At 36.5% G+C, this 55903-nt stretch overlaps 1 protein-coding gene across 3 annotated transcripts; it reads left to right on the forward strand.

The window, feature by feature from the left end:
• The first annotated feature begins 4526 nt into the window (after positions 1–4526).
• Positions 4527–39328, forward strand: LOC132565350 (transcriptional coactivator YAP1-like). Of its 3 annotated transcripts, none has more exons than XM_060229999.1 (8): positions 4527–5147; positions 18843–18893; positions 29384–29613; positions 30640–30857; positions 31796–31991; positions 32867–32956; positions 33732–33835; positions 34142–39328. In XM_060229999.1, the coding sequence occupies exons 1-8, from the start codon at positions 4678–4680 to the stop codon at positions 34226–34228; spliced, it is 1446 nt and encodes a 481-aa protein (XP_060085982.1). In that variant the 5' UTR covers positions 4527–4677; the 3' UTR covers positions 34229–39328. The 3 variants fall into 3 exon arrangements, with proteins under 3 accessions (XP_060085982.1, XP_060085988.1, XP_060085990.1); XM_060230005.1 differs by having other exon boundaries at positions 31799–31991; XM_060230007.1 differs by lacking the exon at positions 18843–18893.
• Positions 39329–55903: the final 16575 nt, after the last annotated feature.

Genomic DNA, 55903 nt, shown 5'->3' on the forward strand with positions numbered 1-55903 from the left:
CATTTACTAGATGATATGTTGCACTAACCTCAAAGTGAATACTGACGTCATACTGCATGTACCGTGACCTAATCTTTGATACACCTGGATGATACAATTATGTAAATGACGTCGGATGACGTCAAATATAAACACCTATTATTGTTGTAAACACGCTATTGTTTTTTCTGGTATAAACAGACGGACTTTGAACACACCTAATCCGCAAGTATAGCCGTACTCCGGATACGTTTCAAGGGGCGTACTTAACTCAAGTGGAAGTACTCGACGAATGTAATTTTCAATTGTCAATGTATTTCTGCAGTAATACGTCAAAGCGTAGTCGTTTACCGTTTCCCATGGTAACGTGCTAGAGTCTTGGTGAGAAAATAACAATTTGTACTAAAAAAATGAGTTCACACCCTGGATAAGAGGTCGTGTACCTTTCAGCGTAATTTAGTGTCATGTCCATGTGGTCCAAAGCAATGTATGAAGCTTTTGTAGAAGTCGCAGGATCGGTCTCGTAACCGTCAATCTAATGTATGATTTCTTATTTACAGTAAAACTTGATGATATGTAGGTCTAAGGGGTCGATTCTCGTTATGTTGACCTGGATGTTGTGGGTTATGGGTTCGAGTCACAGAAGGCTGACTTGGTTGTGTGTGGAAGGCTGCGAGTTCGAATCACGGTACGTTGACTTGGAGGTGTGTGGGAGGTCGTGTGTTGAAATCACAATATGTTGACTTGGTTGTGTGTGGGAGGTGGTGGGTTTGAATCAAAGTACGTTGATTTGGTGGTGTGGGAGATCGGAAGTGGGGCGAGGGGGCTTGGTTTTGCGTTAACTGTCGCGAGAAATATTTCAGTTATCTGTGTTGGTAAACTGTGGTAACTCGCTGGAGGAAAGACTTCACATAAAGTATTTGTAGGAAAGCATACACTCTCGAGCACACATCCAAAATCACTTCGTTGTACACTGACACTGTCTAGTGACTATATACATGTAGTTTAAAACTTCGATATAGTGACACTGCCTGCCATATATAGTATAATCTCAATATACCGATAAAGTTTTTCCCCAAAGAATATGCAAAAAATCGATATACTGACACTGTCGCTTCAGTGACCATTTACAGTAAAACCTCGAAATACTGAGTGTTTCACCAGTGGTTATACACATTAAACCTCGAAATACTGAGTGTTTCACCACTGGTTATAAACAATAAAAACTAAAAAAAAAAAACTGCGTGTTTCACCAGTGGTTATTTACAGTAAAACCTCGAAACACTGAGTGTTTCACCATTGGTAATACATATTAAAACATCGAAATACTGAGTGTTTCACCATTGTTTATATACTGTAAAACATTGGTATGGTAACACATTTTCCCCTTAACCATGTACACTCAAATCTCGATATACTGAGTTTGTCTAATGACTTACTCACATTTAAAACCCGATATATATTAAAAAGTTTCTTTTGTAAAAAGCCCGTATTAAAAAGTTCGGTTTAAATGGTGACATTCTGACGAAAATGTAAACACTCGAATTAAGCGACGCAAAATGAAGTGTCGTTATATCGAGAGGTTTATCTTGTTCCCTTTTTAGGATATCATGTGGTCTTTGATAAAGTTAGGGTACGTTATCGGAGAAGTTCACGGAGTACACGGGAGTTTAGAACCAGCACCTTGTCTAATTTCATTTCGTCGGATTATTGACAAAATGGCGACTAAAATGACACAAGCCGAAACCGTCACAATCGGATTTGTACAAAGCTTTTGTGTCAAAGTATGGAAACAATTTCTTACACATGTACCCATCCTATATAATTCATGGGATAAGGTTAAAACATCTAAACTAATTCATAAAACCGAGTCTAAGCAGTAAATTGTATATTATATTGCACATTGTCTCGATTTAAGGTAACTTCAACAATCTTATTTCTTTTGTATTGATTCAAGCACCTGTATAGTAGTCTGATGAGGTTCTGATGAGGTTTTGTTTTGGTGTGTGTTCAAGGCCAATTATAAGTGTTATGTGGCCTACTTGAAGTCATCGTAATATCTCATCAGAACAGATACATGGTATAGTAGCAACCTGGGAGAGAATTTAAGTAGCCCCCACAAGTGTCCCTCTCGGAAAATCTCTTGTGTGTGGTTTCAGAGGCTGGGAAATTTTTATCAGTTCTTGCAGTCCACCCGGTCACGTGGCCTTTAGGTCCCGGTCCGGCCTCAAATCTCAGAGCGCGTGCGGAAATGTCACAAGTGTACGTCTAATGTTGTTTACGAATGCTGACAACGACTACATATTCTCCGTTATAGTTCTATGATTATTATGCTTTAATATTACAATTTTACATATACATTTCATAAACTAAAATAAATGTTGTTTATCCAATGTGTATGGTTTATGTATATGTTAATAGCGTTTCCCGCACCTTATTAACATATATTGAATTTGCATATGACAATATGCTTTCAGATCTTGTTTATATTCATGCTATACGTCGGCTGTTTTCCTTGTGTCTAAATAAAATGCAGATTAATTTCAAGCTTTACGACCGTGCATGCATACCTCACGAAAATATTCAATTCCACCACGAAAATGCAAACCCACGAACAGAGTAAATACTGATGACACGAAAATGTGGGGGGATGTAAAGTATGATCGACATCTTTTGTATTGAAACTTGGCCTTAATAGGCCGATACATTAATATATTCTTGAGTAAATTGTACAAACATCATGTACATCATGGTGGTAGGACTTGTGCGATTTTGAGAGAAAATATATACCTGTTTGACATCATGTATTGAAACCGAGACAATGGCGACATGAGATGTAGTCTTAGTGTTATACATTGTAAGTGGTTGGTTACAAACAATATTGAAATAAGAAGGAAAAAGAAACAGAAGCGAAAACAAAACCAAAAAGGAAACAGATATCGAGATAGATTTATGCAATTTTAAAAAGTAGAAAAACGTCTTGATATCATTGGTAATGACATGCTTTCTCTCCCCATCCCATTCCTCCACCCCGTCCGAAAAAAAAAAACAGCAAACGTAGCCAGCTCAGTTGGCAATGTTTTTTCATTGCAGATTTGAACATCGCAGATAAATTGAGCTCAAGCTTACAGAGTGCAGAAAACGGGATTTCCAGAAAGGTCTTAAGATATGTCGCTAAAAAATCGAAGGATGATTAGTTCGGGGAAATGGCCACACCCTCTCCTTGATGTGTATTATTCACCGTGGTAAAAGTATAATGTCGAGTACACAGATACAGTCAGCTGCTATCACTTTAACTTATGAATATTGAAAGAGTACATTCTTTCTGTTAATGAACTTCGATCGTCACCGACTTCGTGAGTCATCTCTGTGCGATGTAACTCATTACCGCTTTGTCACCAGTCGCAAAATATATCTACATATTTATAATGATAGTATCAAACGACAAAACCCAAGTTTTGTTATCATTGTAATTATTTTCTTTATTTAGAACAACCACATAGTTTTAGGTCTGCCATTTTTTTTTTTTTTACACTGTTTCATAACTGAAGTATTAATTTTTTCACGTGTTACTCTCATGTTTTGCCGGGTATATTTTAAGAATGGAATTTGACAATATCGTAAATGTATGTGTTAAAATTCAATATTTAAAACCTCTATTCAAACCTCACTCCCAAACTTTTGGTTGAGGACGGCCGTCAATCAATATGAGTCCATATTGGGCTTCATTAAACCTCTCACATTGCATATTTATCTATGTATTATTAACATGGAATCTTTAAAGATATCTTTTTTCTAACCCTTTCTGCAGAATCCCGTTTCGTTTCTTACGGGTACACATGCTTATTATTGCCAAGCAGTACACTATACGGTGTAATTTGTGAATGAATAAACCAGAATGATTGAGAAATATTAGCTTACTACAATGCAAAGATAGTAATGATTCACTGGGAAAGACCATACCGGACTTTGCCGAAGGCCCACCTACGCAGGTAAATAGAGGTGCATTGCCAATGATTGGCAGGTCTGTGGATACGGAAATTTCCTAATATGGCAAGGGGCTTAATAGGCGTGTTTGTATACCTCTAGGTGAAACTTCTACGGTAAATGATTTTGTATACATCGTTACATTTCTGGTGATAAGAGACAGTGTTTAATCCCTTTCCGACTTAACATCAAGTTTATTTCAACCCTGAGAAGTTTTCTGCACAGTAGTTTACACACAAGAGTAACAAATTAACAAGGTTGAGTAAACGTTTCCGAGTGACGTCAAAACATGGATTTCTACGCCGGCCTAAGCACATTTGAAGCAAAATAAGTCCGATCCGGATTGTATATATAAACATATTGAAAAGGGATATAAATTAGATTTTATCTATTCTTTCTTACATACATTTCTATGTTAGATGATAATTCAATTGTTCTAATCCCTGATTAATTCTTAATTATACTGTAAACATATATTTTTTGGAGAACTATTTTGTCCCGCGCAGGAAGGGAACCTGTCAAAATTAGGTGTTGCACGGTCATCAAGGCAAAATTTTCGACCAGAGTTAATGGTGTCCTCCATTACTGAAAAGTTCCCCAGGAAAACTTCAGGATTTACGTAGTGTTTTCGCTTATGGTGGGATTATACTGCTGCAGTAGGTCATATTGACACTTCCTTTCCTTGCTGTGTTGTGCTTGCCCGTCGACAAAATGTCGCAGGACCAGACGGAGCGGAAAGGAACCCAGGTTGTTCATGTCCGTGAGGATAGTGGGAGCGAACTTGAAGCACTATTCAGTGCCGCCATGAACCCCAAATCTGGACAAAGTGGGCAGATTCCACTCCGTATGAGAAAACTGCCAGCTTCTTTTTGGAAACCCCCTGACCAGCCCCAACGGCCGGTTCAGCATATGAAACAGGGCAGTAATGACTCGACCGGGGGATACCCCGGTCACCCGTCGGGGGTCGGACCGTCTCAGGGCAATCTTCAAATAGCTCATATGAGAGCTCACTCGTCCCCAGCCAGTTTACAACAGACTCTTTCACCAGTCCCCCAGGGCCCTCCCCAACCCTCGCCACACCACGCCCGACAGCATTCGTGTGACGCTCTCCTTGACAACGAGCCCCTCCCCCCGGGATGGGAAATGGCGAAGATGCCTGATGGTCAGCGATATTATCTAAAGTAAGTCTGTGCACGTGTGTGTATTGGAATGTGTATTGCTATTTATATGCAATTTACTTAAAATTCATGTATGAAATTGTGTTTAAATATTTACAACGTGCTGGTTATAATCATCAATCAATATAAAGATAACTGTAACTAGAGTGATGAATGTGCGTGTATGTGTATTGGACCGTGTACACATATGGCTTAGCACTTGTGTGTGGAAACAAAGTTCAGTGTGATCTCGGTAATTGTTCTTATTACTATTTACGAAATGGAAAGTAATTGTTTAAATACTTTTACAGTCATCAGGTAATTTATGTCTTCAGGTCAGGTCTATGATATGAATTTAAATGTCAGCTTTGTATTTGGCATGTTTAAGCTTATAATTTGATTTCAATTTCAAAATGTAAGGAAACATTTATTGGGGATATCTTAGGAAAAACTCACAGTTGTGACTTGTTCATGGCTTTTTAATTTAACGAAATCATGTGTCAGTTCATGTGAGAATTGTGTATGGTAAATTGCCTGTATTTGTACAGGTATTTATCAGTATTTATCACTGATCATGATTAAAATTTAATCATTGACCTTGACAATATTTAGATAAAAGATAATTCATTGTTGGTGGCATTAATACAGGATTTTACATTGCCAATTATGTCAAATGTACCATGTTATTGTTATTATTTATAAGAAAAAGCAAGGTGTGTTTTTCCATGAAACCTTAATCTTGTAAACTAACAGCACATAGTACTTGGAAATAAATTGTAGAGTCTGATTATATTGAACAAACATGAAAGGATTATATTGAAAATACATTCCATAGTTCAACTTATTGAGGTGTGTTACTGTGTGTAAAACAACTTTGATAATTTTATTATGTTTGGAATGTGTCATATTTTTAGGAGACAATAGAAAAATATGTGCTGTGTGTGTCTTAAGCTGTTAAACCCACTTTAGTACTATAAGCTTTGCTCTGCATACAATCATCAAACACAGAATGAGTTTTTTGATAAGAAATACCTTGACAAGTTTAATTGTTTATGTGAAAAAGACCCACACATAATAAGGAAAAACTATCACCAGAAAATTAAGCTGTATAAACCAAATTTCAAGCAAATGTGTTGTCAGCAGTCAGGTTATTAGAGAGTTTGTGTATACAACACCTGTATGTGAAAACATCAAATTATATGATGGAACTAAAAATGCCAATTTTCAAAACTATTTAACTGACCACAGATTGATGCATTGTAGATAGCTATTTTGTGTGATAATGTGACATTTTCTTTGAAAAGGACTTAAAACGTAAAAGTTTAAATCCTGAACATTTTCCATCCTCAATCACCAGTATTATTTTACTTTTACTGAATATCTGCACCCCATTTTCTGTCCCACAGTTGTGTGGTATTGTAGTCAAACTATACTCGAGCAGATATTTATCATTTTAAACCACACCCATATCACACATTTGCAATACATATAATACATGTTTTTAAATATATCTCTAGTAATTGTCTCACCAAAATTAGTGGATTAATTCATTGACATTGACCATCTGTGATTTCTAACCTGTATCATACAGAAATAGTATAGGGAGACTGAAAATAACATCTTTCTAAAGAATCTGTTGCTCCTACAAGGTGTATGTAAAAATACGCGACATTTAAGAATATATGTTTCTTTACAAATCATACAAATTACCAAACCAGTAAATATTGTTAAAACAACTCTTTCATGTCTTGTTTTTGAGTAGTAGATTTTTCATTTGATGAGTTTAAAAGAAAAAATCTTTGAATATGACCGTAGTGACCCTATGAAGTTAGACTGGCAAGGTCAGACAAGTAGGACAATGCCCTGTCTTTCCTCCCCATATCGGATGACATAGTGGTCTGTCATTTTGAGGTGTTGTCAACCATAGTGAATTACATGTTACTTTACACTGTTTGAAAGGGGTGTTTGTCCCCTTACAGGCTTTTAGTGTTACCTGATTTTGGTGTGAGGTATATTTTCTTAAAGATGAACAAACTCAAAAAGGTTGCATGTTTTATCTGCTGTTCAATAATGCTGATCTGAAGAAAGATTGGTCAAGTAGAATGTTAGAATATATTAGGCTGGAATCAGCTATTTAATATGTACAAATTCAGGCCTTTGATTTGACCCTTAGTGAACTCCAACTTTTTTCTTAGTTTAATCCTGGATAGTACATGGTTGTTGTACAATAATGTTTTATTAGCAAATTAAATTTACTTTTCCAATGTTTATTTTTTTACTATTGGATCAAGACTTGTCCTTATGAGTACATGTAATGTTTCACTTCTCAATTTTGAATTCAAGGCTGTATAAGTGTTTATGTTAAGAATTGGAAATGAAATTTGAAAACAAGATTTAGAATTACTTATATACTTTGACTTCTTTCCAGCTCAAGAAGAAAGAGTTGAAGGAGGAATTTGTAAAAGCTAGATAAAACCACAAACACAAAATGACATATGCTATTTATATGTGGATAAAATATTTTGGTTAATTACTTAAATATTTAAGTTTTTGTTTGGATGATTAACCAAAATCAAAATTTTAGCTTTGTAGGATTGGAGGTAGATTGAATATGTAGTGGATCAAACAATGAACAAAAATATTGAAGTGACTTATTAACTTGAAACATAATCTACAATATGAACAATTTCATTTAGCCAAGTTTATCAAAGTTTTCCTAAAGTTCTTGTAGTGCATTGTTTTTGAAAGTGTGGTGTACATAGGTTGGATCATCGCTAGCGATGCATCAATGATTGCACCAGATAAGATGCTTGAGTCATCAAATTGTGTTCTGCAGGACTAGATAAGAGGGTGGAGAGGCTTATCTTTCATGCCACACAGAGCATACAGTTGAAGGAGGGTGGTGATTAGAGAGGGGCACAGACCTACTTTTTACAACAATTCACACACAAAATATATGGCATGAGAAATGGTGTGGTTTTGTCTGGAGCTGTCATTGGCTGAAATGTTGGTTCCAACATTACATAATCAGCAAAAAAGGAATTTGATTGAGAACAAATTGTAATATTTTCAAGGTTTTTACTCAGTATTAGTGTAAATGCATTTTGGTATGAAAAGCAAATATGAACCATACAGGTAAGGTTAGATACCTAAATCTTAGAATGATTGACCAAATTCTGAGTTGTACTTTAGCAGCACCATGGACCACATGCTAAAGCAAAACTTTATGAAAGTGTATATCTGTACACGTTGGATTTTGTGCGGTATTAATAAATTCAGCATGATGTTGTCTGTAATAACAGCCTCATGATCATGTAATTATATTATTCTGTAATTATTCCTCAAGAAGTAGATGAAAGAAGACATTTCTTTGAAGTCTTTGTTGATCAATCCTCGTTTTGAGGTAAAGGTGAATGTACAAAGGATATTTACATGTTTTGTTTAATTTTCTTGTGGTTAATTGGTAATGGCTGCTAGAGCTTTGCTTTGTAATGGTATCATTTTATTGTTTACAGGTGGAGGTGAATGGCTAAACCTGATGATTATCTCATGATTTAATGTTGTAAAAGTCTTCTGTAATAGTGTTCATCTCTTGATACTTGTCTTCATTATTTACTAACGGTTTATTGAGCAAATACAATAAGAGTTCAAATAGATTAATAGTAACAAGAGGGGTTCAAATTAAAAAGCCGATATTCTAGAGGGAAAACAACAGTTACATTGTTTTAGTTTTGATTGGGGGTACATTATGATATATAATTGTATCAAATTTGTTTGGTAAAGAGGATACTTCATGTCAAATATTATATTAAGTTGAAGAAATTGCAAAATTGTTAGTTTGGATAAGTTTTTAAGTTATGGTAAATTCACAGTGTAACGAGAGGCAATAGTATGCATGATACTTCAAAACAAAGTAATATTTATCATTTTATGTGGATGATAGCATTCAAATATAGTCTTTAGATATGATGACTTAATTTTCAAATGTTAGTTATGAAATTTTTGATCCAAAAATAGAGGATTTTCAAAAGGATGAATGAAATATTTGTAATTCTTATTTCCCTGAGGTCCTTAGATGCTGAGCAATGAATATGACCTTCTATAAACTTTGTTTGTTTTGCTCTTGATTTTGTCCCTTTTAGTCCCATACCAGGTGTGGTGAGGAATTTTGAGGCACGTTTAGCAAGTCATGATTCAAGTGTTGTATGTATGTACCTGTACAGGTGTGCTATAGTTATTGACAAAAATCAAGTTTCCTGTTCATTGGAATTTCTTTTTTCAATGTATGATATATTACATGTTTTCTTGTAACGTTAATGCAGATACTTGTTTCTGCTAGCTACATTACTGGCCTTTCCTCATAGATTTAACAAATAGAAAATGAAACATTCACTGTAAAGTGTGAAATGAAGTTGTATCATATTACTTTCCTAAAACAATTTTAAAAAGATAATTCAGATTTATTTTTCTGCAGGATTTTGGACAGAATATGTGTCCCATTCCCAATGGCAAACCCTTTGTTATCTTATGAATCTGGACTCATTAAAATTACCAAAATAATATTAGCAGAACAAAGTGACAATACATATTTGATGTTGCTGTCCATTGAACAATTTTTGAAAGTCAACCTTAGGTTCAGATGGTTTTTTATTTGCTTTGACAAAATATGTGAGCAACACATCACAGAGATACACAAATGTATTATGATTAAATTTTAAATTTGAACATATTTCTTTTTTGTTTCTTTTCACAATTTGAGATATTATATTCCTATCCAAAGTCCAAGGCCATTGGCCCCATTCAGAAAGTATTGAAGAATAAACCTGAACAAATGTTCCTGTAATTTTATCTTTACTAATTGCTGCCTTTCCGGTTTCAAGATTTCAGCTGACTCTCCTGTAATCAAGAGCTGAGATCATATACGGCAATACTTATTTTCTTGAATCTGTATTTATTCCTATTAATTGCTGTTTAGAATGAGGATTTTTATAAGACTTATATACAGCATTGCTTGTTATATTTGATTACATTAGATCACCAAGGCTGATGACCTAATTAAGGTGATTTTATTTTAATGTATCAACTTAGTTTTGTTTTAAATCTGTAAAAGATTAAATATTTCTGAGTTACTACCTTTGAAATTAATGTTTGATATTATAAATTGTCATTTGAATAGACAAACAACTTACAATAGTTTGCAGTTTAAATATGTTAATTTTAAGTGCACATCAATATCCAGTTTCAAAAACATGAAAAAGGAAGTTAGACTTTTTTGATGCACTATCTGTAAATATATGACATTTACATGTCAGTCAAGCAATAAATGACTAATCTTGTTAATTTACACAAGTGAATAGCTGTTATCATTGACCTTTTGATGTTGTCCAGTTGATGGTCAAGATTGTCTAGTCCTTTCATGTGGACTGACTCATCAGGTACAGGTGTTAACTGTCCCTTAATCCCTGACCCCTATGGCTGTCTATGGCAGGCTAATATTTACAATCAGGACTTTGTACAGGTAAACTAATTGTGTCATCATCAGTACAGGTTTGGTCAGGCATGGATAGGTTCATTGTTTAGATATACTGGATCCTTACTTTGCGGGTCAAACAGGTACTCCAGTGTACCACACACATGAGACCCATATAACACCATGAACACTCTTACATAAAGACAAAAAAAATGACCTGCATATTTTACCAGACTGAAGTATTTTTTGACCCATAGTGATGGTCAGTAGTTATACAACAGTCAATTAGCTGAAGTTTACATCTATGCCGATACACTGCCATGCTGTGACTTTACCTTTAGGTAAAAATGATAACCACAACCTATTTTGACCTGTGTGATGACCAGGACACACCCTCACTACCTGCTATGTACCTGTATAACAGGTGTAAACTAACAGGTAGGTTGTGTACTGTTCATCAGAGATCAGGTATCAATACCTTTTCATATCAACCTTGTCAGTACAGGTAGGGTCTTATTCACATGTCATTCATGAAGGGTGATACTATGATGGATTTATGGTAAAATGAAAATAAACATGGTAAGGTGTAACCTTAACTTTGAATAAGTATTCCAGATTTGGTGCCACATTCCTGTACATAATATTGATAGTGATCATACATTTTTGAAAAAAATGTATGGAAAATTAGAAAGTAGGGTTATGAAATAGCAGAAAGGGGTATTTGAGATATTAGCCTGTTTAAGGTTATGCAGTCTGCTGTTCAACACCAAAAGAGCTTCATCAAAGTTTTCTATATATAGCAAAGATGTATTCAGGTACATTAGACCATGTCTACACTTCTCTGTGTGTGGCCAAGCTATTGTAAATAGGTATAGATTTTAAGTTGTTTGTAATGAAACCTTCATATTTACCATATATACCAACAAGTCATAATTATACAGATTACAAATGTTCTTTAAAATTTTCACAAATACTTTTCATGTAATTTTCTTTCTCATAAAACTGTTTCTTAAGTAAATTTAGTTGTATTATTTTCATTCAGAAGCTCTTTAAAAAAAAAAAAACTCATTCAAAATTTTAAATATTTCACAAGAGTTGTTCCTGGGTTGAGAGTTGAAAAGTTACTAGTATGTTCAACATGTTATTTGGATCCTTAAGAATTTTGAGTGCAGGTTTAATGCCCCACATCATAACACAAGCTCTAACAACCAACATCAAAGGCCATTTACCTCCTGTATGCAGGTGCTTGGCTGTTCTCTGTCGGCCCCAACGTCATACCTCTGTATCTGGATGCTTGTTCTGATGCACTAGGTTTATATCATTATTGACGTATAGTTTTGGAAACTTAAACTTGTAATTTCATGGCACTTAAGTTAGGAGAGAGTCAAATATTGGACCATTAAATTTGCATCAATTTATCGTCCAAAGAGATACAGGGACGTACCTGTAAAAAATACATGTATAAATAACAAGACTAAAAACAAAAAAGTTTACATCTGCTGTAGTTATAAAATGGCTTATTGTAAACATGTTTGTAAGTAAAATCTGGTTTGTGTAATATCTAATGATATGGAAGGCTGTAGATGTTTACGTGAGCTATACAAAGCCATCAGCATGACAATAAGATATTACGCTTAAATCATGGAAACCATCTTTGTTCATCTTTTAACAAGGAGACTGGTTAACTACTGGCACAGGTGATGAAGAAAGTTTTTCTTTGATGAAATACAGGGTATATGAAGGTCCCATCTACAGTTATAGTCTTTATAAGGTGCTGCTTGTAGGGGGTACGAACATTTCATCTGGAAGGATCAGACACATCATCAGGTTCTGACTGGAGGGGTCCAACATTTCATCAGGTTCTGTCTGGAGGGATCAGACACTTCATCAGGTTCTGTCTGGAGGGGTCCAACATTTCATCAGGTTCTGTCTGGCGGGGTCCAACATTTCATCAGGTTCTGTCTGGAGGGATCAGACACTTCATCAGGTTCTGTCTGGAGGGATCAGACACTTCACCAGGTTCGATCTGGAAGGATCAGACACATCATCAGGTTCTGACTGGAGGGGTCCAACATTTCATCAGGTTCTGTCTGGAGGGGTCCAACATTTCATCAGGTTCTGTCTGGAGGGATCAGACACTTCATCAGGTTCTGTCTGGAGGGGTCCAACATTTCATCAGGTTCTGTCTGGCGGGGTCCAACATTTCATCAGGTTCTGTCTGGAGGGATCAGACACTTCATCAGGTTCTGTCTGGAGGGATCAGACACTTCACCAGGTTCGATCTGGAAGGATCAGACACATCATCAGGTTCTGACTGGAGGGGTCCAACATTTCATCAGGTTCTGTCTGGAGGGGTCCAACATTTCATCAGGTTCTGTCTGGAGGGATCAGACACTTCATCAGGTTCTGTCTGGAGGGGTCCAACATTTCATCAGGTTCTGTCTGGTGGGGTCCAACATTTCATCAGGTTCTGTCTGGAGGGATAAGACACTTCATCAGGTTCTGTCTGGAGGGATCAGACACTTCATCAGGTTCGATCTGGAAGGATCAGACACATCATCAGGTTCTGTCTGGAGGGATCAGACACTTCATTTGGTTCGATCTGGAAGGATCAGACCCATCATCAGGTTCTGACTGGAGAGGTCTGGCATTTCGTCAGGTTCTGTCTGGAGGGGTCCAACATTTCATCAGGTTCTGTCTGGTGGGGTCCAACATTTCATCAGGTTCTGTCTGGAGGGATCAGACACTTCATCAGGTTCTGTCTGGAGGGATCAGACACTTCATCAGGTTCGATCTGGAAGGATCAGACACATCATCAGGTTCTGACTGGAGGGGTCCGACATTTCATCAGGTTCTGTCTGCAGGGGTCCAACATTTCATCAGGTTCTGTCTGGAGGGATCAGGCACATCATCAGGTTCTTTCTGGAGGGATCAGACATTTAATCAGGTTCTGTCTGGAGGGATCAGACACTTCATCAGGTTCTGTCTGAAGGGGTACAACATTTCATCAGTTTCTGTCTGGAGGGATCAGACACTTAAACAGGTTCTGTCTGGAGAGGTCCGACATTTCATCAGATTCTGTCTGGAGGAATCAGACACTTCATCAGGTGCTGTCTGGATGGGTCCGATATTTCACCAGGTTCTGTCTGGAGGGATCAGAAACTTCACCAGGTTCTGTCTGGAGGGGCCCAACATTTCATCAGGTTCTGTCTGGAGGGGTCCGACACTTCATCAGGTTCTGTCTGGAGGGGTCTGGCATTTCATCAGGTTCTGTCTGGAGGGATCAGACATTTCTTCACGTTCTGTCTGGAGGGGTCTGGCATTTCATCAGGTTCCATCTGGAGGGATCAGACACTTCACCAGGTTCTGTCTGGAGGGGTCCGACATTTCATCAGGTTCTGTCAGTAGGGGTCAGACACTTCAGCAGGTGCTGTCTAGAGGGGCCTGATTCTTCATCAGGTGTTTCACTCAGAAGTTAGACAATTCAAAAGTAAATTCGGAGTGCTTGATTCTTCATCAGGTATAGTCTCAAAGTGTCAAACACATTCACTTACGCTCTTAAGGGTTCCAACACTTTGTTAGATGTGGTCAAGCCAGATTTAGATACTTGAGCAAATGGTGTTTTCGAGGGGTTTTCTCAGATGCTGCCTGGAAAGGTCAGATGCTTCATCATCGGGTGTCATCTGAAATGAAATATACAAAACACATAAAGAACTTGAGGATGCTTGTATTGATGTGAAAGGGTTACAGATTATGTTTTAGATAGATTTGTGGTTAAAAAAGGGCCTCATATCACTTTTACGAATACTGTTGTCGTGTTATGAATTTTAAAAGCACATAGAAGTGATATATTTTCAATATATATTTAATGATAATCTGCCTGCTGTCAGCCATGCCATGAAAGTGATCTTTGTTGACAAAGTGAATCATTCAAATTACAATAGAATCTGATTTGAATTTGCAAAGCAGAATAATTTTAGCCAAGATCTTCCAGATAACATCTTTAGGAAATATGAAAAAGACTTCCGTTAAAAATACATCCCTGCTTAGTGTCTACTTAAGAACCATAAGCTGCCTGTGTTGTGCAACTGTATCATATAGGTAGCAGAAAAGACTGGCATTCATCAGCTTTAGGTTAGGCTTCAGAGCTCTGCCAATCTCAGACAAGATCCTCTCCAAAATCATAGCTCTGAAACAATAAAGGGAAAAGAATTACTTGGATAGATAGAAAGATGAATAATTATTTTCTATCGTCTTCTCGATCTCTTGTTTTAACCCCTCTTGGCCGTACAAGAGAATTGCGCATGTTTGTTATCAGTGATATTCCACATACTTGATATAACAACAATTGTAGATAAAGGTTGCTTTGACAAAATATTGTTGATCCTGATTTTCAGAAGTAAGAAATATTGTATTGAAATTTCTATCCATACATTGATCATTGTATATGATTGTATAATAGCTTTGTTGTATATATCATACATTGTGTAACAGTTTCATTGTATTTATGATTACATTACATTGTATATTTTATACAATGTTTGAATCATACATTGTATAACATTTTTATTGTATATACATTTATTAATATAGTGATCATGGGTGCATATTACACTATTCCAGTGATTGTCATATGAGATAACACAAGTCTTTGTAACCATTTTTCAAACTAAACCGAAACACAAGTTTTGTTTCACATTCAAATTATCTAGTAAAATTGAAGGCACCAAAAACATGGAAATAAAGAAAGATTTAGATCAGTACAATGCTTGAACTTGTCAAACCAACAACACTATTAATTTTCTTTGGAGATGATTTTAAAAGAGAAGCATGTAAACAAATCTTATCTAGTAAATAGACCACCCTATGATAACCATTGTAAGCCTCTTAGGAAAGGGTGGTGCTCATAAAAGTTTACCAAAAATATGCTCATCATTTCTGGTTTCTTCACTTACCATGAAATAAACCACGGAATCAGATACTACAGTCTTATCTACGTGGTTTGGAGGTCACTGAAGGTTTTCAGTGCATCATATGATCTCATTGTGTACCAAGGGGATATATATCGTTGGTTGGAATTCTCAGTGTAGAATATTGAAGATTACTTAAAACAGGACGGTTTGAAAGGGAGTTTTTCCCATGTTAAATGTCGGAATGTAAATAAATTGCCTTGAGTTTTGAGATACTGAAAGATTGAAGATGTCAGTCTTTTGTTAAAAGTTACAACTGTTTAGTAAATACTTTAAAGGATATGCTAAGAATTGCTGGTATAGTGTATGGTAGATCTACATATCACTGAACACATTGTAGGTTTTCGTGTGAAAAAAATAAGGATAATTAAGCCTGCTTAGGTTTTCATACATTTAAAAAATAGAGATAATTTAGCCTTTCAATAAAGCTGTGTGCAAAGGTGTATTTACTAAATTGCCAACTGACTGCAGAATGGCTATCCTGAAGTGCCATGAAAAATCATTATAGTCCTCTTGGACTAAACCGTAAAAAGCCTGGTGCTTTGTCTGATATATCTACTTGTATTGCAAAACCATGGAGGCTTCTGATATACTGGTGTAAATTACCAGAAAGAAGGCTATAAATTATGACAATCCATTCATTATGGTAGGTCGATGACCCTACTAAAGGGAGAATACTTTGTCACTAGTAGATAATTTTGTGATAATAATTTGGTACCTTTTGTCATAGATGACCTAGTTCCTTGGTATACCTATCATTATAGATATGTTATTGTTTTGATGAGAAGTTTGAGTATTCAGTGATTTTTGGGACTCTATTTGAATACTGGACTCATGCTTTCTTGTGGGACTCGCTCAAATATTCAGAATCTATTAGGTCTTTTTGTGACTAGACACCTGAAAATTTTGGAAATCATGCTCAGGACTCATCAGAAAAAAATCCTACATGAATTACTGGTATTGAATATCATGTTGCACTGTCTGAAATATATATCTACTGTTTACTATCAATCTGTAGATCAATGGCATAACTTTCACCTAGATGTTCAATATATACAATCAAACAGATATACTGTTTACTATATATTGTGAAAAAAATACTCCCCCCCCCCCCCCACCACCCACTCCAAAAACAAAAACAAAAAACAAAAAAAAACAGAAACAATGATTTTTTCTATTTGGTCATTAAATAGGTTTTTTTATATGTAAATTTAATGCCTTTATACCAGAAGTTTATCTAGATATATGGGATGTAGAAACTTTGGATAACACCTGAAAAGAGGAGAACTTACTTTAGAGATGTTTAGTAGTAAGTTATAAACTGACTTTATTTCACCTTTGGGTTTAGAAAGCCCAGATCACCTGCCAAACCCAACAGTTCTTCTGTTCAGAAAGGTGTTTAGCTGTATACCTACATGAGGTGGGGGCCTTGGTAAATTGGACTTCCATATATCTTGCTATGACTTGGCATAGTACCTATGTTGTTTACTGATCTGTTGGCAAAATGCCAGGGAAAACAGCTGTGTTTTTGTGAGTACTGTACCAGGTCGCCCTGCTACCTATATATATATGAACTGGGGTTTATACAAAATCACAGGCCTTTTATTTATGGTAATATCAGATTGGTATAAACCCTACTGGTTCAGGTTGATACTGTTTACTATGTATTTGTCGTGTGTATCTTATTTCTTAAAACATGACTTTCATTTTACTGGTTGGAGGAAGATTTCAAGTGGACATATATATACATCTTATATCTATATATTGTACTGAAGATATCTTGCAAGACAATGAAATAGGACTAATTGCCAATTCAAGTTCCAGAATTGAGGACTTTGCCTACAAATATCCAAGTGAGGTTTTGTGAGAGAAGCCGTACCATGGTTCGACGTCAATGCTATTTACTGATATGGTTATAAATATACAGAATTCATCCTGAACTTCTAACTCTACCTATGAGTCATGTCTGGCGCTACAAATTGCCTAATGTTACAAAATGTATATAGCTGTACTTACATAAATAATTATGGTGATCTGTTGAAGGTCTGTATTAGTACCATGAAAAAAGAAGGGAATAATATTTGGGCAATGTGTATCAGTTCTGTCGGGTCTAAATAAATGCTTTAGGGTATCAGCTTTTTATTGTACAAAATATTTTATGAAAGTAAGTCAAATGCACTGAACTTTTAGTGTTAAGTTAACAGAACCTAGTAATTAAACCTCTTAATTGGTGAACTTTATGTAGTTTTAAAAGTGTATATATATATGGCAAAAAGAGAATTATGTAAATCTTAAAAGCTTAGAAATTCATGATGATTGAGTATAACCTGGATTTGATTTTGAGATGAAGCTAGCAGCGTTTGTAGTTTGAGTTGCATGTGGACTTGCTTTCTATTTATATTATATTTGAAGTACATGTACAAATGTGCGGTGTGCATGTATGTAGAGGTATCAGCAGTAATGCTGTTAGGGGTATAGAAGAAGGTACTTTGTAGGACAGTGACATAGAGCTGGAGATACCTACACCTTAGTAACAAGGTTAGATGGAGTAAACATCTGGAGCACGGAGAGCTATATATCCCCTTACAGTTATAAAAATCCATGATATCCTCTACCATTTATCAGCAGTTTTTCCAATTTTCACAATGAACAATTTTTATACACCGGCTTCTCGGTTTAATGAAATAAGTATTCTACAAGGAGTAAAACTTGGGTAGGAAATAGATTACTGGTGTAAAAGCTTTTTTACGAGGCTACATTTGACCCCGTCATCATTCGGGCATTGACATTGATGTTGGTATGCTTCAGTAAAATAGAATAATCTTGATGGATTTCCAGAGGATTTACTTGCATGTGAACCTGGAATTTATATCTGGTGTTCAGTCTTACAAAATCATTTCGGGACTAAGATATTGTATGTTCTTACAATATAATAGTTCTTCATGCATGATTTCCACTGTGTTACAGTTGACCGATGGTATACTCATTTACCTAAATAATTGGTTAGTTTAATGAAGTTGCCTTGTTTATTTATCAGTTCTAAATAGAAGCTTATTCAGTACATGATACTTTTCTTTTTTAATTTGCTATACACTTCATCAGTACCTGATCTTGGTTAAACCTTGATGGTGATAACTTTTATACAAACTGACTATCAGGCAAATCACTTTGAGATTCATAATTCTGCTTGATGCTATTTTTAAGTTAATTAACTTTGAGGGACAAAATTAGAATGTGTGACACTAAAATGATCATGATTCAGTTCAATTTTTATTTTAGGCAAAATCAACCTCCAGACAATTTGAACAAAGCCTCATCACCTAATACCAAGTATGTATTTAGTAATCAGGGTCAATGTTGTCTCCTTCCCAGGGTATCTTGTAGCTGTGTTTATAGTCAGAATAACACCTCTAAAACTGTATACAAATATTCTGGAAATCTATATTCCAAAAGTATTTATGGTAATCTTAACCAGACTGAAATATACTTACTTATCTTTCTATATATATTGTAAAGGTATATTGTATCTATATATTAAATTTGTATCCTTTTTGAAATTAAAAAGAAAAACAAACCAGAAGTATTGAAATTATACTGTTTTAAAACCTTGCAAGCTTGTCCTTTCCAGAGCTTTGCTTATAATGAGTGTGCCTTTTTTATTAACTTTTTTTTATATTCATATAGCTTTAATAGCTTAAACTAGTAATGGCAATTTGTTTTATAGAAGAATTGAGCTGTAGGATAAAGAATATTTAAAATATCTGTGATTCTCTAAGGTATTTGGGTAATATAAGCTTGATGTCAGTGGTAAATGCAGTGCTGTTCTTCCTTAAAATTCTTTGAAAGATATACCTTAAGCAGAAGAATTATTCATGGCATTAGTAATTCATTTAAATTTTATATTGGATAGGTGTATCAGATAACGCTTTCAAATGTTGTAAAGTCACAAAAAGAAAATGATGTTGGAAGCCTTGGATTTAGAATATTAAAGAAAACAGAAATTTAAAAATGAAAATAAACCATTATATCATAGTTGTATTAAAAATCTGAAATCTTAAATGAAAAATATATCACTTATTCTTTAACTCCACAATGTGTCCTAACAAATATAGCACCAAGCTGAATAAAGCATTAAATTTCAGCAAAATGAGAGCATGGTTTTCATTGTTGTCGGTGCATGTCAGTCTGTATCTATCAGAGAAGTGAACCATGATAAGGTTTTGAAGTAATCGTAATCTTAAAGCCATTTTTCAGATACTTGATAGCATCAATGACTTCACGTATTATTAAGGTGCATGAGAAATAAAGACAAATACAGCTTAGGTTTTCCTGTGTTGTTGACAGTTGTGTTGCCCGCTTGTCTCAGTGGTCGTCCTGTAGGATTTGTCTGTATTACTGCACTGTTGCATGCTATCTGTAGGAATCTCAAGGTTTTTTTTGTACACGCCTTAAAAATCATATTTCTTGTTGTGAATCATGCAATCCTACCATTCAAATGTTAACTGTGTATGAATGTACAGTAACTTGTGATTGATTGGATCAAATTTCTTTGGAAGGAAACACTTCTGTTTTATTCTTAAAAGTATTTTACATGAATCACTTGTAGGAAATGATCTCGAGAAGAACTGTCAAATATGGCCTCAAGTTTTATATAATTTTTGTCCATTTCTGTTAAAGATTAAGGAGAGTTTGTATGATATGAAAAGTTATGTAAACTTAAAGCTAAAAATGTTACATGTATGATAGTGTGTGTGTGTGGAAATCCAGAATATTGAATAACATATCCTGGTTTAGCTACTGTTTATTCACATAGTAAACATTCTTGAACAACAGCCGTGAGTGTATATTTGTATAAATTATAGTATTCAACATGGCATGGGTAACGTAACACAGGAAGCGGGTACAAATACATTCTTCAACACACACTGCATACCAATGTAGCAAGTCAAGCTTCTGTGTGACTCAGACTGTCAGTGATAAATTATAAATCAATGTTGCAACCTAGATTTTTTGCCTGTTGATATCTGGGCACTATGTTACTAGGTTCTCTGTTGTACACACAGATGGATGTGTATACACTTCTCTTCCTGACACAATATTGGCAATAGATTGGGGACAGCTGTAGATATAAAAACTGAAAGGGGAGACAACTATAGGTATGAAAACTTGTTAGGGAGTCAACTCTTTTGGTATAATGATTGATTGGGTAGAGGCAACTCTTCAGGTTAAAAAAAACTTGTTGGGATACAAGATACCTCATATAAATATACCTCTGTCTGATAATAACCATTGTCACTGTATGACTTCAGACTTCACTTACAGGAATAAAGGCTTAATAGTTAATATCAAAATATTATAGTAGTACTTATTAGTTATGATTGTATTTAATTTATTATCTAATTGTTTAATCTCATCTGATTTGACACACATTTTCTCAATAAACGGAATTCATATTATGCATAAGAAAGATGCCAGTTGCCAACAATATTCATTCTTATGCAAATTCAAGGAATCTAAGTTATAAAAAAAGAAAATTTTACAGCAGTAAAAAATGCATCACTTTCTATGAAAGTTGAACACACAACAAGCCGATTTTGTAATCGATCAACTACGTTGCAAAGTCTATCTGATTTAACTGTTAATCATCGTTTATGGGTTTTACCTGATTTCCCATCAATAGCCCATATGTAGTATATTTGATAACAGAATCAGTGAGTTAAAGTAACTATGTTGCTTTCTTATTGGTAAGGAACTGATGCCTTTTATAATAAGTTAACATTCGAATTAAAATTTTGTGATACATTTCCTCATTCTGATTGGTGTATTATCTTTAGAAATTGAAATATGATTTTAAAATCTAATTACTTTATTTCTTCATCAACTTGAATTGTTTGAAAAATGATACTTAGTTATTTGATTGATAGCTTTGACATTGCTTTTGTTTAATGGATTGCACACAATTATTTATATCAAACAAAAATCATGTAAAGTTCATTGTAATCTGTAATTTGGATGATTGAGGCCCTTTATGCTGTTTGCCCATTCTATGAATAGGAATGTTTGATGTAGAAGTAATTGCTTGCTGAAAAAAAGTATTCTGGGATCAGAATCAGGACTGTCGATCTATAACACCTTTACTGGAATTCCCAAAGTTTGTTTTCTTCTGCACATGCTCACAAACTTCACAACACTCTATGGAAAAGAGTCTTGAGATCATCGTAAAGTAAATGAAAGAAAAGTTAATAAAAATATCAATAAGATAATGTGATATCTTAATAGTGTTGTAGTTTGTGGTAACTTTGATCTTTTGTTGAAGATTATTGAACTCGGGGAATTAGGTGGAGTGCTCTTGAATACTGATATGTTTAGCTAATGTCTTGTTTTATGATCTGTATGTATGTAGGAGTTTATTAATGGTGTCAAGTGTGGATAATGTTTGTGTATGGGTGTAACTATTGGTCTGTGATATACCAGACGCCACCCCGGTTTATTGAGTATGATATCATAGGGGCAACACTGTCTCTACCTATAGTCATAAACTTCTCTAAGGAAGATATAGGATTGTACAACAGGAACACAAGATAATAGAAACTTTTGATACAAGTTTGGAATTAGATACAGTATGATTTAATTATGAAGCAAAATATCTTAGCCTTCCTGGACTTGTCAATGGTAATTGTTTAAATTTAAAAAGGTAACTGATAACAATCAAAATTGATTTTAAAAATGTATAAAACCAGATGGGAAACTGAACTGATTTACACCTATATGTATATATATTTACCGAGGTCAGAGTTCATGGTTTCTTTAAATGAAACAGCTGTGTAAGGGATTTGTATGACAGTCAGTGGATATGTGTTTGTATATTGATTGCTCTCAAGGGTGACCTTTTACCAAGTGTGAAAAATATACTGGCTGTGTAATGTAGGGATAGAAGAGTCAGGAGGATAATCAAGCCTTCATGGGTCAGTGTACACTTACGTTTTTGTGTATATACAGGTGTTGACAGGTGCATCACCTATTCTAAACATAAAAGCAAGACCCTTTTGGTGCAAATAAATTTATAGCCAATGGGTTGATTACCCTTACTTTTCCAACCTTAGGGTAAAATATGAATTCATTCATACTATAGGAGTATATTCAGTTTTCAAGCCTACCTTTGTTTGACTTCTTTAATATTTCTTAATATGCATATATATATGGATTTATCACAGTACAATGAAATACCATTTATTTGTATTTCTACAGTAAAAGGCATTGGTATGCTTATTATCCATGCATGGGCTTATTGCTGATTGTATGCGGTATTTAAAACAAAAAAACTAGGTTTTGTTGTCATAGGTCTGAGAGTGGAATACTGCATCAAACAGTTATAAGAAATGATTACTTAAGAAATCAGACCACAATTGATGTGAAGAGGTTTTCATTTATTTTATTATAATAAAATATTAACAAATGTATTCAGATTAGAGAAATATCATCAGTTTTTCTGAAGATTGTTTGGTAATGAAATTTTAAAATTCATCGAAAATGCGGACTGTATTGTGATAACAGGAGCTTTTTGAGATTTGTGAGGAAATTTCACAGAAAGGTGTAAAAATCTGGCTGGGTGCTGCCGTGATAATACTGGCAGTACCAGATGTTGTTCTGGTCTGAATGTATTATCTTGGTTTCTGTCTCAGTTTCTGTAGGAAGAAAACTAGAAGTGACCTGTGTTAGCCACACACAGCAAGATCTAGCAGCTGACTTTACCATAGACTATTAACACATGGGAGTAGGAAGTAGGGGGCTAAGGGCAGGAAATAAGGGGGTTAGGAAGTCAAGAAGCTAGGGGTAAGAAGTCATGAGGTTAGAAAGTCAGGGAGCTGGGGGTAGGAAGTCGGGGCTGTGGAAGTAAGGGGATTCGGAAGTCTGGAAGTTCAGGGGAATGGAAGTAGGGGTAAGAAGCCAGTAGAAAGGGGTAGGAAATTCTGGGGGTGAGGATTAGGAAGTAGAGTATTAGGGGGCTTGGGAGTAGGGGTAAGAAGCCAGTGGAAAGGGGTAGGAAATTCTGGGGGTGAGGATTAGGAAGTAGATTATTAGGGGGCTTGGGAGTAGGGGTGAGAAGCCAGTGGAAAGGGGTAGGAAATTCTGGGGGTGAGGATTAGGAAGTAGAGTATTAGGGGGCTTGGGAGTAGGGGTAAGAAGCCAGTGGAAAGGGGTAGGAAATTCTGGGGGTGAGGATTAGGAAGTAGAGAGGGGGCTTGGGAGTAGGGGTAAGAAGCCAGTAGAAAGGGGTAGGAAATTCTGGGGGTGAGGATTAGGAAGTAGAGTATTAGGGGGCTTGGGAGTAGGGGTAAGAAGCCAGTGGAAAGGGGTAGGAAATTCTGGGGGTGAGGATTAGGAAGTAGAGTATTAGGTGGCTTGGGAGTAGGGGTGAGAAGCCAGTGGAAAGGGGTAGGAAATTCTGGGGGTGAGGATTAGGAAGAAGTATTAGGGGGCTTGGGAGAGGGGTATTAGAAAGGGGGGCTTAGGAAGGAGAGTAGGGGTAAGAAGCCAGTGGAAAGGGGTAGGAAATTCTGGGGGTGAGGATTAGGAAGTAGAGTATTAGGGGGCTTGGAGTAGGGGTAAGAAGCCAGTGGAAAGGGGTAGGAAATTCTGGGGGTGAGGATTAGGAAGTAGAGTATTAGGGGGCTTGGGAGTAGGGGTAAGAAGCCAGTGGAAAGGGGTAGGAAATTCTGGGGGTGAGGATTAGGAAGTAGAGTATTAGGGGGCTTGGGAGTAGGGGTAAGAAGCCAGTGGAAAGGGGTAGGAAATTCTGGGGGTGAGGATTAGTATTAGGGGGGAAGTAGAAAGGGGTAGGAAATTCTGGGGGTGAGGATTAGGAAGTAGAGTATTAGGGGGCTTGGGAGTAGGGGTAAGAAGCCAGTGGAAAGGGGTAGGAAATTCTGGGGGTGAGGATTAGGAAGTAGAGTATTAGGGGGCTTGGGAGTAGGGGTAAGAAGCCAGTGGAAAGGGGTAGGAAATTCTGGGGGTGAGGATTAGGAAGTAGAGTATTAGGGGGCTTGGGAGTAGGGGTAAGAAGCCAGTAGAAAGGGGTAGGAAATTCTGGGGGTGAGGATTAGGAAGTAGAGTATTAGGGGGCTTGGGAGGCGGAAGTCATGGTGTTGAAGAGCAAAAAGTGGATGAGGTGGGGAAATAGATACAGGGCTTTCACACCCCATTTTTGGACTGGAGCCTGGGGCCCTTAGAATTGGGAAAAATAGCTGTGTTTTCCTTAGAATTGCGAAAACTTGGGTCTACAATGGGAAAAAAAGATACTATTTTTGCATTGGGAATATCGGCCCCAAGTCTGGCAGATCGAGAGCCCTGAGATATGGTAGGGTTGTAAACAGTGTAGAATATTCTGGATGAGCTAATAGCAAGGTAGTGAGGGTAGATATTTAGTGGGGTTGGGAATAGGACTGATAGTTAAGGGAGGGGTGTCTAGAAATCTTGTGTCTAGGTGGAGAGTAGTCTGGAGGGTGTGGAGTAGGAAGATAGTAGAGATAAAAATGTAGTAGTCAGATTGATGCCATATTATAAATGGAGGTGAGGAGTTGGTACATTTGGAGGAGTACTCGATTTCATTTCAGCAGAGGAAATAAAGAAATTATACAACCAGAAAGTTGTACAAGTATCACAGACTTGTATTTCATTAATACATAAGGAGGATATTGTGATAATTTAAAAATCACATTTACTTCAAAACTATTTTCAACTGTTTTTCAACTTTGATACTCCTGAAATTAATTCATTTATGTACAGTTTCCATGAAAAACATTAATATGAAATAAAACGCCCTGGACCCACGATCCAAGAGAGACCCAAGAAAGTGTTTTTATCAGGAGTGAACTTAATATACAAAGATGCTTAACTGACATAAATCAGGTTTAAATATTCTAAATAAAACCAAAAATAAAATTTTCAAATACAAGATCAGTTTGAAAGTTCTTCAAAAACCATATACAGATTAGTTTAAAGCAGTGGTTTCAAGTAAGTTATATTTGTTTAAATTCACTGAAACCTCACAGTCATTACATAGGGATCAAGCTCTTCTGAGGTAATAACCCAAACTTAAGCAGGTAAATCGTTCAATTTAAACATCGTTAAGTGAACCAGTGCAAGATAGAAATGTACCTAGATATATACAGATGTACATCTCTGAGAGGTTCCAAAAATAAATCTGACAACATTCATGATATAATCTTAGATTCTCATATTCAGTGTTGGACATGAAGCTTTTGATATTTGTGAGGTACGGTTTGGGTTTATATCAACAGCATTAGTAGATCTTCTGTTTGGCTGAATGTACTTGTATGTGATGTATCTGCATGTTAAAATATGATGGATAAAAAAAGTGTAGGATTTTCTCATGTCATATCATTTGGAATGAATCCAGCACATCCTGCAGAACATGCGAGATAAACCACCTGAAAATAACCTCCAGCATCTGCTAAAATATTATCAAAACTAAACTTTGGATTGAAAGTAGCCTCAAAATGTCTAAATCAAGGCGGGATACATCTAAAAATACACACACAGGTTCTATAATGGTATCTGTCAAGAGTTATCTCCCATTAGGACACAGGCTCGAAGGAATAAAACCTAGTTATACTCTGTGATTATATATGTTTACTTGACGTAATAATGAAAATGATGGAATGCCTTGCCCATCATTCCAAACGCTTCTACCTTTTTAAGAAATGATACGGCTGCATAGTTTTAAAAGCTAAAACATAGGAATTCACTTGATCCTATGACATTAGTTAATGGATCCCATTCTAGTTAATGAATCTCATTCACTAGTATATATATGTACAGTTTTATAGATCCAACAGCTAAGAAAAGGGGGAGGGGCATTTCAGATTTTAAAAAAAAATGTCCCAGATAAAATGTTGGATACAATATTGCCAAAAACAATTTAATCACATGACAGGATCTTACAATTTGTTTTATGATGTATGTGAGGTTTATTGAGCCCTTGACATTACAAATGTTTCATTAAACAGATTTCTAAGTAAACAATTCTATGCATTTGTCATCTTTGCCCAATAGGATACAAAACTTATGTAAGATCCTGTGTTGTACATCTTCATAATTGACAAGTTAAAGAGCTGGTTATGAATATCCTTTGTTGACAGTCTGTTAGTATAGCATTTTATGATTGAAATGCTAGCATGCTTTCTGTTACTCATCTCCTTGACCTTATTTGTTGTTCCCAGGACTTTTTTGGAGAAAAACCAACTGGGATTTCCATAACTGAATGTGAAACAATTACAGTATATCATACCTACAGAGTATTATGTAAAACACTCCAAAACTTTAAGACAAGGGTTCAGGATGTGTTACACACACTTTTTACTAGTTCTTGATGTGGAAGATTAACTGGAACGTCACAAAACATTAAAATGGATGAAATTGGCAAATTATGTTAAACATATCACTTAAAAAACAACTTAAAGCACTGGTTAAAACTATATTACATTCTCTTGATCTTTTCTTTTGATTTTTTTCTTATCTTATGTGTATATGCTTTAAGCCACCCCATTTGCATTTTTACATGCAATAACATGTATACAACTTCTCAAGATGTCGGCTGTCCCTGTGTGAGAGACATCTCAGTCTCAATTGGCTTCCATAGCTAGGAAATTGAATAGAATTGGACATATTTACATGCATAGAAACAATAAAGGAACACTTGAGATGTAAGATTTGTTATTTTGAGATCAAGAGGAGACAGACTGGAGCTTAAATTCTCTGGTAGGGCTATCAAACCTGAACTGGTCTAAGGTTACAGGGTCAACTGTATTCCCAGACAACTAAGTATTGAGTCAACTCCCTGGAATTCCTCTACTCTAAGTACATCTTTTTCTGACATGTGGTTGAATTTTATTAGGTCAGTCCATCTGTGCATGTGTGGGAGTGAACAAAATTAGCTCCATTTAAAATTATCCTGTTATAAGTATCGTGAGAGTTGTTTTACATTTGACCTTTGAAAACTTTTCATGAGCTGTACTTCAAATGCTATTTTTGAATTCACAATATCATAACTATATTTAGAAGTATTGTCCGTGAAACTGAAGATTTTTAATGTCATTTTATTGTCTATTTCATCTCTATATATCCAGTCATTGATAGTGCTTTTATACAAATAGACTGGTTGAAGATCAATGTGGTGAGTAGGCTTATCAATAATCATCACTTAAAAAAACATAAGCACACATAATGTGCATTGTGATATAATCAAGAGAGGAAAAGACCAATGCAAAGCTACTTATCAGTGGAAGTGGGGGGGGGGACTATTCATGTCTGGTCTGGTAACCAATCTGTGTGATGTCAAATGATAGTATATATATTGTAAAATCTAGCATTCTTCTCCTGTGGAAGTAGATTTTACAATGGTTGTACACCTGTAGCCTTTGTTATGCAGTTATCCAACACTAAAATAAATCTATGATATCACTGTCATGGCCACTTGTTGTCTTATTATGTCTGCTGTGGGAGCCAGATCAAGCTATGCTCTCATTATGATATTTTGATCTTCTGAATATGAAAGTTTGTGAAAACAATGTAGTTACAAATATTTTAAGAACTAAATTCATAGTGACCAGTTGGATGTAGGGAAAACTGTTATGAATTCTGAATGTTAACCTGTAAAACTGTATGTTACAAGTTCCCTGCTGTAACACAGTGGGGCATGCACGTGGTTGGAGGGGCCAGCTCCTGTTTTGAATTAGCAACCTGTTTTATCATCAATTATAAACCAACTTTTCTTCCTGAAATCTGCTGTGAAGAAATGATGGGAAGATGTTTTTTTAACTTTTAAAACCGGAACTGTTACCGACATTAGCAATTATGAGTTTAACACCCAGTAGTGTTTGCCATTTCCTTTCCCAGGGTTAACTTATTTTAGAAAAAAAAAATGTGCCCCATGTTTTAAGATAATAATACAGTTGTAAACTCACAGAGAATGTTTAAAACATTCTGTTGTTATTCTGGTTCTAATCTGGTTGTTGCGTCACTCTGGCTACCCTCTGTATATATACAAAGGAATTTTTCTATAACCAAGGTCCTGTACACTGATCATCATACTTAAGTGAAAAACAGTTAAAGCTTATAATGCATGTTTCCTGCTTTTTGTTGCTTAAAATATTAATGTGAACCCTATCTCCCTAACAGATACCTTTTAGTCATCTTTCCTTAATAAAGATGTCCAGGTGATTATTTCATATCTTACTTGATTGTTCAGCATCAAAAAATCAATAAAATGGAACATTGCTGTGTTTATTAGTTATAAAGTTTAATAGAGTATTAAGAGCTTAAAAACTCCATGCAAAAAATTTCTAAGATTTTCTTTTCACAATTTTATTCAAGCAGTATTGATTTTCAGTTGACATTGTAAAATTTAATATAATAATTTTTTTAAACTGAAACAAAATATCAGAACTTATCCATATTATCAACGTGCATACATGGATATCTGTGAAAAATAGTGTTGCCCAAAATTTGAATCCTGTGAACTAGCTGTAATACATTGGATTGTTCAACCGGACACTGGGTTTCTTTAAAGATTTTACACAGTTAATTTGTAAGATTCTTTAAGGGAAGTTCAGACACCGAGTTTCAAACTTTTGATGGCCCCACTACTGAGAGACATGGTAGGTTGTCAAAATTTGTCTCAGACTGAAATATTTGTATCGATGATTTATGATAACTATCTGATGTGATGATAATATTTAATAGTATGTTGTGTATCATGCAGCAGATATTTCATGTTTGATGTTTTCTGTATGTTTCAGTCATCTCACACAAACGACAACCTGGCAAGATCCCCGCAAAGCCGTCAGCACAACTGCCCTCAATAGTCAACAAAGCCCACCCTCTTCGCAGCAGTCACCCAATGTCTCCATGCAGAACCTGAACCTTGATGCCCTGCCCCAGGGATGGGAACAAGCAAGCACGCCCGAAGGAGACATTTACTACATAAATCATCATGAACGCACCACAAGTTGGTACGATCCGAGAATACGTAAGTATTAAGAGCAGGTGTTTGTGCATTTATTGTACATACGAGTGTTGATTGGTTATCATAATTAACGTTATAGACAGGTGTTATCTAACATAGATATGCATACCTATAGTTATAGACAAGCAGTTTGTAATATATTTGGTTTGACTTTCAACTTGATTGTTTTTGTTAGCTGAATGAGTGCATCAAATCTACTTATATGCTTTTAATGTAAAATGAACTGAAAGCTGTATAGAGTTATCTGCCCCTGTATAAGATAGATATAATTCGTCTGACAAATTGGTCATTGCTGGTGCTGCCAACCTTCACTCTGACTTACATCAGGTTTGGCATGCAGTATTACCAAGCCTTGGAAAGTATCCAGGGAACAGAATTAATATTTATTTAATCAATCTTATCGTTCCCTACTTTGTGCAAAGTGCACATGTTCAATAGATTTTTTTATGCCTTATTTGTTATGAAGGCATACCCATACATGAAAACAAAAATTTCATTTTTCTTTAGTATCAAATTAATGTACTTCTCTTCTGATGATGAGGCTAGTTCAGCCACACATTATCAAAGACATTGTCAAAGCCCACAAGACGCAACCAGTATATGTCATCATAGCTTTATCCTGACCAGACAAATTTGATACTGACAGATTTTGTGGAAATATATTGTATTTGTCATAAGTTATATTTATACACCTGATTTACCATCAAAGTAAACAAACAACTGGTGGACTGATTTTCTACTGTCACTTTACGGCTTTCTCTATTGGGGCTTAGTTTATTCCTTTCAAATTCCTGTAAATTTGAGAGGAAAATTAACTCCACAAATTGACTCCTTATCATTTAACATCTGCATTTAAACAAATGATAAACTAGATTTAAAAAACTTCTTGCAAAAAAAACATTTTGAATTTGCTAAGTCAGCTGGAAGATGGTTAACCCCACATAAAATTGTGCTGTATCATTACAGCTCAAGTTTTAAGTAGTTTCATCACCACATTCTTAAAGTATCATTCTTGCTTTATCTATACAGCTGAACGGATGCGTCAACAGGCTAGAATTAACTCTGTAGGTCCTGGACCAGGTCAGCGACAGATGGGTCCACAACAGTTGGCTCCGCCCCCTCAACACCCACAACAACAGCAACAGAATGGGGGCACTCAACGTTCACAGCAGGCAAACCTGCAGTTCTCCAAACTACAGATGGAGAAAGAACGGCTGCGCAAAAGACAAGAAGAAATTGCCCGACAGGTAGCTATTGCAGATGGACAAACTAAGTTTTTACTTTCTCCATTTTATTTTTGGCTTTTTGCCTTAATGGGCCATATCATACGTGTTTACCTGCAGTTAAGGTCATGGAGTAACACAAATCTTCTGACGCAAATTCAGGGGCTGGGCTTATTACTGATTGGTTGGCATATTTACTAGGCTTAGCACCTCTCAACAGTCAGGATCTTCTGGGGTGACTACCTCACTGAACACCATATGAAAGACTTGTCACATGCTATCCAAAGAAAGGGTAAATTGCTCTATCAAGTCACAGGAAGTCAATGATGTAAACTTCCAGTGAAAGAAAAAATTAAATATGCATATGAAATGAGTCTGGATAGGTAGCTACCAATTGTCTTTGTGGATGTTTTCAGTTTTCATCTCTCTGCACCAGTTGGTCCACAATAACTTCCTTCAATTAGCATTTAACTCCATTCTTTGATTATTTAACTTGACATTTCACATGTTATTTACATATGGACATATTTTGATAAACATTAAACATTTCCTACTTTAAAAAAGTTAAATTGTTGAAGTCAAATAGAAGCTTGAAGGTAAAAGTATCCCTTGGAAAAATGACACTCATTTCAGGAAATTCAGTAACTTGAAAATTGCTCTAGAATGAGGATATTTTACTCAATTATTGCATCATTTTGAAAACATTGGCGAAGATAGAGCTATAAATAGCCACTGTCTAGGATGAATTAGCTTGCTATATGTATGCAGTAACAAACCTGTGACAGGTTATAAGCCCAGTCATATCTATTGCTGTTTAAAAGAATTTCTAACAAGCTAAGGAGTGGACTTCTTCGACGTATAAGTAAGTTAAGTGTTGACAACCTGGGCGTAGTGCAGGACAGATTCAGTATTTTAGGGTAAAATTGGGGAGCCTGAGCTTAGCATTGTCGTTTTACCTCTAGGAGATGCTTCTGCGGGCACAAATGCAACAACAGCAACAACTACAGCAGCAGCAGCAACAACAACAGGATGTAATACCTGTTTCACAAAGCATTAACATATCTCAAGCCAACGAAATGACATCTGTCACTGACCCGTTCCTTGGGCAAACAAATTCATCAGACCATTCACGGCAAGAAAGTACAGACAGTGGAGTTGGTATGTTATATCATTGAAAGCTAACTGCTCTTACAGAAAGATGATTTTGGCTGTGAAATTGGGGTCTTGTCTTTTAAATTAAAGTTCGAAAAGTTAACAGGTTCTTTCTTTGGAATGTTTCATTTTCACTATAAAAAGTAAAATTTTTGATGAAGGAAGTATTTAAGGGGAAATAACTCAATATTCATAGAGATTCAAATATTGGCAATTTATGTCGATCCAATCTGTCATTTGACAAGTGGATTACTTGCCCTTTTTAATATATTTTTGTATTGTTATATACAAGTTCTTTTAGAAAAAAACTTCAGGTCCTATGTGAAAAGTGGACATAATTCATTCTGATTGTTCATCTGGGTAAATTAAATTTTAGGTCCAAACTGAAAAGATGTTTGGTTCATTGGCTATTATAGATATTTAGGAATTTTATTTGCTGTAAGTTTTTCAAGCACATTGAAAAAATTCTTTCGGATTAATTTCTGATGATATCCTGTTGATATATAAAGTACACGTTTATAGATGAGGCTATAGCAGTCCAGACAGGTGAGTAAATTGGTTTTAGCTGCTATCACAAGTTTATTGTTACGCTTTACTTAGAGGTTATATCTTTATGTTTTATAGAATATTACTGGTTGCTATAAATTTGAAGAAATAGAGAGAAAAGGGGGTGGGGGTTGGGGAAAGACAAAATTAATTTGGATTTGTCAGGGGAATATCGAAAAAAAATATTGGAGATGTACTTACTTAAAATCTGCTGAAAAGTGTTTTCAAAAAGGTACAAGGTATGGTGGAGTAATTTATGTTTTTATAACCATAAAAGAGATTACTAAAGGGTAGTTTTGGCTGTTATCATATGATGTTATTTGTCTGTGTTGAAGGTGGAATGGGGACAGGGACCAACTACAGCATGCCTAGAACTCCTGAAGATTTCCTGAGCAACGTAGATGAAATGGACACACAAGAAGGAGGTATGTTTAGTACTATAAGGTTGGTTTTTAGAGATAATGTAAAGATGTCTGTGTATCTGTCTCTGTCACATCTAGATGAAATGGACACACAAGAAGGAGGTATCTTAAATTAGTATTAGGAGGTGAGTTTATCAGTAGAGATTACGTAATGACGTCTGTCTGTATATCTGTCTCTCTGTCCAAGTTTAACGCAATAACTTTTATCCTTATCCACCTGGAGACCAAATCTCTGGTTATGTAATTAGTAAAAAACCAGGTTATTCCGATCCTTTTAGCAAGAAATAATTTGAACAAATTATGAACAAAGTTTGAGATAATATTGCACTGAAGCTGAGTGATGCAGACAGTCAGATGGGATTGCATAGGTGAAGTGTGTGAAAGGTTGAATACTAATTTTTCCAACTAGCTTCTATTATTGGTAGAAAGTTTCTTGCATAAAAAGGCATTGGCTCACAGAGTCCTTTCTTTTGAAAGGAGTTTAAAAAAACATGGAATATCTGTTAATGACCTACCATTAGAAAGTTTCTTGCATAAAAAGGCATTGGCTCACAGAGTCCTTTCTTTTGAAAGGAGTTTAAAAAAACATGGAATATCTGTTAATGACCTACCAGTAAAACCCTGTAAAATAATATTGGTTTCCAACCTCAAAATTTAGATGTCATCAGGAATAAAAATAAACAATAAATACCTAGTGAATATCATTCAGTGTTTGGTAGTGGTAAGACAGCTGTAGATTCTTGTGGTAGGCATTAAAGGGAAATAACTTTTGTTACAGGACACAGACAAGGAGATTTCAATAACATGGACATTGGAGGTAACATTGGAGAAAGTGGCGAGCCAAGCAACATGGATAGTGAAGACTTGGTACCTAGTTTACAGGTAAGATAGCATAGATTCACTTTACAGATATTCCCTTTTATGTATAAATCCAGTTTGATGTGATGGCTTAGCATTGGTATCTACCTGTATGGATCTAGAAATTACATAAAAGACATTGATTTACATTGCAAAGATTGATATATATATACATTGAAATAGTTTAAAAGATAAGAGGGTACTTTGCAGTGAATTAAGACCAACATACTACAAACCATGAATTAATTAGAATAATGTTTTGCTGGAGGATAAATATTATGATCAAAATTTTTAGAGTTTTTAAAATTTTGTTGTGGTTTCTGTTCACAGGAAGAAATTAGTAATGAACTCTTAAATGATATGGAAAATGTGTTAAATTCGAACAAGCTTGAAGACAATCTACTGACCTGGTTGTGAAAAATAAAGAGGTCAACGTTCATTACATTGGAAACCATCACAGGGTCGGCAGGGGGGCGGAGCCATATCCTGCCAATCATTGTTGCAGGGGGTTGCATCACATTCTGTTGAATCATGACTGTAGGAGGTGGAGCCAAGCCCTGTCAGTCATGATTACAGTGGATCATGGAGCCTTCCTCTGCCTCTCTTCTTGTTTTTTATCACTATTCCATGTTGCCAGTTGAAATTATTTCTGGTGAGATTGTTCACTAGATGTCACTGATGGAATCATTGTTAACTAATGTTTTTCTTTTTTTTTTTTTTTTTCGATATGAATTATTTTTCCAATAGACTTTTTTTATAGAATATCAGGGAAAAATATGAAAACGATTTAAAAAAAAATATATTTTGTATTCAAGTGTATGATAGAGAATTTCGTTCGTGTATGATTGTACTATTGAACTATTGTTATTATCTACATATTGCTGGAGACCGGTAATGTGTGGTAGGGCGTCAAATATTTCACCAAGGTTTTGAAATCTTGTATTTTGCCACCCCTATTAAAGAAGACTTGTAACTAAAGCATGATATGTCAGTGTTATTTTCATATCATATGTGGTACTAGCGGTGCTCTGAAGTGCAGGTTATATTTGTTTCGTGTTTTAGAGATTTTTCGAGCATTTTGCTTGTGCATAACATGGCCAACCTTTTTGGGGATTAAGAGTTGATGCATATGATTGTATTAGTAATTCTGTGCAACAGCAGTGTCATCAAGGTTTGCATACAGATATTACATGGCTAAACTTTGGAAATATAAAGAAAGCTCGCTTCAAACATCACAGTTTTCCAATGGAGCATTGTTCGATAATTAAAAAAAACAAATATTAATCTTATGGAGTCATTCAATTAATATGTATTTCATTACTTGTTTAGAGATGAAACAACGGCACAACTAATGTAAACCATGACTAGCAGAAATGACATAAAAATACTTTTCTGCAATGTAATCTTGGTGACACTGTTGTTAACGTTCTGCAACAGTTGGTTTATTTTTTTTTACACCAAGAACTCCTGTTGCGTCAAAATTCTCATAATGCTATATAAACTGCTGATTTTAAACATATTTTTCACATCAGATAATACTGAATATGATTGATTGGATGCCTTGAAATATTTTACATTTGATACTAGTAATGAAATTGGGATATGCATTTCAGAACTTTTATGGACATTTTCAATTGTTGTATATCTTTTATTAAGAAGGAGTGTTATATTTCTTGTCCGTAAATACTTAGGTAGTTTGAAATTTGGGGCAGGCCCCCTCATGACAGAGGATAAACTTTAGAAAGAAAATTCTTTACTTCTTTTAAATACTGTGTTGCTATGTCTTGAGCATTTAATGTAATAAACAAGGAATATATCTAGAAAATATATTTTTTTTTCAATCTGGAAAAATATTTATCTACCCTAAAGAGCTATGCAGTCAGTGCTTTGATGTTTTGTGTTGACAGTCCTTCACATTCTGAGGGACAAAGAAGTTTCTTTTTCTATTGACCATTGGTCAGTTGCCAGTTACAACAGAGGTTTGTTTGTGGATTTATTTTTATACTGCTTCAGAAATAACTTCAGTTTTTAGCAGTATTGTCTGGTATGAATGTTGTCATCAAGTGTCCACTGATGGAACATTTTGACTTGATAGCAATGTCCTGCTTTTCACGTTTAATGTCCAAGATGTCCAGCTTTTTGTGTAAGATGTCTATGCAAAAATGTGTTGGTTATTTATTGGAAAAAATGGGGTTTTTGAGTTTTTTTTCTTTTTCTCTTTGTTAAATAATTGTTAATTTTTATATCCAAATTGCAATATTTGTATACAATAATAACAACAATAAAAAAAGAATTAGGATTAATGTTTGGGTATGTCAGTGTGTATATACATTACAGTACTCCTATGTAACCTGTTAGGGCACTTTACCTCTATAACCTTTTATCACTTATGTTGATGATGATGACGATTATGATGATGATGATAACAATTTTATTAATTATCTTGTAGAAATTTGAATTTTATCTTAATATTTTTGACAATAAGCATGATTGATATGTAGAGTTAGAATTTAACAGCAGATATATCACAGTTTTAAATATCTTTGAATATTAACCTAAAGTTTTATTGATTTCGGACAAAGTTTTATGTACTAACAAGTGTCCACTTAGTATTGAGGAAATATAGTCATTGTGTATAGTTCAAGTTATAGGGATTTGATTATATCATTTCCGTTTGGGGAAAAGGTCAGAAAAATATTTTTCTTTCAAAATTGAAAAACTAAAAAAAGTTCTATGTAACCTCTGAAGAGAAATATTGAAGTATTTACACTATTTGGTTCACCAATTCACTATTACTGGTTGTAGTATGTGTACAGTGTGCTAATTCTGCTTCTTAAAGTATTCTTCGTGAAATAGGAGTTCATTCTTAGTGGTCACAACATATTGGTTTGAAAATACAAAATAAGATGCAGTCTCTCCTTTTCCAAAGGTTGTTACAGGCAAGAACTGGTGTTATATTTTTCATATAAAGTTATTTTTGTTACACGTGAAGGAAAGACATACAATTTAAAAGAGAATCAAGATTGTCAACTTGGTTGTAGAGTTGTTGTGACCTCTTTGTATGTACATGACAAGCAAGGCCCATTTTGTGATAGGGTTCCAAGTTTCTCCCCTTCAGAGTGCTACCCATTTGCTGCAGTAGTGACAACTAAGTACGTGATTTCGTTGTTGTGATGGTATTGTATAAGTATAATATTTTGATACGCAGAGAGCACCTGCATAATAAGTTTGTTTCTGAATGCTTAAGGTACACACTACCATTTTAAATGCATTAAAAAAGTGCCATACCCTGTTATAGTAAAAACCAGAAGCAGCAATCCATTCAAGTTTCAGCCAAGTTAGATCAATACTTGACCAAGATTTGAAGAAATTTGGAAGCTTCTCCATGTTAAACCGTCCAACCAGACTGGGTATATCTAAATATACATTTTGTGTATTTCAAGCATTCAGAAGTAAATTTTATTCAGCATTTTTATATTTTTATCAATATTTTTTAAAAAACCATACCCACAAGGCTTGTCCACGGACAACTATTGTCGGTACCTTTTGAAAGTTAAATGCAAACTGTCTGCATTGACATTTCATTACAAGACGGGTTGAAATAATATCATACGTATTGTTTCATATCCAGTTGTATTACAATGATTCCAAAGTTCACGACTGTTGAAATGTTTTAAGAAGATTTTATTTTGGTACACAGGAGACTTTTGATACATGTGCTTTGGAAGTACATTTTTTATGAGAAAGGCAGACCTGGCCGTTACGTAAGAGAAGTATACATTCCAAATGTCCATGTTATTCTGATAAATCCTTCATCACAGTACAGATTCCCCAGGGTAAACACCTGGGAAATGTGATGCTGGAGAAAGCTATAAGTGAAAATAATAATGCATATGGTAGTTAACTAATTATAAAGTGCATTATGCCAACATGTTGAACATGTTCAGGCAGACTACCACAGACAGAAACAAGTCTGGAAAAAAAGGCTAAAACACATCCATGTTGATTTAACTAGTGTTTTTGACTGCCACGGGAATGAAGATAATTACATTTCGTTTATTAAGATCCTTTCATCATAAAAACTGGTTCTTTCCTTTACTTCACTGAACTGACTCCCCTGTAACTGGGGTCTACCTCTGAATTAAAGGATGTGAAAGGATGTCAACACTTCTAACCCTATCTGGATTCATATAATCCTGATATTTGTACAAAGTCAAATGTACATTAAGAATTATTGCCAAGAGGGAAATTTAATCCTGTCTTGGGGGTTGTAGGGGTTGATGAATATTTTTTGTTTCTTGTGATTATTAGAAAGGACAGTTCTTTTTCTGAATAGCAAAGTAACATTGAGAGATATTATGGATTTCTATTTTGAGCTGATGTCGTATTTCCCATTATGTTCTGTTACACGATTTAATTAAGTGCTATGATTTATGTAGGAGGCATTCATAGTTTGAATGTGTTTGTGCATAAAAGGTTGAAGAAAATCAAAAGTTTGAAAACTCTTTTAATTGCTATATCCTCAACAAGATGGTAATAACATCAATTATGTTTCATAAGGAATTACCGTTAAGTTGGTGCTAATCGCAAGGTTTTGATGTTAATGATGTGTTTTCATACCGGTCAGGGCACACCACAGGTGTTTAACCTGGCCATTCAAACAGACCTTTATGCACAACCTTATTCTGTAGAGCACCTAGTAGTCATTTTAACCCCATGCATATTTTTGTCAAATATTTTTGACCCCCTGTTGGATCCCGCCCTGCCCCCTTTTCATTTCTCATTTGTACTCCTCTATCCTCATGTAGTATCCCATCCCGATGGTTACCGTCCTCGATATTGACATCAAATGGAGGCAAAGAAATTGTAGGAAACTAAGGGAGATCACTCTTAGTGCATGTCAGCTGGGCTGGCAAAACTTGCTGGAAAATTGATTCAAACCCAATGAATTTTATAATGTAATGTTATACAAAATGTTGGTTGGACAGTTGATCCTACTCTAATACACACTGTCAACAATACAGCTGTCACAAGCATATATACATTCCAAAATTTTGTATTTCTTAGCAGGATTTCTTCTTGTTGCCTCTGTAATTAATTGATCTAGTGTAAATAGGTTCAAATTATTTCACTTTATTTTCCTACAATTTTTCGTTTGCATTTCAACTCCATTTGAAATCACCTCATCCCATATAGTACGACTTTATGATATTTTCTCCCCATAGTCATTTTTTATCAGTTTTTTTGCCCATCAGTGAAAATGACATTTAAATACATATATAAATATTATAAAGATTATATATCTTTTGTCTATAAAACCATTGACTTTTCTATAGAGGTCAATATTAAAACTCTGTTAGCACTGAAATGTAAATACGATCTCAACCAAGTTTCACCGTCATAGATTTTACATTATATTCAGTGGTGAGACATTTGTTCATTATATTTGTATCCCAGTTATGGGTAAAAAAAGAAAACTAAAGAGAAAAAAATGTAAATAAAAATAAGTAAAAAGAACATATTTTGTTTGTTGTGATTGATGAATTTTTATACGCCCGTCGAAAGACGGACGTATTATGGTATGGCACTGTCCGTCCGGCGACCGTCGTAAACTTTTATTTGTCCGGAGATCTCCTACATTTTTCAGCCGATCTTTATGAAACTTGGTAGGCTTAATCACCATATGATGTGTTTTCCTGAACGGGGTTTTGATTAGACGATTTGAACAACAAGAGTTATGACCCTTTGTTTATTTCACTATAGAAATCTTGTCCAGAGATCTCCTCCAACATTTTTCAGTCGATCTTTATGAAACTTGGTAGACTTATTCACCATGATATGAAATTGTGTTTTCCTGAATGGGGTTTTGATTAGACGATTTGAATGAGTTATGCCCCTTCGCTGTTTTGGATATTCACGGGCGTATTTTGTTCCGCTTTGTGGTACTCTTGTTGTGTCCTTGTAATCCAGTCAGTCATCTAACCTGACCACAATTTTGGAAAAAAAGCATTTTTTACGATTTCGGTCATTTATCTGACATTGACAGCCAGGTCTTGTTTCTAAAATGGCGATTATATAAAACCGCAATGGACAAGACAGTTTGGTGCTCCTTTCAGAAAAATGTCTTTATCAGATACTTTGTGGTATGGGTTCCTCAAGGGAAGCGCACCCTAGTCAAATACGTGCCTACAAATGAGGCATTGGCACTTTTGTTGTGGACCTCGAAACGCTTACTTCAGTACCAAAAGAGTCCAGTGATAATGACAAAAGCGGTCACTATCATTGATCCAAACAGAGAAACGTTTTTCATAAAAGCTCCTCCTCGATAACCAGTAATTTGGACAGAGAAAAAATTAACGAAAAGATGACAGCACATCAAAGTATCATAAAAACGGAATATCTTTAAGTGAAATTTAAGACCTTTTCAAGGTTTTTGTGGCCTGTTTTAAGAAGTTCTTCCGATACAAATTCAACCTCGTATGAAAACAAAAACAAGTCGGCCATCAGGGGGACTCAGTTCTCATAGCTCTCTTACAATCAAACACACAGAATTCACTAAAAAGCAAAGTGAAATATACCCACCGGGTATTAATTGTACATCACGGTAAAATCATTCATTTCATTACTGATAGTGCATATTTTATACATTTCCAGTTCTTTGTTTCGGGAAACCTCTCTCAAACTTAGCACTGATAACGTCACGCGATAGTTTTAACAAGAGGCCCAGAGTGCCTGTATCGCTAACCTGAATCTTTATGACCAACAGTACTATATCTGTGCATATGTTCAACAGTAGATGCTTAAAGCAATATGACAAATTACTCCATATGGGTTATGTCCCTTAGTAGTCAGCCCCCTCATCTATGCAAAGTTGAATTGAGTCTTTCTTGTGATGTTTCCAGTTAGATGTAATTGATATCTTTCTTTTAAGTCAAGGAAAGAAGATGGTCAAACAATATAGCAGAAAAAATCCTAGTTATAGCTGGACGGATGACCCAGTACAGCAGAACCTTACTTGCCCTTTAGATCATTGTTTACAAACACGGATACAACATATTTGAGACTTGCACAAGTCAACAATATATAGCAACAATTAAATATGAAGGCAGGGAAAATTAAGGTACATGTAATTATAAACCATAATCTTAACTCAAAAACAATAATAAAACGTTTCATGCATATCATTAGTGATGTCACCATGGTCAGTTAAGCCCCGGTTACTGGAGATATACTGTTAACAGTTTACTGTAGGCCTATAAACACTGCATAGCAAATGGGATCAACTTAGAATTTCTTATTTATTTATGCTATAATAATGAAGAATCTTAAATAAAAATGAAGTTCTTGCAATTCTCTTCCAGATCATGTTTTCTGTATTTTAATGCTGTGAATAGAACATAAGTAATTGGCTAACATGTAGTTTTCACGTTACTTAGCTCAAGCCTCTCAGACCTCCAGGGGGCTTGGCCTAATCTATTTTTGGGACAGTGTGACATCACTGTGAAAGGTCTTTATAATTTATCCCAAATTATGCCAAAAAATTCCCAGTCAAATGTATTCCTTTAACAAGTAATTGGAAGGTTCTACATATTTGTATATAAGCCTTTGTGAAACCTTTACTGGCCAAATATGATAGCCTTGGGTCAATCAGAAGTTGTTAATGATTTAACCAAATTTAACCCCAGTGATCTTAAATATTTTTATGGGTCAAGCTATTTTTTCACACAATATGTGGGCACTATAAAGGAAACCTTTTGGCCAAATATTTTGACCTAAGACCTTTTGGTTATGCAGAAGTTGTTCAAAGGTTTAATGCATTAGACCGTTTTGACCTTGAATATGGGTCAAGGTCATTTATTTTCTCAAATATTATCGGGCATCAATGAGAACCTAATTTGGCATAATATCACTATCCTAGATATTTGGTTAGTCAGAAAAAGTCATTTAAGGGTTTTAACACAGTTGACATCTGTGACCTTGAATATAGGTGTAGGTGATTTCTTTTTGCAAACTTTCTTGGGCTTGATAAAAGGAACATACTGGCCAAATATAATGATTCTAGGCTTTTCAGTACTTTAGATGAAGTCGTTTAAAGGTTTAAACACATTTGACCCCTGTGACCTTATAAGATTGGTCAAGGTCATTTCCTCAAGCAAAAATTGTAGGACACTATTAGAGGAACATAGTAGCCCAATATAATAATTCTAAGCCTTCCGGTATTTGGGGAGAAGTCGTTTAAATGTTTAACACATTTGACCTCTGTGACCTTGAATATGAGTCAATGTCATTTCTTTTTGCAAAAATTGTTGGGCTTCATCAAGGGAACTTCCGGCCAAATATAATGATTCTAAGCTTTCAAGTATTTTGGAAGAAGTCGATTAAAGGTTTTACCATATTTGACCTCTGTGACCTGGAATATCGGACAAGGTCATTTCTATTCGCAAACTTTGTTGGGTTTTATCAAAGGAACCTTCCGGCCAAATATAACAACTCTACGCCATTCGTTATTTCAGAAGTTGTTTAAAGGTTTTAACACATTTGACCTCTGTCACCTTGAATATGGGTCAAGGTCATTTCGTTTTAAAATATTTGTTGGGCTTCATCAAAGGAACCTTCCAGCCAAATATGACAACTCTATGCCTTTCGTTATTTCAGAAGAAGTTTTCAAAGGTTTTAAATTATTTGACCTCTGTGACCTTGAGTATGGGTCAAGGTGATTTCTTTTTACAAACTTTGTTGGGATTCATTAAAGGAACGTTCCAGCTATATATAATGATTATAGGTTTTCCGGTATTTTGGAAGAAGTCGTTTAAAGGTTTTAACTCATTTGACCTGTGACCTTGAAATTGGGTCAAGGTCATTTCTTTTTATAAACTTTGTTGGGCTTCATCAAAGGAACCTTTCAGCCAAATATGATAACTCTATGCCTTTCGGTATTTCAGTAGAAGTTGTTTAAATGAAAAGTTGACGGACGCAGGACCAACGGACGACGGACGCCGCGCTATGACATAAGCTCACTTGGTCCTTTGATATCACTGCGTCAATTCAGAATTACAAAATAAGAAACATTAATAGCAAACCGTTTCAAGATGGAAGTCATTTTGTTAACATGCGACGTTGTTTTGTACAGATGCGTTATGATATGTGACGGATAAGATTGACATACCCAGACTGTTGATCAACAGATCAGGATTTCCAATGTATAATTATCGATTAGCCTCTTTATATGCATAGTTCAGCGTTAACCAACTGTCATTGTTCATAATGCGATACTTTTGACATATAAATGCAATAATAAACAGAATAGCTCTTTTTCTGGAAACGGAAATCTGGGTGTAGACATTAACGTAATGATATCTAGACATGAGCACAATTTCATTAAATCTTGCAATAGATATTTAGATTACAATAAGTCTATTTTGTTTTCTAGTTCGGAGATCAATGTAACTTTCCTGCATGTATTAAATTATAAGCGTAGATTCATGCACTCTTTGCCAAATGCTGTCAATATAATTGGTTTTGGATGAGGGCTTGAATGATGTTGTAATAACTTGTGCCCAATCCTGTTGCTAATGATTCTTGCAATGAACTATGTTTGAACCGAAAAAAAAAAGTTTTTTTTCCTTTTAACAAAATTCGTATCATGACACAGGTGAACATTTTCATTTATTGAAAATAACACACATGATAAATACTATTTATTGACAACAACAAAGCATTTTAGTTATCTTTTTGTTTTATTCATTTACTGTCATAACGGTGATGTCGAGGCTGCAACATGTCTATTATTTTGGCAGCTCTGATCTTCCGGCTGGCTTTGTTACTACACAGTGTTACACCCATGCAACCTGATCTGTCATTTTGTAGTTGGTCGTTACGTTCCAGATCTGCCAATCCTCCTTCAGTCAATATCATCACACACAAGACGATGGGTATTATTGCAGCAATCACTTCATATTGTCTGAAATTATATAAACGGAAATATCAACTGCAGCATATGCCTTTGTATTGGTTGTGAATTACGTCTTCGCTTAAGTGGGTCATTTCAATAGGTGTGTGCAGGTTGTTCACCAACTGACGGACATTAGTATAGTGCTATCACATGGAAATATCATATTCTGTACATAGTAACATGGCACCCCAAACCTCTTACGATTTGAGGTCTGTTAATACCACACTTCGGTGACGTATACATTTGCAATTTTGGCCGAGTTCACGATTCCTACAGTGATGAAAAGTGATTAAACAAGATGTATCGACTTAATGAAAAGCTAATACCTGATATGTAAATATGCGCTTTCATGTAACGGCTTTATTCTTAATAATGAACTAAATAACTTTAAGCTATATTGATGACGTCTTGTCTTTAAATAACAAGAAACTTGTTGACTATATCCATCGTATATAACCGTTATGATTGGAAATCACACACTTGATAGATTCTTCTACATCAATTGCTTATCTCGATCTTTCCCTACAACGAAACTAACATAGACAGCAATCCACCAAGCTGTATGATAAACGTGATAAACGTGGTTTTCATTTCCATATTGAGAATTTTCCATTTCTGGATAGCAATATTCCTGCATCCACAACCTATGGTATTTATCTGTCGCATTTGATTCGATATTCAAGGGACTATTGTCATTATTACGATTTTTCGTGCAAGAAGTCATCAACTGACGGACCAACTCGTAAGACAGAATTTCAAAGATGTTCAATGAGAAATATTCCATATCTATGTGAGATATGAAGCTGGACGTGTTTGGTGCTAGTTAGTTTACCTGTTGGTTCCGTTGTTGTTGACCTTGTTTTCATTTGAGAACGAGACATTACTTAGTTGCATTGACCAATGTTTACATGGCGGGCGGCGTCGATGAAGTAAAAGACACTTACTCTTCCGGAACTGCTGGTTTTATTCTTGTACTTTTCCAGGCAGGAGTCACCATGTTAATCTTTCTTTTGTTCATATTTTGCCCGAGTTTTATGGAATTTGAGTTTGAATTATGATTATGTTTACAGGTTGATATTTTCTTGATATTTATCTTTATCGTGATTTGCTCACTTCAATGAGATATGACATATCTGTTGTTCTTTCTGTCCTGCTCAAATCGACTGGGAAGTTATGGACAGCGTGAATAATATCAGACCGATACTAATAGTGTCAATCATATGTAGGTATATGGGATGTTCTACACGTGGTAATTGCTTTTGTGTAAAAAGAGATGTCAGAACCAATTCTTTGCTGCGGTTCTGAACCCCTGATGGCAGAATATCAATTACGCGACATACCTACATATTTGTCTATTTTTGTCCTATCACTTACCTCTCGAACATTTATTAAAGTACTTGAAATGCTGGATATAACACAATTTCTATGTGACATGCATATAAACTAAAGCCATATTAGAAAATATCTGAAAAAGTAAGGTATACCTCAAACTTTGAGACCACTGTCATCTCTTCATTGTAAAATTGTCATCTTGTTTACGAGATGGAATTAGGATCGGGTAAAACATAAGAACCTTTCGGTTCCCGTCAGCTCACGGTATGGCCGGCCATTTTGCTAAATATACATTATATAAAAATATATATTGAATTATAAAAAAATATTATACCGCTCTTCATCAAAGAAATGAAAGTGATATATTGAAAGATGGCACGATTCTGGCAGGGTCCGTGTTTGGTGACCAAAGATGGGTACCATCAGAATCGCGTTCCTTCGAGCTTTAGTTGTTCCACATGTCGATGTCCATCCCTTATTAGATCAGCATATCCTAATGGATGACAATTCGAAACCACGCAGGGCCCACCAATCGTCCGCTGAAAGGCAGAAAAGCGAACAAACGAATAGACAAGCCCACCTTATGCATGATTATCTTGTAAGAGAGGAGCTCCGTTGACCTGCCATGTGAGTAGGACTATCTAAGACAAAAAAAGTCAGTGAAAGGAATCCAAATAACCAACCAATTTCCGGCTGTATCGATCCAGGAGTGGCAGGCGTTTCCCCAGAATAGCTGGTCAATGACATGAGACGTCGGACACAAGAATTTATCAAGTTGTGGTGGCTGTATTGACGTTTTTATACCGAATAGAACTCGTTGATAAGTTGATCTTCTTGATCAATATTTTGGTAATGACATATCTGTTAATGGAATATAATTCAAACTTCTTTCTAGACTTCGGGGGATACCTTTTTCAGCACGCCTTTCTAAAATGATACAACACTTTTGGTCCTGTAAATAAATTGTGTATCATTCGATTAGATGCTGAAAATAACATCCTATATATCCTGTTGAGCTGCCATGGATTCTTTCGTGTCAGATATGGGTTTTCCCTAGCTTATGGGCAGGTGAATATTAGATATCTTTTTAAAAGTCAACGAAAACTCTATAAAAAGAGTCTAACACTGGTCCACAAAAGGAATCCAAGCGAACGGCAACGCAAGGACCCCTCATCCATGCAAATTTGACGTTAATAACAGGGGCATTAAAACGAAAAGTTTGTAAAAACAGACTACGAAATAGTAAAAAGGAAAAGTAGAAAGATGTAAAAAAATCGAAATATATACAAATTAGAATTTATGAAAATAAATCAATATAAAATATTGGAAAATACAAAAATGGAAAGAGCAAAATAAATAAAATTAAATAATAATGTCAACAAAATGTTCATCACTTTAAAGTAGATTTGCCAATCAGTGTTCAGAAAGTCGGAGTCACATAAATTACCCAGTGGGTGCTAAGATTCTGGCTTATCGTAATTGCTATTAATAAACAGATTAAAAACACGACATTTTTGTTATCATTTGTTTATTGCTTTAGCGTCCTACAGGTGAATTCGAAGGTCATCCTGTTGATGGGTTTGCCAGATTATGACATTTCAAATATCTTTGATGTTGACATTGCTTATCGTCTTTCTAAATCACATGGTATAGAACACCTAGGTGGGCGAATATTTTTTCCCGCAGCCTTGATCTTACGAATGATTTTACTACAAAGATCTTCACCGCTGCAATCTGACCTGTTATACTGTCGATCATTACGTTCCAGATCTACCAATCCTTCCTCAGTCAATATCATAACACTCAAGAGGATGAGCATTATTGCTGCAGTTAACTTAATTTTGAAATTAAGGAAACTGACGTTATAACAGAAGTGTACTGTTTTGTATGCCCACTGATTTTGTATGACTTTTTAAGCCTTGTTATAGTTTCTTTCTTTTCTCTCTCTTTCTTTTGTCTTAATGCTATCAACCTAAAAAGGGTCATTACTCATTGTTGTAATCCCTCCATGACCTTTTCTGTATTTGGTTCTTGGACATATTCTGTGGTGTCGCGTTTGTCGCCGTTCTTGGGAAGTATCTTTGTTGAAAAGCCAAATGTGTCGGTTTTCATCTTTCTTAGGCGGTATTTTCGCCGGTAATTTTGACTTAAGCGTTAAATATTAGCTTCTCTTCTTGTCTTTTGATTTTGGCAAAATGGGACTCCTATTTCGTAGACATTCGCATTTTCTGTATCTGCTGTAGTTCCGCGTTAGTGTTTATTTTAGTTTGTTTAAATCCCGGTAACTTTTACCTCTCTCTTTCTTTCCTAATTTCTTTTCATCCCCTGTATTGTGTGGAAGAATCTAGCGAGAGAACCAGAGACAAAGGAGGAGTGTTCTTTTAACAACCATGTACATTGTAGTTGTTTGCAATGAGCGTTTCCTTCTCTGCAATATCTGCTGATTTTTTCTCCGTCGTCGTCTAATATTGAGTTTCTCTCTGTATGTGTTTTTCTCTATTTTCGTTCATTTTCTTTTCTATGTTGATATCTCTTACATTCATATTCAAGTTGATTAGCATGTTTTGTTGTGAAAGTTTTCTGCCTGCATTGTACCATATAAATGTATACGTGACATTACTTATTTCAATTTACAAATATTGACATGGTGAGTGTCGTCTATAATGCATAAGACGCTTACCCTTCGGAACTACTTTTCATGAGTATCCGTGTAAAACATTCCTTTTTTCATATTTTGCACTAGCTAGATATTGAATTTGATTTTGGATTATGAGTATGATGACATGTTTAAATTTTCTTCTTATTTTTGAAAAGAAATCATTTCCACTGTTAAATTCTGAAATATGTGTAATAATATGCTTTATATTGTTTCAAAATATCATTATGACGCCATACTTTCCCTTAATACAACCCACTCAACGAGTGTCAGATTGATTATTTTGTTTAGGAAATTTAAGCGCTTGAATAGTTGTAATCTTTGGATTTTGTAATATAAACTATTGTCGTTTTCTTATACTGCTTCCGGGGCTCCGCCACAATTACAGAAAAAAAACAAATGGACGAAGTCTTCTTTCAATGACAGAATACTCTGCACATCTTTCAGAATTAAAAAAAAACCTGATGTTATATAAAAAAAACGTGTTAATAAAGTGAATTTTGTCGTTAACATTTTGTAATGTGTCAAGCTCGGCTCACTAACATGAATTCGTAAGCATGTAGGTATTGTAGAGTTTATAAAAAAAACAAGGTACTTACCACGTAAACTTGTATAGGGAGTCTTCCAACCGTAGGTCTAGGCTCGTAGTGAGAGTTTTCAACCGAAGGTGTAGTATCGTAACCGTGGTCGTGCAGCTGTGAGCGTGGAGAACCTGATTTTACCAGCGTTTAGTAGAACTTCTATGAATATGAAGTATAGACATACTGGTAAATACTTATAAGAAACGGCTTGATTTAGAACGTGATTTGGCACAGATAACCAAATGGTGCTTTAATATTGTCGAATTACAAAATCGTGATACTAATATTTATGATCAAAATCGAATTTCATTGGACACCATATTTACGATATAATCACACGCATTTACGTATATAAATTCTTATCTTGCATTTGATGTTTATGAAATAGATTTTTTTTCAACAAGGCAGAAATTAGCATCTACGTCAGCGAATTAGTCACGGATTCTCCTACGTCAATGACGAGTCCTGGAAGGAGGAAAGGCTGAATGATGCAGTTTAATACATAATATGGCAATTTTACAATCTCGATCTTGACAAATACTTGAATGATCACGGCCCAAATATTCTAGTTCAAAGAAAAGTTAACTTCAAAACCGAAATTGCAAAACAGCCAATGGCAGCAATTCTGTCTCGAATACCTTACAAGATGTTCAGAAATGTATTCCGGAAAACACATTTTGATATAAAAGATTTACAAATCAACTACATGGCCCAATTTCATTCATTATTTGGCCATTCTCTATCCTGTATTAAAAGGTGTTATTCGTTTTACAAAGAGTAATAATTGTCAAAGTCAGAGTTTGTTTTCAGTCAGGAGATAAAACAACAAACCTTTACATCTATAGTCGACGGTCTGTACTTTGGAGAAAATGAGATGCTGCCAAGTGAGTAGATAGGAATGATGTGAAGGAAGTATGTTTACTTAATGATCTCTAATGATGTAATGTCGAGGGCAGACACCCTTCTTACGTCCTTCCTGACATCCCAAAGTAAGCGCTAGCAATAGGCATGGTGTGCTATGTACATTGCACCAGATTTAATTTATTCCGAAACAAATCGTAAATTTTCTGAGACAGTTCCAGATTGATTAAAATACAATCTGACAATCATTGGCTATTTTTTACTTTTAGTTGCTCTTTTCTCAAAAACCGATGGATTTCCAATAAACTTTTGGACCATGCTCATATAGATTCGTAATACATAGGAACTAAAAGGACACGAGGAACAAAGAAAGAAGAAGGCGCATGATTTATAGATGTAAATAAATCCACTGATGGTTGAAAATATTCCGTCTTTTATTTTGTGTATTATCTCCCTTATCAGCCTTCAAATATTAGCACATGATGACGTCATTCATTGATACAAAAGGTGATATTGTTGGAGGCTTTTGCAGGAAATATAATTCGCCCGATCTTTGATGGACGTGTTCTTTTTTAATGCTAGAGTCGTTCATTAATATCTAATTGTGTAACTTGATCTGGTCAGGTAACATATTTAGCAAGACAAAATCACGATATAAAAATGCACGTGACTGTAACAATACCGGAAAACATTTACATCTCTGTTGTGTATTTTCCATTTGGACTCGTCAATAAAATTGATGTTTACAATTCGGTTAACGTCAAGTCTGGCGCGTAGGAAGCCAAACCACTGTACAATTGTACATTGTAAGAATTCTATAAAGTAATGTCATATTATGTATTAAACTGCATCTTTCAGCCTTTTCCCCCTTCCATGACTCGTCAGTGACGTAGGAGAATCCGTGACTAATTCGCTGACGTAGATGCTTTTTCATGAACATCAAAGAATAAGAATACATAAGAATTTATATACATAAATGCGTGTAATGGGGATTACATTGCAAAAATGGTGTCCAGTGAAATTCGATTTTGATTACAAATATTTGTATCACGATTTTGTAATTCAACAACATTAAAGCACCATTTGGTTATCAGTGCCAAATGATCACATTCTAAATCAAGCCGTTTTTTATTAGTTTTTACCAGTATCTATATACTTCATATTTATAGAAGTTCTACTAAACACACTAAACACAGGTAAAATCAGGTTCTCTACACTCACAGCTGCAAGATCACTGTTACGATACTACATATTCGGTTGAAAACTCACCTACGGCTAAGTGAAAGGACAAAAATAGACAAATATGTAGGTATGTCCTTCACCTACAAAGAATTGGTTCTGACACTTCATTTTACGCAAATTCAATTACCACGTATAGAACATCCCATATACCTACATATGATTGACACTATTAGTATCGGTCTGATATTATTCAAACTTCCACCTTCTTTCTTTAACCATTTTAATGAAGTTTTTCAAATGATCAGTTCTCACATATGCATGCTGTCCATAACTTCCCAGTCGATTTTAGCAGGACAGAAAGAAAAACAGATATGTCATATCTCATTGAAGTGAGCAAATCACGATAAAGATAAATATCAAGAAAATATCAACCTGTAAACATAATCATAATTCAAATTCCATAAAAGTAGGGCAAAATATGAACAAAAGAAAGATTAACATGGTGACTCCTGCCTGGAAAAGTACAAGAATAAAACCAGCAGTTCCGGAAGAGTAAGTGTCTTTTACTTCATCGACGCCGCCCGCCATGTAAACATTGGTCAATGCAACTAAGTAATGTCTCGTTCTCAAATGAGAACAAGATCATCAACAACGGAACCAACAGTTAAACTAACTAGCATCAAACACGTCCAGCTTCATATCACACATAGATATGGAATATTTCTCATTGAGGCTACTTCCCCATAATTTTCATTAACCTGCATCTTTGAAACCCTATTTTACGAGTTGGTCCGTAAATTGATGACTTCTTGCACGAAATATCGTAATAATGACAACAGTCCCTAGAATATCGAATCAAATGCGACATGTAATTACCATAGGTTGGGGATGCAGGGATATTGCTATCCAGAAATGAAAAATTCTCAATAGGGAAATTAAAATCATCACGTTTATCATACAGTTTTGTGGATAGCTGTTTATGTTAGTTTCGTTGTAGGAAAAGATCGAGATAAGCAACTGATGTAGAAGAGTCTATCGAGTGTGTGATTTCCAATTCTGTTGGTTATATACGATGGACATAGTCAACAAGTTTCCTGTTATTTAAAGACAAGACGTCATCAATATATACTCGGCGTCAATGAGAACGCAACACCTTTAAATTACTGTCAAAATTTACCAGTTATAGTTTTGAATACAATATTTAATAAAATACCTAAAAGTTGATTATGTCCATAACAAAATTCACTCAATGCAATCAGCACTACATCATGGGAATACTTTGATTTCCGGTGACTAATGTCCATACCCCCAAAATCAAAATTACCACGTTCAATATCTAATGTGGCCACCATTTGCAGCGACACAAGCGCGGCATCTTCGAGGCATTGACCGAACAAGGCGTTGAATTTTGATTTGAGAAATGTTTCTCCACTCTTCCTGAAGAGCGATTTCAAGCTGCCGACGCGTCTGGGGCTGTTGTGGTCGCTCTCTCACAGCCCTACCCAATTGGTCCCAAAGATGCTCGATCGGACTAAGATCCGGGGAAAACGCTGGCCATGGAGGGGTTGCGATGTTCTGATGTTGAAGGTAGTCTGTAGTGATACGAGCGGTATGTGGTCGTGCATTGTCCTGTTGTAATAACGCTACGTTTGGGTGTCCAGCAAAGAATGGAACAACAGCAGGAGTTAATACCTCGTTGATGTAGCGCTGTGCTGTTAGATTGCCGTCAATAATTACTAGAGGGGTACGGTATGCAAAAGAGATACCTCCCCACACCATCACACTGCCCCCGCCCCACCTATCCGTTTCCGTTACACAGCAGTCCAAAAACCTTTCACCTCGACGTCACCACACTCGAATTCTACCGTCATTTCCTCTGAGGCGGAATCTCGATTCGTCGGTGAACAGGACGCCAGCCCACCGACGTTGGGTCCATCCTCGGCGCTGTCTTGTCCAATTTAGACGATTTTGACGGCGAATTTGAGTCAATTCGTTTCCTCTAAATGGACGGCACGACGCCAATCTGGCTGTGCGAAGGCGACGGCGCACAGTACTAGCTGACAAACGTCTGCCATGACTTCCCATCATCTGTCTAGCCGTTCTTGTCGCGGTTTGAAAACGATCTCGCAGGTGACTTAGTCGAATGTAACGGTCCTGGTTTGGCGTCGTCACTCTCTGTCGCCCCGGACGAGGTCGATCTCTCACGGATCCAGTTTGTCGAACTCGTTCTGCCAGTTTATTTCAATAATACCTCACCACCATATAGACAATAGCGTATTCCCACCGGCAGCCCATAATTTACATTTAATGCTTGGTACGAACGCACCGCGCATGACCCAAAACTTCACTTCCGCTTATGGCAGCCATCACCGACTGAGGAGCGACATTTCTTCTACGATTTTTAAGGAATTTCTTAGTGTTTCACGTGTTATTTGTGTTGTACAGTATCTGTATTTGGTTCTTACATTTATTGATGACAGGTCTTTCTTTGTGGTTTGTGTTGTCAGTCCCTGTTTTTGCCGTTTTCGGCCTTTCTGTGTTGGTGTTCCGCACACGTGGACTGTTTTACGCTACGATACCGCTGTGTAGAAGGCCCTCTCGGTGTCTCCTACTGTTTGTTTTGTTATCATTTACTGCTATCAACTATTCGGTGTTTTTCACTCGATATTTCTTTTTCTCGTGCGTTGCTAGTCGCTGCCCGCCGAGCAGTATGGCAGGTAAGAAGGGGCAGAGTGCTCCAGAAGGGCACTCACCCGGGAATTTCCGTGGAAGTCGAAGGGAGCGAGTGTCCGGGTACCATCTCCGTTAGCGGAATGGCTACCGAACAGGCCAGTCATGCGACCCGGGCCCCATTGAGGGGTGCCGGCGTACCCACTGACAGTCGGCCGGCTGGCACTGCCAGTTACAACGGTTTTACTGGAGAGGCTGCACTGGGAGCAGGGAGTGACTCGGTTTCACTTCCTGGTGTTGGGGTTGACTACCCACTATCTGGGTTTGGTTCCAGGGTATTGCACCCTTCGGTTCCTCAGTCTACCTTACCTCTATCTGGTCCTCCACCAGTTAGAGCTCCTGGCTCAGTGGGGTTTTGGGAGCTCCTGTGCACCCCCCACCTTACCCCTTTCCTCAGTCTGCACCCAGGTTTGGTGGTCATATGCAGTCTCCTGACAGTGTTGGCCATTATCGGCCATACTTGCCAGGCATGTCTCCAGTAGGGAGCAATTCATTTCCCGGTCCTGTGGGTTCCGGTATGTTGCCTCGCCCCCCCCCCCCCCCGTATTCTGGCTATGGCCAATGCTGGGGCCCTTCCCAGCCTTTGGGATTACCATATTCTGGGTATGGTCAGGCCCCTTTTGGTTACTCTGGGGTACCTCAGCCTTCTATCACCAGCCTGGTGTTGAGTCGGGTCCCCCTCTTCTCGCTCTCGCCAACACAAATCTAAGAGGGTTAACCGTCCCTCAAAGATTTCGGCTGACACCCATAAGACCTCGCTTTCCCATAGGTCTAAGCGTAAGGTCAACTTTGCTAGTCTTAGTGCTGGCCTTTCTTCTGCCTCTAAGGTTAGAAGATTGGAGACTCTGGACCAGTCTGTGACTAGGTCTGTCTCCAGTTTAGGCCAGTGCCCTCAGTCTGATCATGATGAGTCTGAGAAGAATGGATTGTGAGGAGTCAGAGGCTGAGGGTCAGCAGGCCTTACCTGATGATGGGGACACTCTGTCACTGGATGCTGGGTCTGATGTTGAATCGGAGACTCGCTCTTGGCTCCCAGCAGTCCAAGTTGAGGGTTCCTGTCAGGAGTCTTCAGACTCCGAGGTGGACTCTCCTGACACCGAGTCAGTCCTTGCAGTCTCCCAGGCTGAGAGGAATCTGGATTCCTTCCGCAGCCTGCGTTTGGAGGTTGCTTCACTCCTCGGCGTGGAGTTTTACCCTCCTCCCTCGGCTTCGGGTCTTCCAGAGAGGACTTCTACTTTAAGTGCCTTTCTTCCCTCAGAGCCTGAGGTTAGGGCATCAGGTAGGTCATTGGCGGAGGGTACTATGGTTTCCTCAGCATTGGCCCAGATTCAGAAGGTTCTTCAAGCCAAAGGTTCTGCTAATAGGAAGCAGGATCTTTCCGGTTTGCTTTTGGGGGTGAATGATATTGAGGGGTTCAATCCTTCTCGATATGCAGTTCACGACCCCTCAATAGAATCTAATCCAGCCAAGGTGAACCTTCTTTTGGACCACTGCTGGCCTGGAAGATCAAATGACATGAATAATTTGTCTCCCAAAAAGCATAGTCGGATAGAAAGACTGCTTCGTCTTGCCATTAAAGTGCTGGCTTATGCAGATTCTTTTTCCTCTGCTTTGTTTGTAGCTTCTTCTCGTTCGGAGGAGAGTCTACCTGACAAGTCTAAGCTCTTGGCTGAACTCAGCAAGGCTATGAACCGGGCCCACATGGATGGGACTGCGCTCATTCTGGCAGTTTTGACTGATTTCATCCTGGCTCGTCGTGCTTCAGTCTTGAAGCCAAGACTAACTATTGGAGAGCCTTTTATATCGGATCTCATGACTGCTCCCCTGTCAGGCTCTGAAATGTTTGGAGGGGTTCTCTCCTCTGTCATGGACAGAGTCAACAATGACAAGTCAGCTTCAGCTCGGTTGGAGAAACTTAGGGCTAAGCCTAAGCCTGGACGGGTGCAGCGCCCAGGGAAGCCTAAGAAGGGCCCTAAGACGGCTCAGCCTCAGGCTCAGTCGTCTGTTACCTCGACTTCTCGAGGGGGGCACTCTTCTCGGGGATGGGGTGGTCGGGGTCACAAAGGAGGAAGGGAAGGCAAGCAGAATGCAGGTAAGAAGGGGCAGAGTTCCTGACTCTTTCAGTCCCTCGGTTCCTCCCTGCCCCTTGTCCTGTCGTATGGACGATCCATGGGAAGGTCGCGAGCTCCCAAGGCCAGATCTTCCCGTTGGGGGTCGCCTTTCTCATTTTCTGCCGGATTGGCAGCAGCTTACCGAGGACAAGTGGGCAATTTCGGTGGTGTCCGAGGGTCTGGGTATCCCCCTTCTGAGGGATCCCCCTCTATCGACAGATCCTGTTTTCTTTCCCCCTCCCGGCGATGTAGGAAAGGCTCAGGCCCTCCTAGACGAGGTCGACTGCATGTTGGCAAAGGGTGCCATAGAGGAGCTCCCGAGGTCTCTCTGGACACCAGGCTTTTACTCCCGTATGTTTCTTGTCAAGAAGAAATCCGGGGCCTGGCGTCCAATCATAGACCTCAGTGCCTTCAACAAGTATGTGGACTCTCCACATTTCAAAATGGAGACTCCTCGAGGCATTATGGCGTCAGTTGCACCAGGCATGTGGGTAACCTCTATAGACCTCAAGGACGCTTATTTCCACATTCCGATAAAGAAATCGGCCAGGAAATTCCTGAAATTTACATCCCAGGGCAGTGTTCCAGTTCAGGGCCATGCCCCTTGGTCTTACCACGGCCCCCTTGGTTTTTACCAAGCTGCTTCAGGTGGTTGTGGGCTATTTACACAGTCGCGGAGTAGATATC

The sequence above is a fragment of the Ylistrum balloti genome, unplaced genomic scaffold, assembly GCF_031769215.1.
Source record: "Ylistrum balloti isolate Yb309-2 unplaced genomic scaffold, AGI_CSIRO_Ybal_v1 Utg369576, whole genome shotgun sequence".
NCBI lineage: Eukaryota > Metazoa > Mollusca > Bivalvia > Pectinida > Pectinidae > Ylistrum > Ylistrum balloti.

Bases quoted from the DNA above. Each gene is read 5' to 3' on its own strand.
- LOC132565350 (XM_060229999.1), top strand. From the start codon at position 4,678: ATGTCGCAGGACCAGACGGAGCGGAAAGGAACCCAGGTTGTTCATGTC. The intron at 18,894-29,383 runs GTATGTATTTAG...TGTATGTTTCAG, and splicing joins GCCTCATCACCTAATACCAA to TCATCTCACACAAACGACAA. The intron at 32,957-33,731 runs GTATGTTTAGTA...CTTTTGTTACAG, and splicing joins AATGGACACACAAGAAGGAG to GACACAGACAAGGAGATTTC.